We start from the raw sequence: 66,225 nt of genomic DNA, 5'->3' as shown, positions 1-66,225 counted from the left end.
CTCAAAAGAGAAATGTTAGAGCATCTACTAGGATGCTTCTCGGGTCCTTCCAATATGAGGTGTCATCTATTTTTATTTATTTTTTTGTTAAGAAATTAATACAATGTCCGTATGAGTTGCAGATATGAGAGAACTCAGATCTATTGGCTCGGTTTGATAAACATTTTTTAGAAATAACTTTTTTTGAATAGTAATAAAATGTAATTGATGTGATTTAAAGTAGAAAGAAGTTTATAATTTTTTATATGAAAAAGTGAAAAAAGTTGTTTTTAATTGTATTTTTTATTTGAATAGTAATAAAAATAATTAATATGATATAAAAAGAGAAAATTTTTTTAAAAAAAATATAAAAGTTTGAAGTCAACTTTTTTTTTTTTAAGAGAAGTGGAAAAAGTAGCTGGTTTTGACTTTTATTTCGGTGACGTCTTTCCCTGTCCTTACTAGTTTACGAAGTCTTAGAGCACTCACAGCGGTTCGTATAAAATTTTATCTAGAATAGCTAACGAAAACCACTTTTGTTAGTTTAGCTAACCACTTTTTAACACATTCATCTATCAACTTATCTAAACTTCTTCTCTATTTTATTAAAATAATCAATTTTTATTTTGATTTATTTTAATTAAAAATACATCTTCACCAAAAACACCAAATAATTCTTGTTGCACCAATACCCCTTGAGAAAGAAAACAGAAAGAGGTTTCCAAAAACAGTGTCGTCGTTTGCCAGGAGAGAGAGGTCCTATGCCTCCCTCCTCCCGGTTTTGCTTCTCCTCTTAGCTCTTCTAGGGCTATAGAGGTTTTTTGTTCCTCCCTGGGTTGTTCCAATGGAGGCTAGAGTCCTTCAACCACTAGGGCTGTGGTGGTTTTCGTCCCTCCAGACTAGATTCGGTGGTGGTTTTGTCCTCCTAGTCTTTTTGAACTATGGAGGTTTGTGTTGTTTTTGTTTTTTAGTTTTCTTTGTTTGTTGGCAGGAAAGCACTTTAGAGAGGTTCCGAAGGGGGAGAGTCCGCCGCTTGTGTCGCTAGCGGGAAGGCTTTAGTTTTTCAACAATCTTTGAGGCCAAATCTGCGCAGTTTCGCTGTCCTCTAGTCGACACGTGCTCCCCAGCCTTGCTCGCCATCGTCCTCTAGTCCAACCGCCTGCTACGGCCGGAAAGCTCGTCGATGATCGGCGCGTGGTCATCACGCGCCAGGGTGTTTTCACATCGTGGGTCGCTCGTGATGACCATGCCCCGTCTCTTTTGCCGTGTCTGGTGGTGTCCGAGGATTTCTAGTGATCGTCTGCTGCAGGGGATCTTCCGGCGGCGGCACGTGTCTTTTATACGCTGTCTCGGTTGGCGGCTCGTGTGCTACACGCCCCATCTCCGGGTGGTGTTTCTTTCGACTCCGACTTCTGTTTTTGGGTGTTTTCTTGTGTTAGATTGACAGATTGCTCTGTGTTAGATTAACCTAGTCTTTGGTTTTCTCCCAAAATGCGTGACCGATTCCCTACTCAAGCAAATGTTTATGTCAATGCAGAGGCACCATTTTATTGGCTGGGTTTCTTTGTTAGCAATTGTCTGTAATAATCTCAGTCCTTTTGGACTCATGTTGAGTGGACACTTATAAGATGGTTGATTATGTACACCATTTGGTGATTTCTTATGTACCTTTGGGTAATTAATGAAAGTCTAACTTTCTTCTTAAAAAAAAAAGGGTTAAGTACTCTTATGGTCCCTGAGTTTTTACAACTTTATTTTTTAGTTCCTAAGTTTCAATTTGCATCACAGATGGTACTTCAATTTTAGGAAAAGATTGAATTGGTACCTCGGTTAAGTTTTTCGTCCAAAAACTAACGGCTCACCACGTGTCAACCTCTGAGGTTGACACGTGACACTATATAAAAAAATTAAAAATTAAAAATCTTTAAAAATTAATTAAAATTTTGAAAAAATAAAATAAAAACACAAGGGGGTGGCTGAGCCACCCACCTTGGCCGGTCTGGGGTGGCCGAAACACCCCCCGTGGGGTGGTTCGGCCACCCCTTGACAAAAGAAAAATCAAGATCGATTTTGGCCCTTGGGGGTGGCTGGACCACCCCCAAGGGCCAAACCCTCCAATTTTTTTTTTTTTTTTTTTTTTTTTTTTTTTTTTTTTTTTTTTTCGTTTTGCCCTTGAGGTGGCCGAACCACCCCCATGGATCACAAGGGTGGTTCGGCCACCACCAGAACGGCCGATCTGGGGGTGGTTCGGCCACCCCAAAGCGCCAAACCCTCCAAATTTTGTTTTTCCTGTTTTGCCCTTTCGATGGCCGAACCACCCCCATAGGCCACGAGGATGGTTTGGCCACCCCCAAGGGCTAAACCTTCCAAATTTTGTTTTTCTTGTTTTGCCATGGGGTGGTTCGGCCACCCCAGATTGGCCAGGCACCCCATTTTTTTTTAAAAGAAAAAAAATTCAATTTTCAATTTTTTAATTAATTTTTTAATATTTTTAATTTTTAATTTTTTTTATATAGTGCCTGAGGTTAACATGTAGCTGACCGTTTGTTTTTAGATGGAAAACTTTACCAAGGTACCAATTTGGTCTTTTCCTAAAATTGAGGTACCCTATGATTTGAAACTCAGGGACTAAAAAATAAAGTTGTGAAAACTCAGGGACTAAAAAAGTGTTTAACAAAAAAAAACACCTAATAAAGGGAAGTGATATATGCACTACAAGTGCACAACATCAAAGCATATTGGGGTGGGGCTTACACATGTGGGTCTCCTTCAATGTGCCTTGATGTTGTGCACTTGTAGTGCATTTGTTGTAATTCTAACATTTTCCCCAAATAAAACACATCTACCGAAACTTCAACACACCGCACCAGACCCACCAAACAGGCAACTATCTCTGATTCTCTATTGGATGTTGGGTGTGATGTATTTGAGACAAAAGTCACAAAACCAAAAGAAAACAAAACAAAACCTTTTATTCATATCTGGATCATATGGTGATACCTTCCATTATCGCACAGACCTCAAAAACCACAATTTCTTACCTCTATTCCAAATCTAACAATAAGTCCCTCATTTTCTTTGATTTTATTTACGAGGACTCACCGATTCGTGTAGAATCGGCAGACCCTGCGTTAGGCCGTGCAGATCGTCCGGCATGCCAGTGGGCAGTGGTGGTGCCAGCTGGCGGGTGATGCGTGAGCCACGGACAATAAAATATGCAGTTGATGAAGGCCGGCGGGTGTCTTGCCTTTGCATGACATCCCCAAACTATTCTCAGGCGACCATGAGGCAACGAACGCCGGAACTTGAGCTGTGACGACTCAAATAACCACACACCAGTCGCCGTGACTTGTGTTAAGGATACTCCTGATGAGCGCCATTCTTCTGACAACACTAACGACAGAGAACAAAGAGATAAGCAACAGGAGCTGCATTCTGAAGATCAAGATAACTCGAGTCCAACCCTAAAATAGCTTGATGCGTCGCCTAGTTTGCAGCAACCAACTTTTTTTTTTTTTTTTTTTGATGAATTCAGTCCTTTATAGAACAAACTCAGCAATACAAAATGTCTCTCCAGTAAACTGGATCCACATTTCCTAGACCAAGAAATGCACTAAACCACAGAACCAGCAAACCTGCTAAACATCAACCATTATAAGGCATGCTATATACACCAGAAGCCCAACCACAAACAGAAAAAGCACAACAAATTACAAGAGAGGGAAAAGGTCCCACTGTTGAACAAGAGATAAATCTTTGTCCACATATTTTATAAGACTTTGAAGACACTTATAGAATTGATTGCAAATTGTCTTGCTTAGCATTTCATTCAATACACTATTTATAGATAAGGTTTGTACATGAGGTAAAACTAAATAAGGAGACTAATACTTAAGGTAGCTAGAAAGCTAAAGCACGTTAATTACAAGAGTGGAAATGCAGAAAATCTGGAGGCAAGCATGCCCCATGTTTTTTGTTGGTAGCAGTTTCTGGAGGAGAGTGTCCTGAAAATCTGTAGCTTCCTTAAAGTCAGCAAGTCTTGGAAATCAGCTGCTTGTTGGTTGGAGGTTTTTCAGGAGGTGATTTTCTGTGAGATTCAGTCACGTGGTTGTGGTGAGAGAGGAGATCGTTGACACGCCCCCTCAAGGTCAACGATAAAGGCAGGACGTTGAGCTTGCTACAAAGAGAGGCAAAACGAGCGGTGGAAAAGGGTTTGGTGAAGATGTCTGCAATTTGATCACGACTGGACAAAAAACAAATGTCAAGAGTTTTGGATGCAACCATATCGCGAACAAAGTGGAAATCAATCTCTACGTGCTTGGTACGAGCGTGGAAGACAGGGTTGGAAGATAAATATGTGGCTCTGATATTGTCAAACCAAAGGATTGGTGGTTTGGGAGCAGAAATGCCAAGTTCATGGAGAAGAGACTGACGACATGTAATTTCAGCGGCAGCATTGGCGAGGGCTTTGTATTCAGCCTCAGTGCTAGAACGAGCGATGGTAGCTTGTTTGCGACAACTCCAAGAAATCAGATTTTGACCAAGGAAAATATAGTAGCCACCTGTGGAACGGCAGTCATCACGGTTGTCCGCCCAGTCTGCGTCAGTGAAAGCTTGAAGAGTGGTAGATGAAGACCGGTGAATTTGAAGGCCAAAGTGGATAGTTTGCTTGAGATATCGGAGAAGGCGCTTGATGGATTGCCAATGGAGGACAGTCGGTTGATGCAGAAACTGAGAGAGCTTGTTCACGGTGAATGAGATATTAGGACAAGTGATATAGAGGTATTGTAAGGCACCCACAGTGCTCCTGTACAAGGTAGGATCATCAAAGAAAGCACCTTCAAAGGCAGAGAGGTTGGTAGCAGTGGACATTGGAGATGAAACTGGTTTAGCAGCAACCATGTTGGTGCGGCGAAGAATGTCCAGAATGTAGTGTTTTTGGGACAATAGAGAACCATCAGGGGTGTCGACCACTTCAATGCCCAGAAAAAAATTTAACAGACCAAGATCTTTGATGGAGAAATCAGATTGAAGAAGAGACAACAAGTCATCAATAGCAGAGGCCTTTGAACATGTGATTATAATATCATCTACATAAATTAAGATAAACATGGTGAACTCAGGAGATTTGAATATAAACAAGGAGGAATCTGATTTTGCAGCATGAAAACCAAGAGCAAGAAGTTTGCTACTCAAGCGAGAGAACCAAGCCCTGGGGGCTTGTTTGAGCCCATAAAGAGCTTTATGTAACTTGCATATGTGGTGGGGAAATTGTGGATGAGAAAATCCCGGAGGCTGAGACATGAAAACCTCTTCAGATAGGGTGCCATGTAAGAATGCATTGTTGATGTCAATTTGGCGTATAGCCCATCCAGTAGAAATAGCAAGAGATAAAACAGCGTGTACTGTTGTGGGTTTAACCACAGGACTATAAGTCTCACCATAATCCACACTCGGTTGTTGATGAAAGCCCTTGGCGACTAATCCGGCTTTGTAGCGATCGACGGTGCCATCCGCTTTACGTTTGATACGAAAAACCCATTTGCAACCGATGATATTACGAGCAATGGAGGGTGGAACAAGTTGCCATGTCTATTTTTTTAGCAAAACATCAAACTCGGCATTCATTGCTTCACGCCATCTGAGGTGCTTGATTGTTGTAGAATAACATGTAGGTTCAAGATCATCCAAGTCAGTAGTGGTGAACAAGGCATGAGGAAGGGGATATTTGAGTTGGCCATTTGGAAGAAGGGTTGGTTTGGAGATATTGTGTTTGGACCGTGTGGTCATAGGATGGTGAGAAACTTGGAGATTGGGAGCACTAGGTGGGGAGACAGTGTGGGAGGGAGGAGGGGCTACTGGTGAGGGAGAGTCATGAATAGTTGGAAGGGAAGGGACGTTAGAAGGGGAGAGGGATGGACGGTGCGCAGCCCGAGATGAGGAGGTGTCGGTGTGAGGAGGAGCAGAAAATGGAGAGGGGGGGTTGGATGACACATGGAGTGTGAGGAACTGCACTTGAGACAGGTTGGACAGTAGCACGTGGAGTGAGAGAAGAGAGAAGAGGTGCTTCACGTGAATGTGTTGGTGCTGTGGGAGGGAGAATGACAGGAAGTTCACGTGGATGTGTTGGAGGGGGATTGACAGTAGGTTGGGAGGAGTGAGAGGGGGTAGTAGCAAAGGGAAAAATGTCTTCTTGAAAGAGGACATCACGTGAGAAGTAAACACGCTCTGTGGGGAGATGGAGACACTTGTATCCCTTGTGACGTACGCTATAGCCCAGAAAAACACACTGAAGAGAGAGAGGTTGCAGTTTGTTAGAGTTGTAGGGACAGAGATGAGGCCAACAAGCACAACCAAAAATGCGGAGAATTTTATAATCTGGTGGAGTTTTAAAGAGGAGTTCAAAAGGAGACTGATTTTTTAACAGAGGAGTGGGCATGCAATTTATTAAGTAGCATGCAGTGACAAAGGCATCATCCCAATATTGACGAGGAACGCTAGCAAAAGATAATAAAGCAAGACCCGTTTCCACAATGTGACGGTGCTTACATTCAATAGCACCATTTTGTTGGTGAGTGTGGGGGCAAGAAAGGCGATGAGTGATGCCATGGTGTTGGAGAATTTTTGAAAGGGAGCGATATTCGCCACCCCAATTAGATTGTACAGATTTAATGGAACAAGAGAAATAGCGTTGAACATAAAGCTTAAATTGATTGAAAATAGTAGATACATCACTTTTACAAGCAATTGGAAAAAGCCAAGTATATCTACTAAAACCATCAAGGAAAGAGACACGTAGTACTTGAAACCAGATACAGAACAAATTGGAGATGGCCCCCAAACGTTAGTGTATACGAGATCAAGAGGACCTAGGCTATGTGTGTGAGAATGAGAAAAAGGCTGTTGGTGGCTTTTGGAGCTGAAACAAGCTGCACAAGTAAGAGGGTCCTTGTTGGAAAGAAAAGGAAGTTGAAACTTGGACAGGAGCTGTCGCAAAACACGAAAGGCAGGATGACGGAGGCGGGAATGCCAACCAGAGACCGAAGTTCGTTCACCCACCATGGCAGCAGGTTGTGGTGAGTTATTGAAAGCAGGAAAATATGGAAATGAGTAGAGCCCATGGTTACTCCGCCCGTACTGGAGAGTTTTCCCAGTAGCCTGATCCTTCACAAGGAAATGACAAGGGTGAAATTCAAAGTAAGTGTTAGTAGCTTTGGTGAACTGATGGACATACAACAATTTTTTTGTGATTTGAGGAACATGCAGAACATTATATAAAGTGAAGGGAAGAGTGGGCGTGGAGAGTTGGGCGTCGCCAATATGGTGAATGGAAAGTCCAGTACTGTTACCAACACGAAGCTGATCTGAACTAGTATATTCTTCAGCCTTCAGGTTGAGATTAACCAGGTCAGAGGTAATGTGGTGAGAGGCACCGGAGTCAAGGTACCAGCAGGTCTGATCAGCCAGAGCTTGAGGGGAAGCCATAAAAGCGTGCGGGTTGGGAGGAGAGTCACGTTGAAAACTAGTGTTGAACCGTTGATAGCAATCCAAAGCAATATGACCTGCTTTGTTACAGACTTGGCACACAGGTCGTGGGGAGGAAGAGAATCTATGGCCACGCCCCCTACCTCGAAGGGGGAGTGAGTGGAGAGGAGTAGAGCTACGGCCAGTGTTGGAGGTAGCATAGCCACGGCCAGAGGATGAGAATCTGGTACCACGACCACCTCTTGGTGGTTTCCCTTTGGCAGCAAAGTTGGCACCTATAAGAGAGACATCGACATAGGAGAGTTGATGTTGAATGCGTTGCTCATGGGCCAAAAGGTGGCCATAAATTTCTCCAATCGTGAGGGGCTCCACACGAGTAGTGACAGAGGTCACAAATAAGTCACAATCGGTTCCAAGACCGGCAAGGAGAAAAGAGATAGCCTCAAAATCATTCAGGGGCTGATTAACGGCTCGAAGAGTGTCTGTGAGACAAGTAAACTTTTGAAAATAGTCTGCAACAGAGGTTTTGCCCTTTTTTAAGGTGGCAAGCTGATAGTGGACTTGCATAGTCCGTGTTCGAGAATGGGAGGTGAACATGCGTTCAAGAGTAAGCCACACATCTCGGGAAGTTGTACACTTGACAACATGGGACATAATAGATTCAGTCATAGAGGAGGTGAGTGCACCAGGGATTAGTTGATCTTGCATAGTCCAAGCCAGGTAGGCAGGATTTGGATTGATAGTAGTACCATTCTCAAAGGAGGTAGTAATGGTTTGTGGTGGGCATTCTGACGTGCCATCAACATAACCAAAAAGTGAGTGGCCCTTAAGAATAGGGACAACAGTTGTCTTCCATAAGTTGTAATTGTCGCGGGTGAGTTTGTGTGTGACAGAGTTGTGGAAGGAAATGGCACTAGTAGAAACAGTTGGGGTTAAAAGTGGTGGGTTCAGGAGTGTCGTGGAGGAAATGGGAGAAGCTGGTGGTGGGGGAGGAGTTGAGGTTGGTGGAGTTGCCATTTGAAAAAAAAAATTGGAAGAGGACGTTAGTCAGTGAAGCTCTGATACAATATAAGACTTTGAAGACACTGATAGAATTGATTGCAAATTGTATTGCTTAGCATTTCATTCAGTACACTATTTATAGAGAAGGTTTGTACATGAGGTAAAACTAAATAAGGAGACTAATACTTAAGGTAGCTATAAAGCTAAAGCACGTTAATTACAAGAGTGGAAATGCAGAAAATCTGGAGGCAGAGCATGCCCCAAGAGTGGAAATGCAGAAAATCTGGAAATCAGCTGCTTGTTTGTTGGAGGTTTTTCAGGAGGTGATTTTCTGTGAGATTCAGTCACGTGGTTGTGGTGAGAGAGGAGATCGTTGATATGTTTAAACGAAACTTTTGCCAAAATTTTGGATCGTACTTCCCATCTAATCTGGCAAAAAATGGCTTCTTCAGTCCGGGGAGAAATGCCATGAAGCAAGGCATTTCGCTGCTTCCACTAATGATAGATGCAAGCACCAAGACAAAGCTTTACAAGGCAAGATATTAAATTTTTTTCCCATCAGCCTAACAACACTCCAAACCACAACTGAATCCCAGTCTGAAGGACGATCAGTATAGTCGGAAGCATGCATGAGAGCAAACCAAATTCTTCGACTAAACCCATAATGAAAGAAAAGATGGTCTCTGCTCTCAATACATCCATGGCAGAAAAGACAGTTTGAAGGCTTTGTGAATCCCCAGCTACACATCCTTTGTTTAGTTACAAGAGCATCCCGAAATACCAACCAAATAATGAACGAGTGTCTAGGAATAGATATGGAGAACCAAACAAGTTTCCACCATACCACAGTAGGGCATTTCTCTCTCAATAACTCCCAAGTAGTAGCACATGAATAATTCCCATTACTGGAATTCCATACCGGCAAATCTGCATTCCTAATAGGCACCTCAGCAAGTTTACTTTGGATATCAACTATAGTATCTGAACAAGCAAATGGCCAAAACCAAGCACCATTTCTAATAATAGTTGAAAGCTTTGCCCCAACAGGAAAACCAGTATCATACACCACACGGTGACCAAGGTTGTCAAGTAGATAACCAAAGGGATGCCACTGATCAAACCTCAAGAAAATCCTGCTACCATTGCCAACCTTAAACCGAATAATCGATTTTGCTACATCATGGAGTTTTAACAATTTCTTCCAACTCCAAGAGCAAGTTTTTGGTATAGCAATTTGCCAAAAACTTTCTCCCTTTTAACCAACCTAGCTTTCCCCCCATGATCTTTGTATTTTAAATTCAAATTCATTTGTACCCAAAGTCTACAATAATATATAAGAATATTTTTTGGTTTAAGCACGAAAACAGATTTCCAAACTTAATTTACGTGGGTAAACTATCGAAATCTCTTTGAAACCTGTGGCATCTGTGGGTACTCGCACTGCCGAAAAGGTAACTACTTTTTTTCTTGCTATTTCAACTTATCCTTTGGTGGGTTGCCCAGAAAAGCTTCGAGAAAGGGGTTGAATAGAACTTATCGTGCTTCAAACAATGTAACGGTGATTTCATTTCCTGAATAAGTTCCACCCTTTGTAGATGAAGAATCTGCTTTAGGTGAATCTGTAAAGAAACCTGGTTGGTTCGGCTTAGGCAATTTACTTTCACTGCTCAACATTTGAACCACAAATGACATGTTTGGTCTATCTTCCGGTCTTTGTTGCACACATAACAGACCCACATGAATATGTCGTAATACAGTCGATAGAGTGCACATATCACCTACCAAACTATCGATCAGTTCCATTGGCTTGTCTTCCATCCATAGTTTCCATGCCTGAATGAAATGAAAATCAAATTTTTGTTGGTCAGGCTGCCTTCAAATTGGCCCATGACAATTAAAAGAGCATCAGAATAAGAGGGACATCATGTAATTAACCCTCTGTATTGTTAGGAACTGCATTGTAATAAGTGGTTTCCTTAAAAAAATGTAAACTAGTATGATGTCACTATTTATACTTACATGTCCAAGAAGATTAAGGTGGTTGCCTTTGTGATAAAATCCCCTATTTTTCTTTCCACTCACTATTTCTAATATTAAAACTCCGAAGCTAAACACATCAGATTTTACTGAGTAGTGTCCATGTACAGCATACTCGGGAGACATATAACCACTGCAAAATATCATTACACAAAAAAATTAGTTAAAAAACACCTAAATGTAACCTATATAAAAGAATCTTAAGCATACTTACTATGTGCCAACAATCAAATTGGTCTTAGACTCATCTTGATCTCCCCCAAATGATCTAGCCAGGCCAAAGTCCGAAATTTTTGGATTCATATCGTTATCTAGGAGGATATTGCTAGCTTTGAGATCTCTATGGATAATTCTCAGTCTAGAGTCTTCATGAAGATAGAGAAGCCCTTTAGCAACACCACGAATAATGTGGATGCGCCGATGCCAATTTAGTAATTTACTCTTAGCATGATCTGTCCAATTTCACATTTATGTTAGTACATACATAGCTAAATTTTCAACAAACAATTTCATTAATAAAAGGGAATGAGATTAAACGTGAATAATCTGAATCTAGTCAAGGTCAAGGTTCAAACCAAAAATAAAGGAATCCAAGCTTTTGTTGGGCATGTATTCATAGATTAACATGTTTTCATTTTCTTGAATGCAACAACCGAGAAGCTTCACAAGATTACGGTGTTGAAGTTTGGCAATCAAAATAATTTCATTTTTAAACTCGTTCAATCCTTGTCCAGAACTCTTTGAAAGCCTCTTCACAGCTATATCTCTCCCGTCTAGTAATATACCCTGAAAATGAAAGAGTCAGTTTAATTTGAAAAATAAAAAAATATTTCTCACCTAGTTATATTATTATTTACCTTATACACAGGTCCAAAGCCACCTTCTCCGAGCTTGTTGTTATTTGAAAAACTATTTGTTGCATTATCTATGGCTGTAAGATCAAATATCGGTAACTCCATATCTTCCTTTCCATCTTCATTGTCATAATCCTTCTTATGACTTCTTTTTGTCGTTCCTAAAATAACAAGAGATGCATGTGAATAAAAATATGTTGGCTGGTTCTTTTATCAAAATCAAATTACTTACCCCAACAATCTGTTCTACATGAAAGACCTATTTATTTAAATTTCTTAGCTATAAATCTATCATCATGAATAAGTTATTATCAAAACCCATTTCTTACAAATCTACCTTGGTTTCTGAGTTTCTTCTTCCATATGTATAAGACCAATCCAATTATTGCCATTCCCACGACTAGTAATGCTGAGCCGACTATAATTGCTACTAGTTTCTTCTTGCTGAAGCGCCTTTTTTTCTCAAGATGATCTGAAAGATCAAAACAAAGTCAAGTCACTTTGAAATAACTCGTTTTGGCCATAGTCTAGATGGGGAAATGGATGGAGATGAGGTGGATAAATCTGTTGATCTCAACACTACCCTTCCTAGTTTACTTGGAATTATAATTTGTCTAGTGGTTGTATTTTTTTTTTTTTTTTTGAGTGAATATCTAGTGGTTGTATGATCAGCTTATTAAGCAAGCTTTGAAAGATATCATCTAGTGTCTATTAATGTGTGTTATCCTTAATTTATTCTAAAAGCTCATGCTAGAGAAACATGATAAATCTAATTATTTAGTCGAACATGTGAAATATTTAATTGAAATAAAATAATTTGGAATCAAGACCTTAGCTGATAGTAAATAGTGAAATGAATATTATTCTAACACTACTCTCACCTATGAGTTCAAACTCTCTCTCAACAAATGAGGCACAATACACAGAATATTTATTTAAATTAGATAAACTATAGAATAATGGTTTGAAGTCAAGAGCTATGCTTTGATACTATATATGTTAAATTACCACTTATCTAAAAACTTAAATTACTAAAAATAAATAAATTTAATCATTGAATTAATATTGTAACATGTCATTCCCCGTGAAAAATGAAAAAACATTAATAGATGTGTTGTCCCCCAAATTAAAATTAACCAATAGATATTGTTGTCTCTATGTCCTCTTATTTAAAATAAAAGAAAAAAAAAATCAGCAAAACTCAAAGAGAAAATAAAAGTGAAATCGTACCCAATTCTGAAATAGGCATCCTTATATAGAGGTCTTGCCCACCCGTAGCGTATTCTCTTATGTCAACGAGGCTACCAAACCAAAGCACGCAACCGCTTCCTTCCCCCCTGACATCAAAATCTGCATATGCTGTGCAGGAGCAGTTCTTCAAACACAATCCTTTGCATTCCTTGAGGGTCAGGGTCTTGTTAAACCAGGAAGAAGATGTGTCGGGCAATTTCACACGCGTGTACTTTTGGAATCCATTTGTGTCATTGCATTCCAAAAGAGTCCTCCGAGAACACCCAGCAGCCCAATCTGCTAAATCCCAATCTTTTGGAGAGTTGGGTAAGAATCCTTCCAAGCATGCACATACAGGAGAGTTATTGATGTTGCAGGTAGCATTTGCACCACAAAAGCCATAATTTTCGCACTGATCTGCCTGGGAAGTAGAGAAGATCTCCCAACTGTGTGTCCGATCCACCCAATTCAATCGTTGCGAAACGCCTGATGGCTTTACCACATATCTTGAGAAAACAGAATTGTTTAGAAGTTTGAATCCGTAATAGACCTCCTTCTCATTCAACACGAATTGAAACTCAAATACCGGATTCGTTCTCAATTCAAGGTATCCAGTGAAACGAAGGCCATTCCATGATCCTGCTCTAGCCTTTATTCTAGCTCCCTCCATAAAAACCATTTGCGGAAGCCCACGAGGATCTATACGTATTGAAAACTCACCTTGAGCAGGATCTTCCGTGCTCTTCCAAGATGTTAAAAACCTCCCTTGACCAGTTACAAAGTTCCATCCAAGCTCCATTCCCGGTAGGTGTGTGTCACAAGGATAATCAAAACTCTGCCACAAAAAGTCCCCATTTCCATCTTTCACAACAAGATTTCCGGTGTCTAAGAGCTGTGCAACTGGATTTTCAGGGGGTCTTGATGCATTAGATGACCAAACAATACCATTCGTGCTATTAAGAAGCACAAGAACTCCATCACCAGTGACCGTAAGAATTCCTGAATGATCGTGAAGCGGGGCGTTCCTGTTGGCTACCCATACAATTGTCTCTGAAGATAACATGTACCATATTCCTACGTATCGACTTTTGGAATTACCTGGGCTGAAGAATCCCAATTGAAATGATCCGTCAGCTGAAACTAAAGTGCCACCGTCACTGATGGATTGATTTGGAGTAATGGTACTGTCTTGTGAAGTGGAGGTTCTCAAGAGGGAGAAGAAGAAATAGCAGACTAAAAGATGGTTAATGGCTTCCATAGATTTTCTAATGGTTTATGTTTTCCTCCTTGGAGAAAGTAAATATATGTATATCCATTCAAGCCTTCCATTGATTGTCTTCGGGACGATCCCCTTCAATCTTTTCATCAAATTAATTTGAATTCAGGTTTGTCAACAATAAAGGCTTCCGTTGACTTCATTGTGCGTAGAAGTCCTATCACGTTACTCGCAAACGGGGCCTACGTGATGACTCGGAAGCCCAACAAGTCAGTTAGTCATGGTGCACATGATTGAAAGAAGCAGCCGACTTCCACCACTGATTTTGTTGGGTGGACGCGTCTTTCCCTATCTTTTTACTTAGCCGCCTTTGACTCTTTAGACAGGATCAGGCTTCAGTCGTGTACAATTAAAGCACGGTATATCTACTGTTAAAAAAAGGGACGGCCAAGATTAATGGGAAGAAACCTCAAAAAGAAACTAACAAATTCTTTTTAAACGTTACTATTCCATCTTTATAATAGTCAGATTTCCATAGGTAGGAGAATGCCCAAATTTAGTTTGATTCTAGTATTTATTTCTTTCTTTTAAAGTTATGTATTCTCTATTATAAAAGAGTACCCAATGTAATGAGAAAGAAAACAACTTTAATAATGAAATATTGAGAAATATTGATTTTTTTTTTTCTTTCACCTTTGGCAAGCTAGGAATGAAATTAAGTTTCAGGGTCGGCGAAAAACAGAGGAGCAGATTCTCCGATTGATCTTTTGGGAGGTCTGTACTCGAATTTTAGAGATGGGCAAGTTTATTAATTCAAGAGAAAATGTTTCTCTTTGCCATATATAGAATATAGCTGGCTTCGTCCTGTTTTGATTGTAGTGCTCTCTATTTGTTTGTGGTCCTTCTCTGTTTTGTTGCAGGGTGTTTTTCTTTGGGCTCTGTTGCTTTGGTTGGTCTTGTTAAACCTTTGCTTGTAGTTTGTTTGTTTTGGAATGAAATGGTTACTGATTCATTAAAAAATAATAATAATAATTATTGAGGTTTTTTGTGTGCTCTAAGAGCATTTACAGCAGCTTCCTTAGTTATGTGTAATTTGTTGTTTGTATAGAATTGAAGTTGCAGCATTTATTTCTTTTAACCACATAGAGTTAATTGTAAATCAAATAAGCCACATAAATTAATTTTGCATTTTTCCTTATTTTTTACTAAGAGTGACACCTACTATCATTTTATTGGTGCTAACATGGACATTAACGAAATCTGTCATGTATTTTGACTGCATTGACTAAATCATTATTTTGGCCTATCCTGATGACCTTTGAATTATTTGTATACCGCAAGGAATGATTTGTGATTTAGGCCAGCTACAGGAATTGATTTTGCATTTATCCAAAAAAAAATTTTTTTTTTTTTTTTTTAAAAAAAAATTTTTTTTATTAAATTTTTTTTTAGAGGATAAGGGTATTTTTGGAAAAAAAAATTGCCTTTTTGAAACACGGTGATAGTTTAATTTGATGGGTCACTTTAACGGATATGGCTTAGGTGCTGTAAATTTTTTTTACAGCACCTATGCTGTAGTAAATCTAAGGGTTTGGATTTGATTTCAAACCCTTAAAATCAAATCCAAAGGGTTTGAAATCAAATTCAAACCCTTAGATTTACTACAGCATAGGTGCTATTAAAAAATTTACAGCTCCTAAGCTTAATCTAGGGGTGTGCAGCGGTTCGAAAGTCGGTTAAATCGGCTAAGTCGGTTCGGCTAACCGACAAGAAAAATTTTCGAAGGTTTCGGTTTAGGCGGTTAAGGCGGTTAGGGCAGTCGGTAATCGGTCGGTTAAGGCATCGGTTAATGGTCGGGTAAGGCGGTCGGTTAATCAGTTTTGGGCCTCATTTTTTAATGGGTTAAAAAGACTCAAAAAGTCAAAATAATTTTAAGGCATTTTTGCCACTAGTCCACCACAAGGTCTACAACTTTACAACTACAAGCCAATGCCAATGGCTACTGGCCCATTCAAAATTTCAAATGAAAATGAAAATTATTTTCTTATACCTTGAGTCATTTTTACATATATACATATATATTTTTTTTTTAAAAAAAAAACAATAATACATAAAAACAAAAAAAAAATGGAAAAGTGGTCCAGTGGCAGTGGAAATTGGAAAACATAACATAATTACATAAAAATGAAAAATCCAATTATGTGAATTCTCAATTCACCGATCGGTTAATCGGTCGGTCAACCAGTCGGTTAATTTTCGGTTCGGTTCGGTTAGGTAATTCGGTTAACCGCTTAACCGACCGCCTACCGAACCGACCAATTTTCGGTTAAAAGATTCTCTTCCGACTACCGAACCGAATTTTGTCGGTTAAGTCGGTAGGCGGTTAATTTCGGTTCGATCGCGGTTCGGTAGGTGGTAATCGGTTAATCTGCACACCCCTGGCTTAATCCCACTTTAACACCCTTAAAAATTTATGAGGCTATTTTAAAATCGGCGGTTAATTCAATGAGTTTTTTATATTTAACTTTTCCTTTTCTTTTTTTGTAAATAACAACATACATTTTCAAACGCATAACAACATACATTTTGTAAATATCAACATACATTTTGTAAATATCAATTAATGGGTACTTTATGAGGAAATGGATGAACAATGGAGGAATTGAAGGGAAATTGTATTGACAATGAACTCCAATTAGGGCCGGAGACAAACCACAAGACAAAAGTCTATATTAATTCCCAATAATCCTTATTAACAATCAAATTGCTCTTAAATAAAAATACAAATAGATAAAGCTTAAAATGATAACACATAAAGTTCTAATATTCAAATTCAAATACACTCTAATCCTAATATTAACTAATATAATCTTAATGAGTTGAAATTTCATTCCAACTTCACCTCTTACCCTAATTATTTGACTCGTATCATCGGTCGGTAAAAGAAGGCCAAGAGGTTTCTCAAGAGCGTGATTTGGCATATCTTTAATAAAAACTTTCAGTTGAAACTTTTAACTGCACGTGTTTATGGTGACAAATTATATCTAAATTTATAGAATGCTTTATATATAGAAGCCAGAAGGAACTGATTCTAAAATTATTCAAAGAACACACACTTTGAAACACATGATTAGTCCAACGTGTAAAAGACTAATCCACTAGATGAATAATCAACATGAATCAAGTAGGAGCAACCTTACACCAAGCCAAAGCTATTTATCTTTTTGACCTTTCTGTCGTAAAGAGTAGTAGCTTCCATAACTTTTTTGTTCAGCAAAATAAGCCGAAACCATTATTACATAAATTCTTTTTTTTTAAAAAAAATCTCAATTTTGCTCTCATTTTGATGATAATTACCGTGCTTCCAACAATGTAATAGTGATTTCGTTTGTTGAACAAGTTTCATGCTTGCTAGATGAAGGATCAGGTTCAACTGAATCTGTAAAGAAACCTGGCTGCCTTGGCTTAGGTAATGAACTCTCACTGCTCAACATTTGAACAACAGACGACATGTTTGGTCTATCTTCTGGCTTTTGTTGCACACATAACAAACCCACATGAATCTGTCGTAATACATTAGATAGAGTGCATGAGTCACCTACCAATTCATCAATCAACTCTATTGGCCTCTCTTCAATCCATAGTTTCCATGCCTGAAAGAAATGAAAACCAAAATTTTTGTGGGTCGGACTGCATGCCTTCAAATTGGTCGATAACTATTAAAAGAGCAACAGAATAACAGGGGCATCATGTGATCCTACGTACTTCCAGGAACTGCATTGTTAGTAAAATGTTTCCTTAAAAAAAAAGTAAATTAGTAGGATTTGTCACTCTTTATGCTTACATGTCCAAGAAGATTATGCTGGTGGTCTGGATGACAAAATCCTCTATTCTTCTTCCCACTCAGTGTCTCTAATACTAAAACTCCAAAACTAAATACATCAGATTTTACTGAGTACCGACCATGCATCGCATATTCGGGAGACATATAACCACTGCCAAATATCATTGTAAAGAAAAAGAAGTTAAAAATTGCTAACTTAAGCTATAAAAAAACGGTTAAGCATACTTACTATGTTCCAATAATTCTATTGGTCTCGGAATCAATTTGATCTCCCCCAAATAATTTAGCAAGGCCAAAGTCCGAAATTTTTGGATTCATATTGTTATCTAGAAGGATATTGCTAGCTTTGAGATCTCTATGGATAATTCTTAGTCTAGAGTCTTCATGAAGATAGAGAATCCCCTTAGCAACACCAAGAATAATGTTGATACGCTTTTGCCAATCAAGTAATTTACTATTTGCTTGATCTGTCCAATTTCACATTCAGTTAGTACGCACCTTGCTAAATTCTCAACAAACAATTTCATCAATGAAAAAGGATAAGACTAAACATGAATGTACTAAATCAAGTCAAGGTCAATGTTCAAACCGAAAATAAAAGAGTCCAAGCTTTTGTTGGGCATGTATTCATAGATTAAGATGTTTTCATTTTCTTGAATGCAGCAACCAAAAAGCTTCACAAGATTACGATGTTGAAGTTTGGCAATCAAAATAACTTCATTTTTCAACTCGTTTAATCCTTGTCTAGAATTCTTTGAAAGCCTCTTCACAGCTATTTCTATCCCGTCTGGCAATGTACCCTGAAAAATGAAAGATTCGGTATAGTTTGGAAAATAAAAAATATAGCTCTCCTAGTTATGTTGTTATTTACCTTGTACACGGGACCAAAGCCACCTTCTCCCAGCTTGTTGTTGTTTGAAAAATTATGTGTTGCATTAGCTATGGTTGCCAAATCAAATATTGGTAACTCCATATCTTCCTTCCCACTTTCATTGTCAGAATATATCTTTCTCTGACTTGTTTTTGTCGTTCCTAACATAACAAGAGATGCATGGGCATGAAAAAATCTTGGATAGTTCTTTTATCCAAAGCAAAATACTTACCCCCGAATATTTTCTCCACGAAAGACCTATTTATTTAAATTTCTTATTTACAAATTTACCTTGATTTCTGAATTTCTTCTTCCATATGTGTGAGACCAGTGAAACTGTTGTCATTCCCACAACTAGAAATGCTGAGCCCACTATAATTGCTACAAGTTTCTTCTTGCTGGGGTGCCTCTTTTTCTCAAGATGATCTGAAAGATCAATAGAGTCAGGTGACTTTTGAGAATAATGTGTCTTGCACATAGTCTAGACGAGTTATGTACTAAATCTTTGTGTTCAAGAAGTGTTTCGTGTGAATATAACAACAGAGACTGTGATAGATCAAAAATTTTAGTGAAGGTTATTCTATAATAAAAACCGGAACCATTAGAACATTTAAAAACAGAACAATAAACAAAGACATTGAATCATATGGAAAGTAAATTGAAAGTTTGAAAATACCATTGTATAATCTATAAATACATATTAACCAACTTATCGACATAAACATGACAAACTCCATCTGCATAGTAAAAATAGCAACTTTTCTCGAAGCTCTGTTCTAGTAAATAAAAATCACTCATTTTATTCCTAGCTCTTACCAGCAAGACCAAGAACATGAGTTTTTGTCGAACTCTTAATTTTTGAAATGGGTGCAGATGAAGTGATAAAGCATGCAGTTGAGCTCAACACGACCACAGCCACGGCCACTTCCTAGTTTCCCTATCATCTAGTGTCTATAAATGTTGGTTTTTCTCAATTAAATTATAATTTATTCAAAAAGTATAAGTTACTAAGAAATGATAAATGAACACTGAATGTTAAATTAAAATAAAACGTAAATTATAAAGAAATATTCAAAGTCAGAACTTTAGCAGATAGAAAATTGTGAATTTAACTATTTCATTATTATTTCAACACTCCTATAACATATGAGGTCAAATTCCCTTTTAAAAAATGAGGTCTTACACCTAAAGTATTTATTAAAATTAGATAAACTGTAAAATTAAAATTTGAACTCAAGAGTATTCAAAAAGTTGTACTAAAAACTAATAATAAATAATAAATTTAATTATTTAATCAATATTATAAGATTCTTTTCACCTCAAACAAACATATAATAAGCCCACCCTTTGGCCTTTGCCATGTATTAATTGCTAATATAAATATAATAATCCCATTTTTGCCGATTGAAAGCCAACGGATTTAGTTGTCCTTGTGTCTTATTTAAAATAAAAGAAAAAAAAAAATTCAACAACATCCAAAGAGGAAAATAAAAGTGAAATCGTACCCAATTCTGAAATAGCCATCTTTATATAGAGGTCTTGTCGGAATAGTCCACCCTCAGGGTATTCTTTTATGTCAACTAGGCTACCAGACCAAAGCACACAGCCGCTTCCTCCCTCCCTAACATCTAAAGGTGCATATGCTGTGCAGGAGCAGTTCTTCAAGCACAATCCTTGGCATTCCTTGAGGGTCAGGGTCTTGTTAAACCAGGAAGAAGATGTGTCGGGCAATTTCACCCGCGGGTGCTTCTGGAATCCATGTGTGTCATTGCATTCCAAAGGAGTCCTTCGAGCACACCCAGCAGCCCAATCTGCTAAATCCCAATCTGTTTGAGACTTAGGTAAGAAACCTTCCAAGCATGCACATACAGGAGATTTATTGATGTTGCAAGTAGCATATGCACCGCATAAGGCAAAATTGTCGCACACATCTGCCTGTGATGTAAAGTAAAGCTCCCAACTGTGTGTCCGATCCACCCAATTAAATCGTTGCGCAATGCCTGACGGGTTAACCACATATCTTGAGAAAACAGAAGCTTTTAGGAGTTTGTACTCGAAATAAACCTCCTTCTCATTCCACACGAATTCATACTCATATACTGGATTTGGTCTTAACCCTTGACTACCCGTAAAAGTACGGCCATTCCATGACCCTGCTCTAGTCTTTATTGAATCTCCCTTCATAATAACCCTTTGCGGAAGCCCATGAGGATCTATGCGTATTGAATACTCACCTTGAGCAGGATCATCCGTGCTCTTCCAAGATGTTAAAAACCTCCCTTGACCAGTTACAAAGTTCCATCCAAGCTCCATTCCCGGTAGGTGTGTGTCACAAGGATAATCAAAACTCTGCCACAAAAAGTCCTCATTTCCATCTTTCACAACAAGATTTCCGGTGTCTAAGAGCTGTGCAACTGGATTTTCAGGGGGTCTTGATGTATTAGATGACCAAACAATACCATTCGTGCTATTAAGAAGCACAAGAACTCCATCACCAGTGACCGTAAGAATTCCTGAATGATCGTTAAGCGGGGCGTTCCTGTTGGCTACCCATACAATTGTCTCTGAAGATAACATGTACCATATTCCTACGTATCGACTTTTGGAATTACCTGGGCTGAAGAATCCCAATTGAAATGATCCGTCAGCTGAAACTAAAGTGCCACCGTCACTGATGGATTGATTTGGAGTAATGGTACTGTCTTGTGAAGTGGAGGTTCTCAAGAGGGAGAAGAAGAAATAGCAGACTAAAAGATGGTTAATGACTTCCATAGATTTTCTAATGGTTTATCTTTTCCTCCTTGGAGAAAGTAAATATATGTATATCCATTCAAGCCTTCCATTGATTGTCTTCGGGACGATCCCCTTCAATCTTTTCATCAAATTAATTTGAATTTAGGTTTGTCAATTCCGTTGACTTCATTGTGCGTAGAAGTCCTATCACATTACTCGCAAACGGGGCCTACGTGATGACTTGAAAGCCCAACAAGTCAGTCAGTCATGGTGCACATGATTGAAAGAAGCAGCAGACTTCCACCACTGATTTTGTTGGGTGGACGCGTCTTTCCCTATCTTTTTACTTAGCCGCCTTTGACTCTTTAGACAGGATCAGGCTTCAGTCGTGTACAATTAAAGCACGGTATATCTACTGTTAAAAAAAGGGACGGCCAATATTAATGGGAAGAAACCTCAAAAAGAAACTAACAAATTCTTTTTAAACCTTACTATTCCATCTTTATAATAGTCAGATTTCCATAGGTAGGAGAATGTCCAAATTTAGTTTGATTCTAGTATTTATTTCTTTCTTTTATAGTTATGTATCTTTTATTGGGATTTGATTCTTGTACAACACCAATATAACAATTGTACAACAACCCCTCACATGAGGGTGGGCCCCAGTATGTCACATGAGGGTGGGTCCCACATACTCATGTGAGAGATTGTTGTACAGTTGTTGTATTGGTGTTGTAAATCTAACATTTTCCTTCTCTATTATAAAAGAGTACTCAATGTAATGAGAAAGAAAACAACTTTAATAATGAAATATTGAGAAATATTGATTTTTTTTTCTTTCACCTTTGGCAAGCTAGGAATGAAATTAAGTTTCAGGGTCGGCCAAAAACGGAGGAGCAGATTCTCCGATTGATCTTTTGGGAGGTCTGTACTCGAATTTTAGAGATGGGCAAGTTTATTAATTCAAGAGAAAATGTTTCTCTTTACCATATATAGAATATAGCTGGCTTCGTCCTGTTTTGATTGTAGTGCTCTCTATTTGTTTGTGGCCCTTCTTTGTTTTGTTGCAGGGTGTTTTTCTTTGGGCTCTGTTGCTTTGGTTGGTCTTGTTAAACCTTTGCTTGTAGTTTGTTTGTTTTGGAATGAAATGGTTACTGATTTATTAAAAAAAAAAAAAAATTATTATTGAGGTTTTTTGTGTGTTCTAAGAGCATTTACAACAGCTTCTTTAGTTATGTGTAGTTTGTTGTTTGTATAGAATTGAAGTTGCAGCATTTATTTCTTTTAACCACATAGAGTTAATTGTAAATCAAATAAGCCACATAAATTAATTTTGCATTTTTCCTTATTTTTTACTAAGACTGACACCTACTATCATTTTATTGGTGCTAACATGGACATTAACGAAATCTGTCATGTATTTTGACTGCATTGACTAAATTATTATTTTGGCCTATCCTGATGACCTTTGAATTATTTGTATACCGCAAGGAACGATTTGTGATTTAGGCCAGCTACAGGTATTGATTTTGCATTTATCCAAAAAAAAAAAAATAGTTTTTTTTTTTTTTGTTTAAAAAATATTTTTTTTATTAAATTTTTTTTTAGAGGATAAGGGTATTTTTGGAAAAAAAAATTACCTTTTTGAAACACGGTGATAGTTTAATTTGATGGGTCACTTTAACGGATATGGCTTAGGTGCTGTAAATTTTTTTACAGCACCTATGCTGTAGTAAATCTAAGGGTTTGGATTTGATTTTAAACTCTTAAAATCAAATCCAAAGGGTTTGAAATCAAATTCAAACCCTTAGATTTACTACAGCATAGGTGCTGTAAAAATATTTACAGCACCTAAGCTTAATCTAGGAGTGTGCAGCGGTTCGAAAGTCGGTTAAATCGGCTAAGTCGGTTCGGTTAACCGACTTGGTCGGTTAAGTCGGTTAATTCACCGACATATAACCGACAAGGAAAAATTTCGAAGGTTTCGATTTAGGCGGTTAAGGCGGTTAAGGCGGCCGGTAGGCGGTCGGTAATCGGTCGGTTAAGGCATCGGTTAATGGTCGGGTAAGGCGGTCGGTTAATCAGTTTTGGGCCTCATTTTTTATTTTGGGCCTTCTTAATTTGGGCCTCATTTTTTAATGGGTTAAAAAGACTCAAAAAGTCAAAATAATTTTAAGGCCTTTTTGCCACTAGTCCACCACAAGGTCTACAACTCCACAACTACAAGCCAATGCCAATGGTTACTGGCCCATTCAAAATTTCAAATGAAAATCAAAATTATTTTCTTATACCTTGAGTCCTTTTTACATATATACATATTTTTTTTAAAAAAAAAAAAACAAACAATAATACATAAAAACAAAAAAAAAAATGGAAAAGTGGTCCAGTGGCAGTGGAAATCGGAAAACATAACATAATTACATAAAAATGAAAAATCCAATTCAGTGAATTCTCAAATCTCAATTCACGGATCAGTTAATCGGTCGGTTAATCGATCGGTCAACCAGTCGGTTAATTTTCGGTTCGGTTCGGATAGGTAATTCGGTTAACCGCTTAACCGACCGCCTACCGAACCGACCAATTTTTGGTTAAAAGATTTTCTTCCGACTACCGAACCGAATTTTGTCGGTTAAGTTGGTAGACGGTTAATTTCGGTTCGGTCACGGTTCGGTAGGCGGTAATCGGTTAATCTGCACACCCCTGGCTTAATCCCACTTTAACACTCTTAAAAATTTATGAGGCTATTTTAAAATCGGCGGTTAATTCAATGAGTTTTTTATATTTAACTTTTCTTTTTCTTTTTTTTTGTAAATAACAACATACATTTTCAAACGCATAATATAGTCCTAACTCCTTTGTGTAAACACTATCCACTACATGAATAAACAACATGAATACAGTAGAAGCAGCATTACTCTAAGCCAAAGCTATTTAGTTACCTTTTTCTCTTTTTGACTCTTCTATCCAAATTATGCTGAAAGCAAGATTACATAATTATACAGTAAAATGGCAGCTTCCAGCTATATATGTTGAAATCAAGATTACATAACTTCATTAAAATAATAATAATAACTCTCTACTTCGCCTCTCAATTGTCGTTATTTAACGTGCTTCAAATGACGTAGTTGTGATTTCATTTCCTGAACAAGTTCCATGCTTGCTAGATGAATAATCTACTTCTAGTGAATATGTAAAGAAACCTGGCTGTTTCGGCTTAGGCAAGAAACTCTCACTACTAAACATTTGAACCACAGACGACATATTTGGTCTATCTTCCGGTCTTTGTTGAACACATAACAAACCCACATGAATGTGTCGAAATACATTGGATAGATTGCACAAGTCACCTATCAATTCATCGATCAATTCAATTGGTCTGTCTTCAATCCATAGTTTCCATACCTGAAAGAAATGAAAACCAATTTTTTGTTGGTTGAACTGCCTTCAAATTGACCGAAGACTATTAAAAGAGCATCAGAATAACATGGGCATCATGTGTCCATTTCTACTTTCAGTAACTACATTATTAGTAAGGGGTTTCCTTAAATAAAGTAAATTACTAGGATTTTGCCACTCTTTATGCTTACATGTCCAAGAAGATTTAGGTGGTGGTCTGGGTGACAAAATCCTCTGTTCCTCTTCCCACTTACTATCTCTAATACTAAAACACCAAAGCTATATACATCAGATTTTACCGAGTATTGTCCATGCTCCGCATACTCGGGAGACATATAACCACTGCAAAATATCAATGTAAATAAAAGAAGTTAAAAAACAGCTACACTTAACCAATTAAGGAAGTTGAAACATACTTACTGTGTTCCAATAATCCTATTGGTCTCAGAATCAATTTGATCTCCCCCAAATGATCTAGCAAGGCCAAAGTCCGAAATTTTTGGATTCATATTGTTATCTAGAAGAATATTGCTAGCTTTGAGATCTCTATGAATAATTCTCAGTCTAGAATCTTCATGAAGATAGAGAATCCCTTTAGCAACACCACGAATAATGTTAATGCGCTTATGCCAATCTAGCAATTTACTCTTTGCTTGATCTGTTTCAATTTCACATTCTTGTTAGTAGATAATTTGCTAAATTCTCAACAAACAATTTCATCAATGAAAGAGGATAAGACTAAACAAAAATGTTCTAAATCAAGTCAAGGTAAAGGTTCAAACCAAAAATAAAGCAGTCCAAACTTTTGTTGGGCATGTATTCATAGATTAACATGTTTTCATTTTTTTCAATGCAACAACCGAGGATCTTCACAAGATTACGGTGTTGAAGTTTGGCAATCAAAATAACTTCATTTTTGAACTCATTCAGTCCTTGTCTAGAATTCTTTGAAAGCCTCTTCACAGCTATATTTCTCCCGTCTGGCAATATACCCTGAAAATGAAAGAGTGAGTTTAATTTGGATTTTTTTTTTTTAAAAAAAAACATTTTCCACCTATTTATATTATTATTTACCTTGTACACAGGTCCAAAGCCACCTTCTTCGAGCTTGTTATTGTTGGAAAAACTATCTGTTGCATTAATTATGGCTGCCAAATCATATATCGGTAACTCCATATCTTCCTTTCCTTCTTTATTGTCATAATCCTTCCCTAAAACAACATGAGAGATGCATGTGCATGAAAAAAATCTTGGGTAGTTCTTTTATTGAAAGCAAAATACTTACCCCCCGAATATGTTCTACATTAAAGACCTATTTATTTAAACTTCATACCTATAAATCTACCATCATGCGTAAATTATTATCATATTCAATTTCTTACAAATCTACCTTGGTTTTTGAGTTTCTTCTTCCATATGTATGAGACCATCCCAACTATTGCCATTCCCACGACTAGTAATGCTGAGCCGACTATAATTGCTACTAGTTTCGTCTTGCTGGAGCGCCTCTGCCTCTTTTTCTCAAGATGATCTGAAAGATCAAAACAAAGTCAAGTGACTTTGAGAATAACTCGCCTTGCCCATAGTCAAGACGGTGAAATGGATGCATATGAGGTGGATAAAGTTGTTGATCTCAACATCACCACTTTCTAGTTTACTTGCCATTAATTACAATTTGTCTACCTTGTGTCTATTAATGTGTGTTATCCTTAATTTTTCCAAAAGCTTATGCTAGACAAACATGACAAATCTAACCATTTGGCCGAACACGTGGAATATTCAATTGAAATAAAACGTAAATTACATAGACACAATTTGGAATAAAGACCTTAACTGATAGTAAAGAGTGGATTTAATATTATTCTAACACTATCCTCACTTATGAGTTCAAACTTACTCTCAACAAATTAGGCACAATAGGTAGAATATTTATTTAAATTGAGTAAACTATAGAATCAGGATTTGAAGTCAAGAGTTGTGCATTGATATATATCATGTTAAATTATTATTTATTTAAAAACTTAAATTAATAAGAAAAATAAATTTAATAATTTAAGTAATATGTTATAACATTCCATTCCCCTGGAGAAATGAAAAAAAAAAATTAATAATCCTGCTTTCCCCTAATTTAAATAAGCCAACAGATATTGTTGTCCCTATGCCTTCTTATTTAAAAGGGAAAACTTCAATTTACCCCTCATGAAGTTGTCACCAATTTGCAATTCTAACACCAATGTTTCAATTTTGTTAATTGCACCCCATTAAGTTTCAGAAATTTTCAATTTAGGGAATCCGTCCAAATCAACCGTCTAACTTAACGAAATTCTCCTCACGTGTCATGCAGGTGCGTTTTTTGTCCCCAAAAAGACGAAAATGCCCTTGTTCCCCTCCCCCCCCCCCCTTTTTTTTTTTTTTTTTTTTTTGGTGTTTTAAAGAAACGGTGCCGTTTTAAATGAGGGCAATTTTGTAAGTTCTGAACCAAAAAAGTCACATGCCGCGCACGTGGTCTCCATTCCGTCACTTCAGACGGCAAAAATTGACGGATTCCCTAAATTGAAAATTTCTGAAACTTAATGGGGTGCAATTAACAAAATTGAAACATTGGTGTTAGAATTGCAAATCGGTGACAACTTCATGGAGGTAAATTGAAGTTTTCCCTATTTAAAATAAAAGAAGAAAAAAAAAATCAGCAACATCCAAAGAGAAGAATAAAAGAGAAATGGTACCCACCCAGTTCTGTAGTGGCCATCCTTATATAGAGGTCTTGTCCACCCTCAGTGGATTCTCTTATGTCAACAAGGTTGTCAAACCAAAGCACGCAGCCGCTTCCTCCCCGCCTGACATCTAAACTCGCATATGCTGTGCAGGAGCAATTTTTCAAACACATTCCTTCGCATTCCTTGAGAGTCGTGCTCTTGTTATACCAAGAAGAAGATGTGTCCGGCAATTTCACCCTCGTGCGCTTTCGGAATCCGTCTCCGTCATTGCATTCTAAAGAAGTCCTTCGAACACACCCTTTAGACCAATCTACTGAATCCCAATCTTTTGGAGACTTGGGTAAGAATCCTTCCAAGCATGCACATACAGGAGAGTTATTGATGTTGCAGGAAGCATATGCACCACATAATGCATAATTGTCGCACTGATCTGCTTGGGATGTAAAGAAAAGCTCCCAACTGTGTGTCCGATCTACCCAATTGAATCGCTGCGCAACGCCTGATGGGTTTACCACATATCTTGAGAAAACAGATCTATTTATGAGTTTGTACTCGTAATAGATCACCGTCTCATTTAGCACGAATCCATACTCAAATACTGGATTCGGTCTTAACCCACGACCCGTAAAACCAAGGCCATTCCATGACCCTGGTCTGTTCTTTATTGAATCTCCATTCATATTAACTCTTTGCGGAAGACCACGAGGATCTATGCGTATAGAATACTCACCTGGAGCAGGATCTTCCGTGCTCTTCCAAGATGATAAAAACCCTTCTAGACCAGTTACTAAATTCCATCCAAGCTTCATTTCTGGTAGGAGTGTGTCACAAGGATAATCAAAACTCTGCCACAAAAAGTTCTCATTTCCATCTTTCACAACAAGATTTCCAGTGTCCAAGAGCTGTGCAACTGGATTTTCAGGGGGTCTTGATGTATTAGATGACCAAACAATACCATTCGTGCTATTAAGAAGCACAAGAACTCCATCACCAGTGACCGTAAGAATTCCAGAGTGATCGTTAAGCGGAGCGTTCCTGTTGGCTACCCATACAATTGTCTCCGAAGATAACATGTACCATATTCCCACGTATCGATTTTTGGAGTTACCTGGGCTGAAGAATCCCAATTGAAATGATCCGTCAGCTGAAACTAAAGTGCCACCGTCTCTGATGGATTGATTTGGAGTAATAGTACTGTCTTGTGAAATGGAGGTTCTTAAGAGGGAGAAGAAGAAAGAGCAGACCAAAAGATGGGTAAAGGCTTCCATTGATTGTCTAATGGTTTATCTTTTCTTCGTCGGAGAAAGGAAATATATGTATATCCATACACAAGGTTTCCGTTGATTGTCTTCGGGACTATCTGCCGTAAATCCATTTTGCTTTTCAAGAAATTTGATTTCGTGAGTGTCAATAAGTCAGTCATGGTGCCCAAGTACATGCATGTTAATAGGACTTCTATGCACTAGGAAATTTGATTTCCAAGCGCATAGAAGTCCTATTACGTTACTTGCAAACGGGGCCTACGTGATGACTTGAAAGCCCAACAAGTCAGTCATGGTGCGCAAGATTTAAATTCTAGAAGTCTTTTTACTTGGTCGTCTTTGACTCTTTAGACAGCATCAGACGATGCCGTCTGTTCAAAAGAAAGAAAATTGTATTATAGATTTTTATGGTTAACTTAAATTATAAAACACTCTCTTATATTAAAATTAATTAAGAGATTTTTGTAGTTGACTGAATTTACAAATCCCTCCTTAGAATCAAATTCCGTTAAAAAATTTGACAGATTCTATTAAGCGCCAATAAAATGGCGACACTTGCCGATTTTAATAAATCTATCAAAAATATAAATAAATAAAACTTAATTTTGTATTTTTTTTAAAAAAATATTGAAACGAAAAATAGGGGTGATTGCCGGTTGGGCAGCCACCCCTGGCCACTGGGCGTGACCAAGCGCTACCCCCCGGCCCTGGCCACCCCCGACACCTGGGGGCACGCCACCCCTGGCCACCTCTGGGGGTGGCACGCGGCCTCCCCCAAGGGCTGGGGGTCGCATTCGGGCCACCCCTAGACGCATTTCAGGCCACCCCCAAAGCCCCTTTTCTATTTTCAATTTTCAATTTTTCTTTTAAAAAAGATAATAATAATAATTTTTTAAGTTTTATTATTTATGTTTTTTTATTCTGATTGACATGTGTCGCTGTTTTATTGGCACTGACGTGCACCTAATGGAATCTATTAAAATTTTTAATGAAATTGAACTCCAGGTAGAGATTTGTAAATTAAGCCAACAATAAGATTTTTGAATTAATTTTGATACCAGAATGAGCGATTTGTAATTTAGGTTAACCACAAGGATCACTGACGCAATTTTCCCTAAAAGAAAACTAACAAATTCTTTTAAAACGTTAGCTTAGAACCAAAAAAAAAAAAAAAAAAAAAAAAAAAAAAAAAAAAAAAAAATCATATTTAGCCCATAAGTTTTCATCTGATTTGGATTTAGTTCTTAGGTTTTCAATTTCAAGAATAAGGTCTTTAGGTTTTGCTTAAGTTTCAAATTGATCCCTCTGTTACTTTACGGTTAAAGTTTACGATTTTTCATTTGTCACATGTGTTCATTTGACACTCTAGGGTTCATATTAGGACACAATACAGTGTCAATGTCCATGTGATCAGCATCAAAGTTAACGGTTTTTCATCTAATGTTAAAATCTAGAAGATTAGTATGACGAAAAAGATGGTTTTTCTCTCTAGAGTTGGGTCGTCATCCTTTTTTCTTTTTTCTTTTTTTCTTTTTCTATTGATGACTTAACGCTTAATGATGTGACATTGATATTAGGTATTGATATGGATACTGATATGTCAATTGAGACACACATGAAATATGACAAATTATTAATTTTGAGGAAAAAAGTTACAGATGGACCTATTTAAAATTTGTGCAAAACCTAATGACCATAGTCTTGAAATTAAAAACTCAATAACTAAATTCAAATAAGATAAAAATCTAAAGACTAAATATGATTTTTTTTTTAAAAAAAAAAAACTAAAATCTAAAAAAAAAAAAAAAAACTAAAAAAACTAATATTTTAAAAAATAAAATAATTGTTGTAAAACTAAAAACAAAAAATTAAAAATTAAAAAACCAAAATAAATAAATAAATACAAATACAAATAAAATGATCGCCTTGGTTTTTCATTATTTTTTTTTGTTATTTTTTTTAAAAAAAATAAAAATTAGTTTTTAGAAAGAAAAGAAAAGAAAAGAAAAAAATTCTTTCCTTTTTTTTAAAAAAATTTGTTTCATTTTATTTTTATTTTAGATTTTTTATAGCTTTTAGTTTTTGTTATAATTTTTTTTAAAAAAAAAAATTAAAAAAAATTATGAAGGGTATTTTTGTCATTGGGGCAACATTGACATTGTTTTGGTAGTTTAGGAGAAATAAATCATGGTGTCTTTTTTTTAACCATAATTTGTGAAATTTTGATAATAATAGTTACGATCGATCCACACGTATGGTAATGCATGCAATCTTAACAAGTTCTCAATTTCCAGGATTCTTTCCCTTCTCTTTTCTTATTTCTTGCTTATTTTACAATATACTGGCGTGTAGTGGAATGGAGGTTCTTAAGAGAGGGAGAATAAGAAAGAGTAGAGAAAAAGATGGGTAAAGGCTTCCATTGATTTTCTAATGGTTTACCATTTCTTATTTGGAGAAAGTAATATATGAATGGAGAGAGGGTGGGAGAGAATGTGCTTATGGCATTTTTAATAGAGGCTCAGATGGTCTTTAGATGTTTGCCACGTGGCAAACTTGTGACTGTCTGATTATTGTTATGTAGTGGGGTGATCGAGTGTACTTATAGTAAGTATATCCACAACATCATCCCCATTCTCATGGTCGACCTATTTCTTGTTAGTGATTTTTTTTTTTTTTTTTATATTTATTTGCCTTTGCCTATGAACATACTTCAAATCAAGAAAACATGATTGGAGTAAAGGTTTGAAAGGTCAAGAGCAGAGACCATGTTTTAGAATATACTTAATCAAAACGCTCAATTGCAACTTTTAAATGCATTTTCTGGTGACAAAAAAGTTCTAAATTTATAGTATGTATTATAGAAGGTATTCTGAAATCATTAGAAGAAAAACATAATTTATTTGTTTATTTATTTATTTATTTTATTTTTTTATAAGTAAAAACATACATTTTCAAAGGCATAATATACTCCCTAACACTTGTGTGTAAACACTATCCACTAAATGAATAAACGACATGAATAGATCGTTCAATTATCAAGAAAAAAAAAAAAAAAATTCTAAAAATCTAGTTAACAGAAGGTATTCAGATAAAGGTACTATTTCCTTTTCGTGTGAAATCTTGGCACATGTCTGAAGTTATGATCTCCTGATAAAGATCCAATTAAAAAGAAAGGGAAAGGGCAAAACAAGGATTTTTGTTTTTTAACAGTTTTGGGAATGGAAGCTGGACTGCCTTTTGGTTCTCCCAAAAACAACTTTCATTTTTTGAACCAATTTTTAAAGAATTCGTAAAAAAAAAAAAAAAAAAATTAAAAAAAAATGTTTTTTTAGTTCTATATAAGAGGGTTTTAAAAAAAATTAAAGAGAGTGAGAGAGAGAGAGAGAGAGAGAGTAGAAGCAGCCTTGCTCCAAGCCAAAGCTATTTACCTTTTCCTTTTGACATACTCTTCTATCCTAATTATGCTGAAATCAAGATTACATGATTATACAGTAGAATAGTAGCTTCTAGCTAAATATGTTGAAATCAAGATTACATAACTTCATTAAAAAAGAAAAAGAAAAAAAAAAAACTCTTCCCTTTGGCTTCCAAGTGATGTTATTTATTATCGTGCTTCAAGTGATATAGTTGTGATTTCATTTCCTGAACAAGTTCTATGCTTGCTAGATGAAGAATCTTCTTCTAGTGAATCTATAAAGAAACCCGGTTGTTTCGGCTTCGGCAAGAAACTCTCACTAGTAAACATTTGAACCACAGACGACATGTTTGGTCTATCTTCTGGTCTTTGTTGAACACATAACAGACCCACATGAATGTGTCGTAATACATTGGATTGAGTGTACAAGTCACCTATCAATTCATCGATCAGTTCCATTGGCTTGTCTTCAATCCATAGTTTCCATGCCTGAAAGAAATGAAAACCAAATTTTTGTTGGTCGGACTGCCTATAAATTGACCGAAGACTATTAAAAGAGCATCAGGATAACATGGGCATCATCTGACCATTTCTACTTTCAAGAACTGCATTATTAGTAAGAGGTTTCCTTAAATAAAGTAAATTACTAGGATTTGCCACTCTTTATGCTTACATGTCCAAGAAGATTAAGGTGGTGGTCTGGGTGACAAAATCCTCTGTTCCTCTTCCCACTCACTATCTCTAATACTAAAACTCCAAAGCTAAATACATCAGATTTTACCGAGTATTGTCCATGCTCCGCATACTCAGGAGACATATAACCACTGCAGGATATCATTGCAAAAAAAGAAGAAGTTAAAAAACAACTACACTTCATCGATTAAGGAAGTTGAAGCATACTTACTATGTTCCAATAATCCTATCGGTCTCGGAATCAATTTGATCTCCCCCAAATGATTTAGCAAGGCCAAAGTCCGAAATTTTTGGATTCATATTGTCATCTAGAAGGATATTGCTAGCTTTGAGATCTCTATGAATAATTCTCAATCTTGAATCTTCATGAAGATAAAGAATCCCTTTAGCAACACCACGAATAATGTTGATGCGCGTATGCCAATCTAGCAATTTACTCTTTGCTTGATCTATTCAATTTCACATAATTGTTAGTAGATAACTTGCTAAATTCTCAACAAACAATTGCATCAATGAAAAAGGATAAGACTAAGCAGAAATGTTCTAATTCAAGTCAAAGTCAAGGTTCAAACCAAAAATAAAGCAGTCCAAACTTTTGTTGGGCATGTATTCATAGATTAACATGTTTTCATTTTCTTCAATGCAACAACCGAGGATCTTCACAAGATTACGGTGTTGAAGTTTGGCAATCAAAATAACTTCATTTTTTAACTCGTGCAGTCCTTGTCCAGAATTATTTGAAAGCCTCTTCACAGCAATATCTCTCCCATCTAGCAATGTACCCTGAAAATCAAATAGTTGGTATATTTTGAAAAATAATAAAATATAGTTCAACTAATTACGTTATTATTTACCTTGTACACAGGTCCAAAACCACCTTCCCCTAGCTTGTTGTTGATTGAAAAATAATTCGTTGCATTTTTTATGGCTGTCAAATCAAATATCGGTAACTCCATATCTTCCTTTTCACCTTCATTGTCATAATCCGTCTTCTGACTTCCTTTTGCCATTTCTGAAATAACAAGAGATGCACGGACATGGAAAATATTGGACAGTTCTTTTAAAAAGCAAATTACTACCGTAATCTATTTCCCTGAAAGACCTAGTTAATTATTTTAATTTCTTTCTTATAAATTGATTATCAATAATCAATTATTATCAGAGTCCATTTCTCATAATAAATCTACCTTGGTTTCTGAGTTTCTTCTTCCATATGACCAGTCCAACTATTGTCATTCCCACGACTAGTAATGCTAAGCCGACTATAATTCCTACTAGTTTCTTCATGTTGTAGTGCTTCTTTTTCTCGAGATGACCTGAAACATCAAAACAGAGTTGAGAATAACTCATCATATTATACATGCATTTCGGCCAATTACAAATTTTCTAGCTTGTTGTTGTATGATCAGCTTATTAAGCAAGCTTTGAAAGATGTTTATAATGTCTATCAATGTTGGTTATCCCCCTTCACCTCAGAAAACATGCAGGAAAAAGTCTGTGAGCAAACATATAATAAGCGCCAGTTGAAGATTAATTAACCAACAGATATTGTTTATTTTTCCGTTGGTGGTAGTGGACAATGATGTCCCTGTTTGTCTCGACATGGGCGGAAGAAATGTTTGGTACATTTGCTTAAATTGCTTTCATCAACCTGTCAATTTCTTCCCACCCAAACTAAGACTTTCTTCCCATATACACCTGTTTTCTTGTCTCTTAATTTGATGTTATTGTTCATCGTCCCACCTAACCTAAAGACTTTCTTCCCATGTATCAACACCTTTTTTCTTGTCTCTATTGTGTTTTTAATAGTTAGTTTCCACAGCTTTCTTTTATTTCCCATATTTTGCCATGACTTCAAATTTATTGGTCCTATAGGCCGTTGAATGAACATGACAGAATTATGTGGGGTGAGTGAGATCTAGAAACTAGTCACTTTTAGTGGGACTTGGGCATGGATCAATTTACTGAAGAGGACGTCAAGTGTTATCCCTATTTATTACTATTATTCTTTTAACGAATAAGTTCTTCATTAACAAAACAACAGAATTACAACTCTTCAGCAAGACAGCAGAAACACAATGACACTACAGAACAGTATCATACCAAAACAACCAGCAAAAACTTCACAACAAACAACAATTAGCCAAAGAACTAGCAACTAACATCAAAATCTCCACACATCTTACATCCTTCCCTGCTACAGAAACCACATTCTGCAGCAACTCAAAAGAAAAAAACATACCCAACCAACAACCAAACACTTTTACAAGCAACAGCTCTTCTCACAGCATTCAGCTTCCACCTTCTGCAGAAATCATCATTCTGCAGAAACAACTTTAAACCAAAAACTCCTCTTTATGGTATACATATTAATATGTTATTGTACAGGGATAACCCTGTACCATAATAATCGCAATACAGTGTTATCCCTATACCATAATCTGAATCATAAACAAGTGTTATCCCTGCATCTTCTTAGATATGCTTGCACATATTTAAGAAGACAAATCCTTCTCTTGCTGTAGCATGCTAAATGTACAAGGTCCAGTCTCTAGTCGCCAAAATAGAATATCTCCATGTTTGGACAAAAACATCCAAGTATGCTAATCTATACAGTTTAAAGAATGTCAAGAACTTTTTAATACTGTATTAGAACTTAGGAATTTTATTTTGCTGACACCAACCCTTCCATCCGCACCATTCGTTAAAATAAAAGAAAAAAAAATAAAAAAAATCAGCAAAATCCAAAGAGAACAATAGAAGTGAAATCGTACCAAGTTCGGAAATGGCCATCCTTATATATAGGTCTTGCCCACCCTCAGCGAGTTCTTTCATATCAACAAGGTTACCAAACCAAAGTACGCAGCCGCTTCCTCCTCCCCTGACATCTAAACTTGAATATGCTGTGCATGAGCAGTTTTTCAAACACATTTCTTTGCATTCCATGAGGGTCATGCTCCTGTTAAACCAAGAGGAAGATGTGTCAGGTAATTTCAGCCCCGAGCGCTTCAGGAATCCATCCCTGTCATTGCATTCCAAAGGAGTCCTTCGAACACACCCACCAGACCAATCTACTGAATCCCAATCTTTTGAAGACTTGGGGAAGAATCCTTCCAAGCATGTACATACAGGAGAGTTATTGATGTTGCAGGTAGCATATGCACCGCAAAAGGCATAATTTTCGCACTGATCTGCCTGGGATGTAAAGAAAGGCTCCCAACTGTGTGTCCGATCTACCCAATTGAATCGTTGCGAAACTCCTGATGGGCTTACCACAAATCTTGAGAAAACAGAGCTGTTTAGGAGTTTGTACTCGTAGTAGACCTCCTTCTCATTGAACACGAATTCATACTCAAATACTGGATTCGGTCTTAACCCTTGACCACCCGTAAAACTAAGGCCATTCCATGACCCTGCTCTAGTCGTTATTGAATCTCCCTTCATATTAACCCTTTGCGGAAGCCCACGAGGATCAATGCGTACAGAATACTCACCTTGAGCAGGATCATCCGTGCTCTTCCAAGATGATAAAAACCTATCTAAACCAGTAACTAAATCCCATCCAAGCTTCATTTCCGGTAGGTGTGTGTCACAAGGATAATCAAAACTCTGCCACAAAAAGTTCTCATTTCCATCTTTCACAACAAGATTCCCGGTGTCCAAGAGCTGTGCAACTGGATTTCCAGAGATATTTGGTGTATTAGATGATGACCAAACAGTACCATTCGTGCTATTAAGAAGCACAAGAACTCCATCACCAGTGACCGTTAGAATTCCTGAGTGATCGTTAAGCGGAGCGTTCCTGTTGGCTACCCATACAATTGTATCCGAAGATAACATGTACCATATCCCCACATATCGACTTTTGGAATTACCTGGGCTGAAGAATCCCAATTGAAATGATTGGCCAGCTGAAACTAAAGTGCCACCGTCTCTGATTGATTGACTTGGAGTAATAGTGTCTTGCGTAATGGAGATTCTAAACAGGGAGAACAAGAAAGAGTAGACGAAAAGATGGGTAATGGCTTCCATTGATTTTCTGATGGTTGATCTTTTCAAATCGGAGAAAGTAATATATGTCTCCAGTCTCGAATTTCCATAGAAGTCAAGATTTAAGCTGCGAGTTGCGGCAGAGCTACCCTTCTTTTCGGTTTTTTCTTTTTCAATCCATTTTCCTTTTCTACAAAATTGAACTCAGGAGGAATATCTGATTCTCCTGTCCCCTTATTTATTAATTTTGACTTTTCAAAAGCCGATCAAAGGCCACTCATGGACCCGCTGTTGAAAAACTGAATATGACTTAGAGCATTCATTTCCTAGCCTTCATCCAACGTCCAACATTAATTTCCATCAACAACCAACCAAGTCACTGTACTTTAATTAAATTAATTGAACCAACAATTAGCTTGGACTTTTATTGTCTTCAACAACCAGCCAAGCAACTTCATCAAATGTTCTTTAACGTCCAACAACCAGCCAAAGAGAGATGAACGTCCAACGTTGTTTTTTTTTTTTTTTTTTTTTTTTTTTTTTTTTTTTTTTTGGGATAAAGAACGTCCAATGTTGTTGTCTTGTTGAGGAGAAGATGAATATATTGATAATAAGTAAGGCATGACAAATATCAAACAAAACAACTGGATGTTGCTTTAATACCCATCTAGTGTCCCCATTCAGGAAAAAGGTCGAGCACTTGAGCTGCAACCCTTCGAAACCACAGAAAAAACCAAGCTGTTATGAACAGATCTTATACACGTACAACCCAGAAGACCAATTAGATCTAGAACTAAAATCAGCTCAAATGACTCAAAACCCAAGTAAAGCATAAAAACCCAACAGATCTAAACCAAAATCCTAATAGCCAAAGGAAAAAACACATCGTCCTCCTCAACGTCTAGGGTCTCCATGACAGCTTTGAAGGCTAAAAGCTGCAAACGGGGTGGAGCTCCATCGTCGTCCTCTTCATCGTACACGCTCGCCTCCGACCTCTTCTCGCCGCCATCGTCTCAGCCTCGCCGCCTCTTGCAACTCAGGTTAGGCGCATGGTCGTTAGTCTCTTGCTTCTCCACCGAAGAACTGGGGTTTTCTGTAGAAAGAACTGAAGGGGAAGCGGGAACGAAAAAAAAAATGTTAAAAAACTCAATAGAGAATACAATTTGTGAGCTAGATTTATAATGAGAATCTGACGAGAGATAAATTAGAGAAACAATAGAGAGTTTGATGCAGCATACTTTTTGAAGGTATTCTCCAAATTTTGGAAAAAAGTTTGAAATAACTAGCTTGATAGAGATACTCTTATTGTTGGACTTCTTTTTTGTTTTTTAAATTGATCAAGTGAAAATGTTAAAGGAATGATCATTTTCATTCTTGATTCAGAATGAAGAAGAAGTAGACGACTCTATAAGCGAAAAAGGGGTGAGCTTTTCAACAATAAACCTAAAACAAACTAAAACAATGCTAAAATAATTACAAATAGTAGAAAATGGGTCAAACAAATGATTTGGTCTTCTTAAGGGACTGCACAAGGCGATTACAAAAGTTAAAGAGGTATAGATGAAGACAAGCCTATTATTTGCACCCTCACCTGAGAACAACTACAACCACCCGAAGGAGACTGAAGCGATAAAAGCACAGTTAAAGTCTAAATCTAGGACTGCAGAAAAGAGAGGCACAAACACAAATTCAATGCAAGAGTTTCTCCTAAAATGAAACAATAGCCCAAGTTTATAAGATAAAATAACATAAAAACAACAAAAAAATTCGAAACACTACAACAACAGAAACTGGCAGGGCGGAAAGCTCCAGCGCGTAAGATCCAGACTCCGGTGGATCTCACGCCCCATTCAAGTCACTCATGGTTCGTTTTTTAATATTTTTGGTTTTGTCTTTCTTGTTTTTGTTTTCTTCTTCTCAAAATAAAATATAATTATAAGTTAAAAATCATACTTCTTTCTCATAATTATCTTACAATCTTCATGCTCACCTTCAAATAAGAAGTTTACACGTCAACATAAAAAAAAATAAAAAAAAATAAAAAAATAAAAAAACTCCTCATTTTCCTCTATCACTCATCTATCTGTCACATCTCATGACTGAAAAATCGCACAGCCACCACCAAGCCAAACGCCCCATGTATTAAATAAACACTTTAAAAGTGAAGCATGTTTTATAACCTAATGGACGATTTTTATATTTGTTCCTGCATTTTGATTGTTGCAAGCAATCATCTAGTTTTATGAGGCATGAGATCGATCTACAGGTTCTTTCAATTAGTTTCTAATTTAATTTTTCTTGTTGATGTGGAGTGCATAACATTGCTATCATAACGTATCTAGAAAGGCAGTTGTTTAGAAAGAGTGAAATTTGGGCTACAAAACGAGAAGAGAGGATGACAACTCTCCAAAGAATAGGATTTGGGAAGGTTTTCTTAATTCTAACGATCGATGGTGGTTGCTGGTTGGTTGAGCAGCAGAGAAGGGTTTTCGCACAGTCACATGGTGTGTCTGTTCAGATATGCTCCCGGCATGGGTGGCAGCGATCGGTGGAGGGCGGCATTTGGCCTGGGCGGTGGCTGTGCAATTTCTTTTTCAGAAGAGGTGAGAGATAGATTAGTGATAGAGATAAGTGGGATTTAAGGGTTTTTTTTTCCACAGATAAGGATAGAAGAGGTTAGATTTCGTGTTTTGGCAACATTTGATTTTCTTATTCCAAGCTAATGTGTCAACTTCTTATTGGAGGCGGGGCACAAAAGGGCTTAGTTTATGCCAAGACCTTATATACTATATTACTCTTTTGAGTAATAATAGGAACTACAATTTCACCACCAACTCATTGAGCTAACATAGTACATTCAATTCACCTTTAGATCAACCATTAATTAAGAAAAATATATATCTAATGGTGGATTGACGATACTACATCAACATAGTAGAATAGTAATATTGTACATATAGCATTACTCTACCGGATTGATGAGGAAAACAAAATGCTACACACACTCTTACTCCGACTCCCACACTCTCAAGTGCATACTTTCTAAAGTGACATTACTCTACCGGATTGATGGGAAAAAGAAATGATATACACACTCTTACTCCGACTCCCACACTCTCAAGTGCATATTTCCTAACCTGACATTACTCTACCGGATTGATGGGAAAAAGAAATGATACACACACTCTTACTCCCACTCTTACACTTCCAAGTTCATACTTCTCATTCGATAAACCATTATTAAAAAAAATAATAATAATAAATAAAAATAAAAATAAAAGATTAATTAATACTGACACGTCGATAAAATAAGATGATGATTAGATAAAGTATTGCATCTAGCACTACTCAAACACATAATTGAATAAACAATATTTTCACAAAGTTTATTTTTTTTTTTTGAAAAATTAAAAGGAATGGCTTTTAATAATTTCCGTTGTTTTTTGGAAAGCCAATTACGGATTTAATAATTGTGATGTGAACTTGTAAAGATAGCCTGTATGACTTCCCCATCTTTCACGCCGTAAATACTAGTTCAGCAGCAAATAATTGGGACCACACACAATTTCGTCAATTATGCGACTTCTTGGACTGAAGGCTGGGGATACTCGTGGAGGAAAGATCCTCCTTCTTCTTCTTCTTCTCAAGTGGTCCAACTTTGATGTGACAACTTCTTTTTTTTCTTTTTTCTTTTTCTTTTTTATATACAAACATAAAATGAATCATTACAGTGACACGATTACGTGTCGCTCAGCCTATATATGACACATGCACCTAATAAATAGAGTTATATCTACAGTGGATTACATCATGATACCATCTCAATTATAGCGAAAAAGCATATCTATAAATAAACATGTTGTCTAAACAAAAGTGAGCCATAACACAAGTTTAACTGTTTAAGGCTTAATAACATATAACTATTACAAAAGAATGGCTTATACAAAAGAATACATGACACATACGTCACAAGCCACATACAAAAACACTCAAAACAAGGACACCATAGTCCGACATACTACAACTGCCGCTACAGGCTTCAATCGTAATAACCCAATTATAATGCTACTGGATCATCATCCGCCTCAGGGTAATTACCTGCAATCAAAAGAACATCATCTACACGATTGTGGTGGTAGCCACATCCGTATAGGTAAAAAAATGAGTCCATTGTCTCAGTATAAAACATAATAAGACCTCAATGATATTAAACTGACTGAGTTTTTGCAAAGAACCAACATTTCTTTTATTTTTAGTCATGCGAGCACTATATCAGCCACCAATTTACCATTAGCTAATATAGCAAACACCGACTATCAAGAAAACATTTAAAGCATATTATGTAGTTGTGAACGTATATAGAAGTTCCTCCTATCTACCGCATGAAAGTTTCTACAAATAGGCCCCTCTACAATAATAGTTTGATATCAATGGCTCAGACATACATATACGTGATAGCACCATTGCGGGTATGCGCATACATATAGGTCTTCAGCTGTAAAACAATGGTATCTAGCTCACCATACTAAGACACAAGTATTTCCTTGCTATAGTAATATCGGTATCTCGTATATCGATGCTCGAAAGCACATATACATAGGTACTTATATCACTAAGCTTTGGGTAATGTAGACATCTCTGTACAATGAAGCTCAATGCATTTTTATAAACATTAAATCATGTAACCATCCGATAGAAATATATATAAACTATTTCCATTTAAGATTCTTATGCATATCAATATGTCTAGCAAAACTACTCATAGCATAAAAACATCACTCATGAAAACAATGCTATATATGCTATGCATAAAACTGGTTACTGTGGGGTTTAGGTCCCCCTGCTGCTGTTTTACTATTTACTGTGTTTGCTGCTGTTAAGTTGCTATTTTACTGTGTTTACTAGGTTTTGTTGTTGTTGTATGTATGCTCTATGCTACATGCTCTATGCTTTATGCTTGATCAGTATTTGTTTTACTACTGTATCATGCTGTTAAATCATACTTTCTTCATAAAACATAAATAGTTCAACATGATATGTTCTCAAACAATTTGCATAATTTAAATCTCAACCGTAGCACACACTCAAACATTTTAAATCAATTCAACATCTTTCATTCACGCATCATTTCAAAACATTATTGATACTTTTCAACATACTCTAAATTATTCAAATCATTCCAAATCAGATATATATATATAACATATGTTGGTTCGATTTATAAAACAATGTATAACTTGCATTACCATAAAATATATAAAAGTATATTTTCTCAGTGAGTAGAATACTCACCTTAGATCTCTTATACACCCAACTCCAAACGACTCTAAGTTCAACCGCAAAATAACTCTAAAAATACAACACATTGTATTATTTATTATTCTAACTAATAACCACATTAGGTAGCATTTTGAATCGCTCAAAACTACGTTACTTGGTTACCCATTAAATCCTGAAAATTCCTAAATATTTTTCCATAATTTCTAATCACTTTCTTAAACACAATATTATTAACTCACAAGCATTACTTAGGGTTAATCACACAAAAATAAAACTTTAACAAAATAACAAAAAGTTAGGGTTTATGAAAAACTCACCAAAAGTTCACAAAGCCAACACCCAATGCTTGGGAAGCTCCTTGCAACTCCAAACCACACAAAATCTAAAGAAAACACTAAGTTAAACTCATTTCTACAAGATTTACTAAAAATCTCAAAAAATGCGAGTTTAGCGATTTACCTCAAAACATTCGGTCAAAACGTAGATCGGGCTTTGTGGATTACGTTACAAAAGTCGGATCTAAGATTGGACGGATATATTTTCGGAAATGTCAGTTTTTCTAAGAAAAACCAATGAAAATCGAGAGAGGTATTGAGTGAGAGAATGGCGTGAAAATGAGGCTACTGCCTCTTTTAACGCCGAACCGTCCGGACGGGGTAAGTGAGTCGTCTGGACGCACGCTTTCGTGGCAACGCGTCTTGCCGACATGCACCGTTCAAACAGATTTCAACACCGTCCGGACGCCAGTAACCGTTCGGACCCTAGCCTATGTCGTCTGGATGTGAGAAGCAGAAACACTATTTTGAGCGTTTTCGAGATACTTTCCTGACATCCAATTTATCCTAGTCACTTATTCTCTAAATTTTACTTGTAAAATGATAAAAAAAAATATTTGGGACATCACATTTGGAGTGGTTGTTAATCGTTGATGAACTTTCCAACATTTTCTTACGTATGTGGCTGTTAATCGTTTATGATGTTTCCAACATTTTCTTACGTATGTAAAGTGATGTAGCGGAAGCAATTTAAAAAAAAATTAATTAATTAATTAATTCAAAATTCAAAAAAAAAAATTGACGACTTCAATTCTAAAATTGGGGCTAAAGTTTTTTTTACACTGAGAATAGAAGACAAAATGAGAATGAGCAGCATTGAAATCCTCATTTGTTTCAAATTTCTTTCTTTTCTGTTTTTTTTAATTGGGCTGACGTGGTTGGGTGACTTAACAATGCCACGCCATCTTAGTCATATACCAGTCCTAGAAGGATCTATGAAATAGAATTACTCTAAGAGATTTTACAAGAAATTGTTCAGTCAGTATTGTGTCTTACGAGAGTGAGATTGTTGAAGCATATTTTCAAACGGTTGGATTGGTGACAAAACTCCTGTAAAATAGAGACAAAAAGTCATTGAAAAATGCAGGTCCACGGGAGATTGAGGAGCCTCTGTTGCTTAAGTCAATATGATCGACCTTTGAGAGACATAACTGAATGGAGAGTGAGAGAAAATGTGCATACCTTGGAATGTGTGTCTCTTTTAATAGGAGACTCATTGGAGAAGATCCCTTGAATGCTTGAAATTGTGATTGTCTGTTTATTGCCATGTAGTGGGCATGTAGTGGGGTGACCGAGTGAGCTTGTGGTAATTATATCCACAACAGTAGCACCGCATTCTCATGCCTAGGTTAGTTAGTTTTTGTTAGTGAATTTCTTCATAATCGTCTTTGCCCACGAAATTATTCAAATCAAAGAAACTAAATAAATTCTTGTGTTCTCGACCTTTTTTGAATAATAATATCAATCTTTATTGAATAAAATTCAATTACCTAGGAGCATATCGCTCCTTAAAAATAGTACCATAGATACAATTTGGAGTTTCCTCAACCCAAACTCTATCTATGACACACAAAATCGCATTTTTGGCTATGGTATGGGCAACTAAATTCGCATTCCGCTTGACATGTTCAATTCTCCACGACCTTATCTGGCACAACCCAGCTTTGATTCCATCCACAATATGTCCTAACTTGCTCGTTGTTGCCTATTGTATTTGACTGCATTTACAATCTATAGTGCGTCCCCCTCCAAAATTATGTCAACAAAACCCAACTCATTACACAGCTCCATAGCATGAAAAGCTACCAAAGCTTCAGTAACCGCAGGGGCCACCATAAAATTTTTTGTGGTACTTCTTGCAGCTACAACAACACCCTCAAAATTTTGGACAACAATTTCAACTTCAATGCATCCATTATTGTTATCCACAGCTGCATTCCAATTGACTTTATACAAACCTATGGGGGGTGGCTACCATAATATGGGAGAGTCTATAGATGTAGAACTACTAGTAGCCAAACCAGGGGCATTCGCCCTACGAAAATCATCAAGAGACATACTTGCTTCTCGAAACACTTGTTGAGGATGAATGAACACCTTTCCATACACCACCCCATTTCTACGGAATCAAATTTTTCCAGACACAACTACCCATGAGCTCTAGCTCCATCAAATCACATCTCCCCATAAGGGACTCATGAATATGGATAATTAGTTCTAAATTTATGGTATATATGTATTATAAAAGGTATTGATTTTGAAATTAGTCAAAGACAAACATACATTTTCAAAAGCATGATATAGTCCTAACTCCGATCCAGTGTCTAAACACTATCCACTAATTGAATAATTAACATAAATACAGTAGAAGCAGCCTTAACTCTAAGCCTAACTATTTAATTACCTTTTTCTATTTTTGATCCTTCTGTATGAATTCTACTGAAATCAAGGTTACAAAATTATACGGTAGAATGGCAGCTTCAAGACGTTTTTTTGTTCAGCTAAATATGTTGAAATCAAGATTAAATAAATTCATAAAAATACACTTGCTCTCAAAGGACGTTATTTATCGTGCTTCAATTATTGTAGTGGTGATTTTCGTTTGCTGAACAAGTTCCATGCTTGCTAGAAGAAGAATCGGCTTTAGGTGAATCTGTAAAGAAACCCGATTGTTTCGGCTTAGGTAATAAATTCTCACTGCTAAACATTTGAACCACAGACGACATGTTTAGTCTATCTTCTTGTCTTTGTTGCACACATAACAAACCCACATGAATGTGTCGTAATACATTAGATAGAGTGCACAAGTCACCAACCAATTCATCCATAAGTTCTATTGGTCTGTTTTCAATCCAAAGTTTCCATGCCTGAAAAAAATGAAAACAAAAATTTTTGTGGGTCAGACTGCATGCCCTTCAAATTGGCCCATGGCTATTAAAAGAGCATCAAAATGACACGGGCATCATGTCACCCTCTCTACTGTCAGTAACCGCATTGTTAATAAAAGGTTTTCCTTAAAATAAGAAAAAAAAAAAAAAAAAAAAAGATAAAAAAAAGAAAAAAGAAAAGGGTATATTAGTAGGATTTGTCACTCTTTAAGCTTACATGTCCAAGAAGATTAAGTTGGTGGTCTGGATGGTAAAATCCTTTGTTCTTCTTCCCACTCATTATCTCTAATACTAAAACTCCAAAGCTAAATACATCAGATTTGACTGAATACTGTCCATGCACCGCATACTCGGGAGACATATAACCACTGCAAAATTTCATTGCAAAGAAAAGAAGTTAAGAACAGTTAAACTTAACCAATAAAAGAATTTGAAGCATGCTTACTACGTTCCAATAATCCTATTGGTCTCGGAATCAATTTGATCTCCCCCAAAAGATCTAGCTAGGCCAAAGTCCGAAATTTTTGTATTCATTTTGTTATCTAGAAGGATATTGCTAGCTTTGAGATCTCTATGAATAATTCTCAGTCTAGAGTCTTCATGAAGATAGAGAAGCCATTTAGCAACGCCACGAATAATGTTGATGCGCTTATTCCAGTCTAGTAATTTACTCTTTGCGTTATCTGTCCAATTTTACATTCATGTTAGTACAACTCCAATCATGAAAAATGATAAGACTAAACATGAATATGCTCAAGGTTCAGACCAAAAATAAAGTAGTCCAAGCTTTTGTTGGGCATGTATTCATAGATTAAAATGTTTTCATTTTTTTGAATGCAACAAAATCTTCACAAGATTACGGTGTTGAAGTTTAGCAATCAAAATAACTTCATTTTTTAACTCGTTCAGTCCTTGTCTCGAATTATTTGAAAGCATCTTCACAGCTATATCTCTCCCATCTGGCAATGTACCCTGAAAATCAAATAGCCAGTATATAAGTTGGAGAATAATAAAATATAGAAAAATTATCTGTGGCATTTGTTATGGCTGCCAAATCAAACATCGGTAACTCCATATCTTCTTTCCCACCTTCGTTGTCACAATCCTTCATTTGATTTCTTTTTGTCATCTCTGAAATAACAAAAGATGCATGCATGGGCATGAAAAATCTTGGAGAGTTCTTTTAAAAAAAGCAAATTACTCACCCTCCAATATGTTTCCATGAAAGACCTACTTATTTAAACTTCTTAGCTATAAACTGACTACCATTTCTTACAGATTTACCTTGGTTTCTGAGTTTCTTCTTCCATATGTATGAGACCAATCCAACTATTATCATTCCCACGGCTAGTAATGTTGAGCTGACTATAATTCCTACTAGTTTCTCCTTGTTGGAGTGCCTCTTTTTCTCAAGCTGGCCTGAAAGAGCAAAATAGAGTCATGTGACTTTGAGAATAACTCATCATATTATACATGCATCTCGGCAAAGGATAACTGATCGAGGAAAAGAAAGAGACTTTATTTGTACATAGGCTGGACGGAAAAAATGGGTAACATATGAGGTGGATAAAGAAGTTGAGCTCAACACAACCACAACCACCAAATATTCCTAGTTTCCCTGGCATTACAAATTGTCTAGCATGTTGTTGCATATTAAGCAAACTTTGAAAGATATTATATAATGTCTATCAATGCGTAAAAAGTCAGAACAAACATGTATGTGTATGTGTGTGTGTTTGGTAAACTTTGAGTTATGGGTTAGTATATATAAAGACATTTTGAATTTTTTGTAAGAAAAAAATATATGAAAAATGTTATTAAAAAGGAATGATGTAATATAAAAAAATAAATTCTTGTGTTCACTTTTTTGAATAATAATATCAATCTTTATTGAATAAAATTCAATCACCTAGAAGCATATTGCTCCCTAAAAATAGTACTACAGATACAATTTAGAGTTTCTTCAACCCAAACTCTATCTATGACACACAAAATCACCTCTTTAGCTATGGTATGGGCAACTAAATTCACATTCCGCTTGACATGTTCAATTCTCCACGACCTCATCTGGCACAACCCAGCTTTGATTCCATCCACAATGTGTCCAAACCTACTCGTTGTTGCCTATTGTATTTGACTGCATTTACAATCTGTAGTGCTTCCCCTTCCAAAATTATGTCAACAAAACCCATCTCATTACACAACTCCATAGCATTAAAAGCTGCCAAAGCTTCAACAACCACAGGGGCCACCATAAAATTTTTTGTGGCACTTCTTGCAGCTACAACGACACCCTCAAAATCTTGAACAATAATTCCAACTCCAATACGTCCATTATTGTTATCCACAGCTACATTCCAATTGACTTTATACAAACTTGTGGGGGGTGGCTGCCAATACATGGGAGGGTCTATAGATGCAAAACTACTAGCAGCCAAACCAGGGGCATTCGCCCTCCGAAAATCATCAAGAGACATACTTGCTTTTTGAAACATTTGTTGAGGATGAATGAAAGTCTTTCCATACACCACCCCATTTCTACGGAACCAGATTTTTCCAGACACAACCCCCATGAGCTCTAGCTCCATCAAATCACATCTCTCCATAAGGGACTCATAAATATGAATAATTAGTTCTAAATTTATGGTATATATGTATTATAAAAGGTATTGATTTTGAAATTAGTCAAAGAAAAACATACATTTTCAAAAGCATGATATAGTCCTAAATCTAGCGTCTAAACACTATCCACTGGTTGAATAATTCATATAAATACAGTAGAAGCAGCCTTAACTCTAAGCCTATCCTATTTAATCACCTTTTTCTCTTTTTGATCCTTCTGCTGAAATCAAGGTTACAAAATTATACAGTACTAGAATGGCAGCTTCCACACGTTTTTTTGTTTAGCTAAATATGTTGAAATCAAGATTACATAAATTCATAAAAATACACTTGCTCTCAAATGACATTGTTTATCGTGCTTCAATTATTGTAGTGGTGATTTTGTTTGCTGAACAAGTTCCATGCTTGCTAGAAGAAGAATCGGCTTTAGGTGAATCTGTAAAGAAACCCGGTTGTTTCGGCTTAGGTAATAAATTCTCACTGCTAAACATTTGAACCACAGACGACATGTTTGGTCTATCTTCTGGTCTTTGTTGCACACATAACAGACCCACATGAATGTGTCGTAATACATTAGATAGAGTGCACAAGTCACCAACCAATTCATCCATAAGTTCTATTGGTTTGTCTTCAATCCAAAGTTTCCATGCCTAAAAAAAATGAAAACAAAAATTTTTGTGGGTCAAACTACATGCCTTCAAATTGGCCCATGACTATTAAAAGAGCATCAAAATAACACGAGCATCGTGTCACCCTCTATACTATCAGTAACTGCATTGTTAATAAGAGGTTTTCCATAAAATAAATAAATAAAAGAAGGTAAATTAGTAGGATTTGTCACTCTTTAAGCTTACATGTCCAAGAAGATTATGTTCGTGGTCTGGATGGCAAAATCCCCTGTTCTTCTTCCCACTCACTATCTCTAATACTAAAACTCCAAAGCAAAATACATCAGATTTGACTGAGTATTGTCCATGCACCGCATACTCGGGAGACATATAACCACTGCAAAATTTCATTGCAAAGAAAAGAAGTTAAAAACAGTTAAACTTAACCTATAAAAGAATTTGAAGCATCCTTACTATGTTCCAATAATCCTATTGGTCTCGGAATCAATTTGATCTCCCCAAAAAGATCTAGCCAGGCCAAAGTCCGAAATTTTTGGATTCATTTTGTTATCTAGAAGGATATTGCTAGCTTTGAGATCTCTATGGATAATTCTCATTCTAGAGTCTTCATGAAGATAGAGAAGCCCTTTAGCAACACCACGAATAATGTTGATGCGCTTATGCCAGTTTAGTAATTTACTCTTTGCTTGATCTGTCCAATTTTACATCCATGTTAGTACAACTTCAATCATGAAAAATGATAAGACTAAACATGAATATGCTCAAGGTTCATACCAAAAATAAAGCAGTCTAAGCTTTTGTTGGGCATGTATTCATAGATTAACATGTTTTCATTTTTTTGAATGCAACAACCGAGAATCTTCACAAGATTACGGTGTTGAAGTTTAGCAATCAAAATAACTTCATTTTTTAACTCGTTCAGTCCTTGTTTAGAATTATTTGAAAGCCTCTTCACAGCTACATCTCTCCCTTCTGGCAATGTACCCAAAAAATCAAATAGTCAGTATATAAGTTGGAGAATAATAAAATATAGCTCAACTACTTATGTTATTATGTACCTTGTACACAGGTCCAAAGCCACCTTCTCCTAGCTTGTTTCTGTTTGAAAAATTATCTGTGGCATTTGTTATGACTGTCAAATCAAATATCGGTAACTCCATATCTTCTTTCCCACTTTCATTGTCACAATCCTTCATTTGATTTCTTTTTGTCATCTCTGAAATAACAAAAGATGCATCCATGGGCATGAAAAATCTTGGAGAGTTCTTTTAAAAAAAGCAAATTACTTACCCTCCAATATATTTCCATGAAAGACCTACTTATTTAAACTTCTTAGCTATAAACTGACTATCATGAATCAGTTACTATCATAATCCATTTCTTACAAATTTACCTTGGTTTTTGAGTTTCTTCTTCCATATGTATGAGACCAATCCAACTATTATCATTCCCACTACTAGTAATGTTGAGCTGACTATAATTCCTACTAGTTTCTCCTTGTTGGAGTGCCTCTTTTTCTCAAGTTGGCCTGAAAGAGCAAAATAGAGTCATGTGACTTTGAGAATAACTCATCATATTATACATTCATTTCGGCCAAGGATAACTGATCGAGGAAAAGAAAGAGACTATATTTGTACATAGTCTGGACGGGAAAAATGTATAACAGATGAGGTGGATATATAAAGAAGTTGAGCTCAACACAACCACAACCACCAAATATTCCTAGTTTCCCTGGCATTACAAATTGTCTAGCTTATTGTCGCATATTAATCTTTGAAAGATATTATATAATGTCTATCAATTAACATCCATAATAAGCCTGTTTTGCCCATGGAAGATTAACCTAATTAACAGATATTGTTGTCCTATCTTTTTCGATGGTTAGCGGACAATGTCTCTATCTGTCAGTGTTAGTCTTGGTAAGTGGACAATGTCTAATTAAAAAATGGTGGTTGTTGATGATTAGTGCAGCCAAGTAAGCAGATAACTATAGAATCCTCTAATTTTCTATTGCATGCCAGTTGTTTGTATCCTGTGATTTCCCATGGAGAATTTCATTTCATTCTTTCTTTTTCACTCTATATGGTGGAACCTGCTTCCCTATGAAAAAGCTTCTCAACAGTAGGGAAATATTCATGCTCAAATTTTTAAAGCACATATGCTTGCAAATACTCCAATTAATCATACTGGTTTCAAGAAGATAAAATGCTTGCACATATCCAAGTATTTGTAACAACAACTTAGCTGTTGGAAATCATGTGACTGTTCCCAGCTCGTACGAACGAGCCTTGCTCATTAGACTTTGAAGGTAGTCAAGGTTGGAACCTGCGGCTAACAATTTGAAAATTAAATTGTTGCTTCTAATCCTTGTTGTTTCTCACATAACAATTTCCACTCTTACACTCTAATTGATTTATTACTTATAACATGTAATTTTTATGTACATTTATGACTTGAGTTAGTATAAAATTAAATTTAAGATTTTTTTTTTTTTTTTTTTGTGTTCATGTCATTACCTTAAAAAAAAAATGTGTGCGTGCACATAAATTGAAAGACTGTATTTATTTATGTAAGTTCGGAACGCACACAAGAAATTCTAGTTCTGCCGCTAGTTTTGACTATTTTTTCTGTTTTTGGGTATTGGTGTGGGATTTTCGGTCTTGGATTTGGCTTTAATTTCTTTTTTATGTTGAATCTGTTTGATTGAGATATGATTTATGCAGTGGGATATTCATGCACTCTGACAACAGAACTCCAGTGCCACTCTCCAGTGACCCCCTCCACCAAATTGAGTGAGAATTCGGAGAAAATGAAGAGCGAGACTGCCAAGACCCTCGAACTCTGACTCGTCCCAACCGTTGGTTTCCGATCTGACCGTGGAAAACAAGCTACCCAGAGGCCGACAAAACAGAAGGAGCGCAAGAAGAAGCAACCTTTGGATTTTTTTTTTTTATTATTATTTTATATAATTGCACCATTGATTTTTAAGGTTGGCCTAAATTTTTATTTTTTACAAAAAAAAAAAATAAAAAAAATCTCATGTCGATATTTTTTACACAGTAAATGACGTGATTATTTATGTCTCTTAATAGCAAACGACGTAACGTAACCAAATTACGTTGTTTGCATAAACAACGTAAAAAAAAGATATCGTTTACGTAAACAAGTGACATTAATCAACTTACGTCGTTGTAATTAGGCGTCGTTTGCAACTAAAAGAACACACACAAAATTTCTCGACCTTGGGTATCATGGCCAAACTGAAAAGAAGGTAAACATACCAAATGACGTAAAGGAATTGGCGTCATTTTTTTTTCTATAATTGCGTCGTTTAAAAAACAACTTTGAATTGTGTTTTTTTGTAGTGATTTTCTAAGGTAAAAGATACCACTGTTTAATGTGCTACAAGACGGTGATTAGGTTTTAGAGCATTCATGCTTCTTTCTCTCTTCAATTTAGTTTTGTTAAGCCACACAACTATGTTTTCATATAAAACTTTCAGCTACTAGAGTTCCAAGTTTGCAAGAGAAAGCTCGTTAGAATAATTGTTCAAAGGTTTTGAAGCTATTGTGGTAGAAAGAAAAGGGTCGATGTTCGTTTGACACAAATAAAGTGTTCATGACAAAGGTTTTGTAATCATATAACGACCCATCCCTAACGATAAGTTTTGAATAGTTCTACAAGATGTTTTTACTTCGTTATTAAATACTTGTGTTCATTAATTTACTGCTTTCATAATATTTTGTGATCATGATTGGGTTGGGATCTAGGCCACCGCTGAGTCTCCGAGCCCAAACCTGAATGTATGGCCCACCATCAAACATATGTCCCACAGTCAAACGAATAGTCTAGTGGGTAACACGCGTCTCTAGGGACGATTATCCAAGTTGAAGGGAACTGAATCCTCTAAAGCTAGGCACGAGCCACTTTGTGAGGAACGTCACCCTACAACCGAAATACTGGGAGATAATTGCCTCAAAGATTCCCGGATATTGCTCCCAATATCCCAGGATCCATGCCATCAGGCCCACAACCTCAAAAAAAAGCCTATAAAAGGATGGCTCTAGACACATGTAAAGGGTTGGAATTTTCATACAATATACTTTCTCATATCTACTAATTGCTAACTTAAACATAAGAGCTATTCTCCACTCCGGGCAAGCTTTGATTGTTCATTCTTGTGATGTGCATGTGTCTACCGAAAAATGTTCCAACAGATTGTGTGGTGATTAATTTTTTAAATTTTGCATTATTTCGTAAATACATATTCAATTCCATTCTAGGTGGGAAAATAACTCTTACACAACAGTTGCAATTATTGTGCAAGGCTTTAGAGACATGAGGTAGGTCTCATGTGGTAGGTTCCACCACATGGATCCCACGTAGGACCCATCCCATGTCTCTAGAGTGGTGCACAACAGTTGCACAATTATTGTGCACCAATCACTCATCTTCTAAGTGATGGTTGGAGACATGGGGCTTATTTTCACTTTCCATCTGCACCATTCATTAAAGTAAAAGAAAGAAAAAGAAAGAGAAAAAGAAAAAGAAAAAAGAAAAAAACAGCAAAATCCATAGATCAAGAAAAATAGATGTGAAATCATACCCAATTCGGAAATGGCCGTCCTTATATAGAGTTCTTGCCCACCCTTAGAGAATTGTCTTGTATCAACTAGGCTACCAAACCACAACACGCAGCCGCTTCCTTCTCCCCTCATATCTAAACTTGCATATGCTGTGCAGGAGCAATTTTTCAAACACATTCTTTCGCATTCCTTGAGGGTCATGCTCTTGTTGAACCTGGAAGAAGATGTGTCAGGCAATTTCACCCCCTTGTGCTTCCAGAATCCATCTCCATCTTCGCATTTCAAAGAAGTCCTTCGAACACACCCATCAGACCAATCTACTGAATCCCACTGTTTTGGAGACTTGGGTAAGAATCCTTCCAAGCATGCACATACAGGTGAGTTATTGATGTTGCAGGCAGCATATCCACCGCATACGGCATAATTTTCGCACGCATCTGCCTGGGATGTAAAGAAAGGCTCCCAACTGTGTGTCCGATCCACCCAATTGAATCGCTGTGCAACGCCTGATGGGTTTAGCACATATCTTGAGAAAACAGATTTGTTTAAGAGTTTGTACTCGTAATAGACCTCCTTCTCATTCAACACGAATCCATACTCATATACTGGATTCGATCTTAACGCATAACCCGTAAAACCAAGGCCATTCCATGACCCAGCTCTAGTCTTTATTGAATCTCCCTTCATCACAACCCTTTGCGGAAGCCCACGAGGATCTATGCGTATTGAATACTCACCTTGAGCAGGATCATCCGTGCTCTTCCAAGATGATAAAAACCTATCTAGACCAGTTACTAAATCCAATCCAATCTTCATTTCCGGTAGTTGTGTGTCACAAGGATAATCAAAACTCTGCCACAAAAAGTTGTCTTTGTTATCATCATTTCTATCTTTAACAACAAGATTCCCGGTGTCCAAGAGCTGCGCAACTGGATTTTCAGGGGTTCTTGATGTATTAGATGACCAAACAATACCATTCGTGCTATTAAGAAGCACAAGAACTCCGTCACCAGTTACCTTAAGAATACTTGAGTGATCGCTAAGCGGAGCATCTCTGTTGGCTACCCAGACAACTATCTCCGGAGATATCACATACCATATCCCCACATATCGACTTTTGGAATTACCTGGGCTGAAGAATCCCAATTGAAATGATCCGCCAGCTGAAACTAAAGTGCCACCGTCTCTGATGGATTGACTTGCAGTAATAGTGTCTTGTGTAATGGAGGTTCTTAAAAGGGAGAAGAAGAAAGAGTAGACAAAAAGATGGGTAAAGGTTTCCATTGATTTTCCAATGGTTTAAGCAGCGACAAACCGCATTATTTTTTCGGAGTCCACCTTCTTCTCGGCTTTTTTTCTTTCTCACTTTTTCGTTTTTCCAATGTATTTCCTTTTCTACAAATTTAAACTCAGGAAGAGTCCGATTCTCCCATCCCTATATCTGCAAACGGGGCCCATGTTTCAACAACTCATTAATTTGGATTAAAGATCTTATATTTGTTGTTCTATAAAAAATAGTATATAATATAGAAATAAAAAAATATAAAAAGGACAACTTTACTAAAAAGACAGTTGAAACTTTATATCTTGTATTTATTCTTTTTTTTGTTTGACAAAAAAAATATAATTTTAAAAATTAAGTAATGTAATTAAGTATACAAAAGAATTCTTATTTAACATACCCTAATGGCAAAACGAATTCAATTTCATATTTATCCATTCAAATCATTAAGGAATGCGAATCATTACTTTTTCTTTTTTTTATTATATATTATAATTATTTATTATTTTATTTTTTTTCTTCAAAGCCGATCAAGATTAAAAAAAAACTGAATTTGACTTATGAGGCTCAACAAATATCACACATTCAAAACTTTTATTCGGTGTATTATCTTTTAATTTTTTTTTAATTTCATCTATCCGTTAATACTTTTTGTTAAATTTGATTAAAATTTTTAAAATACATATTTTTTTTAATATATATATATATATATAATTCAAAGATTCAAGTGTGAGTATTTTTGTAAATTCCATTATATCCTGACCAACGCCTAAATCTTTACAATTTTTTCTTTTTTATTTTCTTAAAAAAGATATGAGTATTTGATTATTTTGACACTCCTATGTTAAGATTTAACAAAAAATCTTAAAAGATGGGTCAGATTGAAAAAAAAAAAAAAAAAAAAAAAAACAAATAATGATGAATAATTGTAAATAATGAAATTGAAAGTTTTTAAAATTTAGAAAAATAATTGTAAATGTGACAAAAGTTTAAAGGAGTTAAATGAAATTTTATCATTTAACTTGCTGCTTAAGTTTCCCAAAACTTATCAAAGGTGATAACTAATATGAGTAGGGGCGGAGGGAGGGGGGGTCGAGAGGGGTCAAACGCCCCCCCCCCCCCCCCCCCCCCCCCCCCCCAACACACCACCCAGAAATTTCCTTTTCTGTTGGAATTTTTTTTTCAAAAGTCCTAATTGCCCACTCTAAAAAACTCATCAAGGAGCAAATATTTTTCAAGAGAATTAAGCTTCATGAATCACACCACGTTCTGCTATTTTTCACTGATTTCTTAACCTAAAACCAGCCACCAACCTGCCATGAGTAATACCATATCCCTCTTGTGTTCCCCCAAAATTGATGTGACTCTTAAAATCATCATTAAATCAAAATTCAATAATAATCTACCATAAATCTAATAGTAATTTTAAGAGCCACATCAGTTTTAAAGTGACACAAGAAAGACATGGAGTGATATGACTATTGCACAACTCCAAGGCAAAATGAGGTGGGGCCTAGGGCTGGGCAAGACCCGTGGAAACCTGACCCGACCCGCAAACCCGAACCGCACTGCCCCTAAACAGCCTCTGCCCGCACATTTGATAAGCAGGTCCCGGTTTTTATTTCAGCAAACCGCACGGTGCGATGCAGTTTACGGGTTCAGATTCTGATTCAAGAAAATTTCGAGGACCCGATGTAACACCCAAGAAATTTATTAGGATAATTAATAATATTTTGGTATTAATGTTGGTATTAAATTATATCAAATCTATTTGGAAAATATATTTTTGTCTAATTTTATGTTCTTGATTTCGTATAAAAGTGGTTAGCTCAAATTAGGCTCAAAGAAAAATGAAATGTTGGAGCTTTGAGAATTTTCAAGAGTTTGTTTTAAAGAGATTGACAGTATTTTTTTTCTAGTGAGAGAAGCTCCCGTTCTCTAGTGAGAGAGAGAGCCGGAAGTTTGTCTTGGTTTTGGGGGAGGGAGGCTTTCACGCCTCCCTCCTCCCTGGGTTTTTTGTTGGCCATCTTAGTCTTAGTTGTTAAGATGGTTTTTTAGTTTGTTTGTTTGAGTCTTCCGACCTTTGGGTTGTGGAAGTTTTTGTCGCCCCGGTGTGTATCCGGTGGGTATTTTAGGTTTTATGGTTTTAGTTTGTAAAGGCAGGAGAGCTCTCTGGTGAAGGTGTCGGTGGGGACTAGTCACCCTTGGCGTGTCGATGGCGGAGCTTGAGGTTGTGTTGTTCACTGTCAGATTTTTGGAGGCCAGATCTACAAGTTTTCGCCGTCTTCTGGTGGACACGCGCCCGTCAACTGTGTTCGTCGTCAGTCTCTGGTGCTCCAGCCGCTCTCCACGGTTGTGCGGTCTCTCGGTGATCGGCGCGTGGCCTTCACGCGCCTGGGGTGGTTTTCGGTTCGGATCGCGCGTGAGGGCTGCAAACCTGGTTCTTTCGCCATGGTCTGGTGGATCTGGTTGTTCGGAGGCTTTTGGCGCTTCAGGGTTGAGGGGCTTGTTTTCTGGTGCCGGCGCGTGCGGTGCACGCGCCGCCACAGGCGGTGGCTTTCCCGGCAGAGACTTTCCTCCGTTGAGCTTTTCCTGTTTTGTTATAGTTTTTGTTTGTTTGGACAGTTTGCTTTGTACGTACATTAATCTAGTCATTGGCAGTCGCCCAGAATGTGTGACTGACTCCCTGTTCCAGTAAAGGTGTATGTCAACGCAGAGGCATCATTCTGTTGGCTGGGTTTTATTTAGTAGCAACTGTCTGTATTGTATTGAGATGTTTGTACACCTTTAGGGTGTCTGTTTTATACTTCACCCTTGTGGTGTCTGCTGTTGTAACACTATTTGATCTCAATGAAAGGTTTCTTTCCCTCAAAAAAAAAAAAAAAAAAAAAAAAAAAAAAAGAGTTTGTTTTAAAAGAATAAATAAATAATTAAAAGTATAATATATATATATATATATATAACCACGTTCAATGTAGAGAGAAAAGAAGGAAGCCACCATTGTTGACTTTTCAAAGGAAATAAAAAGGAGAAGAGTAAAGAAATGAGAATGTTGACAAGTCAAATAAAGGAGAAAGGAAATGGGAATTAGGTGAAGCCTTTTTCACGTGCAGGCTTCACCTAAATTCAAATAGAGAAAGGAAACAGTACATTTTATGCGTAAAACTGTAAGAGTAATAATAGGAATGCACGTGGGGGGGGGGGGTGGGCGCTGCAGCGTCACTAGGTGCGCGGTAGAAATTTCAGTGTTAAGAGCGTGAAGACAAAAAGGGAGAATCACGCTAACACCTAAGAAAACTGTAGAAACTTATAAAACACTGAACAAACTTACGTTGAAGCGGTGGTAAATGTGAAAACGAAAGGGGATTTCGGCGCTTTCACCGCTTAACTTTTCATAGAATTCCAAACTTGTCCCAAAATGTTTGCCTATAAATAGGCTGAGCCTGCGGTAGTTTTTCTTCGCAACAAATTTTACTACTCTCGCCCATTCTCATGAGCGTACAGTAGAAAAAGAAATATTTAGATTAATTGAGGAATTTTGGAGCTTCTTCGAGTGGGATTGTTAGGTATAAATTCTTTTATCCTTAGTTTATGTCCATTCTAGTTATTAGAATTTAAATTATATTAATATAATGCCTAAATTGTTGGGGAAAGTATGATTGAATAACTCAGGAAAGGATATTATATTTAATCATTCTTTTAAAATTACAAATACATCGTTGTGCTGCCTAAGTATTTTTAGGTATTTACAACAGTGCCATTGTGATGCCCAAATAATTCTAGAATATTTTAAATATGTCGTTATGATGCCCAAATAATTTTAAAATATTTTAGATATGCCGTTATGATGTCCAAATAATATTAAAATATTTAGATATGTCGTTATGATGCCTAAATGATTTTAGAATATTTTAGATATGCCGTTATGATGCCCAAATAATATTAAAATATTTAGATATGTCGTCATGCTGCCCAAGTTGTATTTATGACATTGTAAACATGGCGTTATGCTGTCCAAATTTTTAGGATTTAGAATAAGGCTTAGGAATGAGAAATTAAGAATATAGGCTAATATGGAGATACAATGTTAATGCAGAAAATTTACGAAGGCCCAGAAAGTTATCATAAGAGTATAAGCCTGAATTGTAAGTTCAAACTTACTGACCCTGCATTATTTTACAAAAGCATGTTATGTATGTTTTCTTGAGCCCTGTTATTTTAATTACACGTATGAATATATTTTGAGATGCTTTACATATGTGTTAAATGAAAATGTGTTTTCAAAAGGATATGATTGAGTTTTGGAAGGAAAATGTGATTTACAAAAATGATAATATTATTTGAAAAAAAATTATATGAAGGCACGCCAAGGCCCAGCGGTTAGGGGGGATTTATGCGCCTAACACCTCAAAGCTATGAGAGGGATAAATTATTAGTAACCTTGCAGTTAAGTGGGGAATCACTTGATACCTCAAAGCTATGAGAGAGATAAATTATTAACAACCTTGCGGTTAAGTGGGGTCACACTTAGCAAACTCCTGGGGATAAGTGGGAGTATAAATTCACTTATTGAGATGTTACTCTATGTTATGTTATGCGATGCAATGTTACATGCTAAAGTATGTTAATTTTAACTGATGTTTTACTTACTATGCTATGAACTGTTTTACTGCTTCATATTATAAAATGTGGAGTTAATTATGTAGTAAGAAAATGCAAGGAAATATTTTTATGTTTTATTATTATGTATCAAACTGTCTATCACCTAGTTTACTATTTAGCCATATTTACATTGAAAACAACTTTGTGAAAACCCTGAATACGTGGTTGGCTAGTAAGCACTAGTGATGAGATATTTTATAAACAACTGAGGGTTCGGATTAGAAAATGGTCAGTTTACTTGAACTTGCTGAGCCGTGGACTCACTCTTCCACCTATAAATTTTTATAGATGCGATTGAAGAGGAAGAAGAAGAAGAAGCGGACCTGTACGAATGTCCGGTCTATTACGGGAGAGGCTAACTGGGGCCCTCAGTTTTTGGAAGAATTAGTGTACTTAGTGTCAATAGTGAAAATACCGGTAGTTTTAGATGTGTGTATTTTAGTATGTCATTTATGGCAACTTTTGCTCTACAGTGTATTGTTAGTAACCTTGTAAAGGATGTAGTCTGCTGTCTGTAGCAATTTTGGTAAACTAAGTTTCTAGTTGTTGATATATAAAATATGTGAAGTTTTTAGATGCTCTGGTACAATTATACTTCTGAGGAAAACTCTGATATTTAAAATAAAAAATTCTGCTGTTATTTCATGCAGTAGTATTATGTGTAATTCTAAATAATTACACTTACGACTTGTTTAGATCGAAAGCCGGGGCGCTACACCCGCCCCGCACCGTACGAAAAAAATAAATTAAAAAAAAAAAGTAAAATTGAGCAAACCCTAAAGTGAACTTAACCTAGGCACCGCCCCCTCATTCTTTTCTCTTCTTCAGACTTCAGTGAATGGTCCAGAGAGTTCACCACGACACTTCCTCTTCGGCCCTTCCACCCCATCAGTGCCCTCAACCCCTCACAGTCTCACATTGCACCGCCGCTACCACTACCAGTCTACCCCTAATCCCTACACTCAATTTCGTTAGGGTTTTGGTCCTTTTGGAGAGCTCTCTGCCTCTTTGGACTCAACTCTTTTCTCTACGCCGATCTTCATTTCTTGGTAGTCTTTTCTCTTTTCTCTGACGCCGATATTTATTTGTCTTTGCTTTTATATTTCAGTTTATTAACTTTATTTCATGTTTGAATTTATTGTAGCCTACAACTGCACGGCAAAGGGCTCCAAGTCTCCGACTCTCCGACCGGCGACCACAAGGTACCTTCTAAGTTCTAAGTTCTAAGATTTGTTAATGTTACTTCAAAAAATCCTGTTGTAAACTTGTAAATATTTGTTACTGTCGATCTTTGTTTCAGTAATGGTGCTCTCATTTATGACCTTTGAGTTCTCTTAGCTTTCTTTTTATTTATGACCTTTGTGCCTCAGCTTTTGTTATCCGTATTCGTATGTGTAATGCCCCATCCTGCTACAGTTAGGTTTGTTGACTTAGAAGTCTTTGGAGCAAAGATCATAAATGGTGCTCTCATTTATGACCTTTGAGTTTTCTTAGCTTTCTTTTTATTTATGATCTTTGTGCCTCAGCTTTTGTTATTCGTATTTTGTTTATTATATTATTATTATTTATGGGTTCTTGTTGACTTTGCATTAGAGGACCCATTCTTTTTCGGATCCGGCTTCTATGATATAGTTTAATGCAGTGAAAATTTTGTGTGGCCTAAATGTAACGAAGTATTTTTTAACTTAAAACAACAAAGGAAATAAAATATGTTTTTGGGAAAAGAATAAGGTAGGCAATTTTTATCTCCAGTTGTAGCTAATTTTGTAAGGAATCGTTTAGTCGTTATATAACATAATGACTATGCATGCATGAACTTGTTTAGTTTGGGTAACCATATTTTACCGACATTTGGATTGGCATGTTTTATTTGATAGGATTTGAAGAACTCAACTAGTTAAAAACAGAAAATAAAATAAAAATAAATAGATTAAATTAAATCAAATCAAATCAAATCAAATCCCTAGCCATGAGATGTCATTATTTTCAACCAAAAAAACAAAAAATAGTACAAAGTTTTCACAACATTACTACCGCATTGAAGTCGGATCCTTTTTTTCTCGGCTTTCCCACTCAGCGAAAAGCAGTCCCAATAAGAAGATGGGCTCCAATGGCTGCTACCCCAACTGTTGGGCTCTCTGAGACTTTTCACAAGGTTGAAAAACCATGGCAAAGTAAGCAAGCTATTTCATTTTGATTTCATTTCACAAAAAGAAGCATTTTATGTCTTAAGAAGTGATCTCTCGAAAACTTACAATTTGATGACATATTGCGACACATTAAGTGCTTGAGTTGCTTAGAAGAAAAAAGGTGCTTTAGCTCGAGTTCGACAAATGAATGGTGTTTTAGTTGGCAAGTTCTTATTTTCTTGGAGCTATTAAATAGATTGTGTTCTGTAAATATATGATATTATTGACAATTACAATAAGTAAGTAATTAATGTGGGAACTTCAATTGGGAAAGTGGGGTTTCTTGGGCGTAGCTGGCTAACTTAACAATGCCACGACAGTTTAGTCATATACAACTATACCATTACCAGTCGTAAAAGGGTCTACAAAATTGAATTACTCCAAGAGATTTAAGGGAAATTTTGCGGTAGTGTTGTGTCAAGAGAATGAGAGAAACCATCTTTTTTTATGAAAATATTTTCTTTTTTATGAGAGTAATATTGTTGAAGCATATTTTTGGATAGTTGGATTGGTGACGGAGCTCTTGTAAAATATAGAAAAAAAGTCATAAAAAAAAAAAAAAAAACGCAGGCCCGTGGGAGATCGAGGAACCTTCAATGCTTAAGTCAATTTAGTCTTTGAGACAAACTTGAATACAGAGAGTTTGAGATAAAATGTGCGTACATCGGAACCTCAGGACGTGCGTGTGTCTCTATTAATAAGAGGCTCCTTGGACCGTCTGATTATTGCCATGCAATGGAGTGACTGGGTGGGCTTGTGGTAATTATATCCACAATAGAAACCCCCAATAAAAATTAAAAAAACCCCTTAAACATGATTTATTGCATAACATTATTAGAATAAAAGTTTGAAACGCCAAGAGGGTTGCAAAGACCATGTTTTGGAATATGCTTAAGCAAAACGTTCAATTGCAACCTTTAAATGTATTTTTTGGTGACAAACTAGTTCTCAATTTATAGTATGTATTATAGAAGGTATTGATTTTGAAATTGTTCAAAGAAAAACATAAATTTTGAAACGCATGATATACACCTAACTCCTGTGTGTAAACATTATCCATTAGATGAATAAACAACATGAATACAGTAGAAGCAGCCATGCTCTAAGCCAAAGCTATTTACCTTTTTCTCTTTTTGACCCTTATGTCCTAATTATGCTGATATCAAGATTACATAATTATCCAGTAGAATATCATCTTCCACACCTTTTTTGTTCAGCTATATGCTGAAATCAAGATTACATAAATTCATAAAATTATAATTAAAAAAAAAAAAAAAAAAAAAAAAGAAGCCTCTCAACGTTGGCTCTCAAGTGACGTTATTTACCGTGCTTCAAACAATATAATGGTGATTTCATTTGCTAAACAAGTTTCATACTTGCTAGATAAAGAATTTGGTTCAAGTGAACCCGTAAAGAAACATTGTTTTTTTTAGACAATAAACTCTCACTGCTCAACATATTAACCACATATATACGACATGTTTGGTCTATCTTCTAATCCGATCTTTGTTGCACACATAACATACCCACATGCTGTTCAAAAAAAAAAAAAAAAATACCCACATGAATGTGTCGTAATACATTAGATAGAGTGCACAAGTCACCTATCAATTCATTGATCAATTCCATTGGTATGTCTTCAATCCAAAGTTTATGTGCATGAAAGAAACTAAATGTAACCTATAAAAGAATCTTAAGCATACTTACTATGTGCCAACAATCAAATTGGTCTTAGACTCATCTTGATCTCCCCCAAATGATCTGGTTAGGTCAAAGTTCGAAATTTTTGGATTCATATTGTTATCTATGAGGATATTACTAGCTTTGAGATCTCTATGGATAATTGACGTGTGACAAAACTAAGATTGTTCTGCTAACGTATGATAGTAGCAAAAAATATGAATTGAAGATAGAAAGGGAAATTTAGGAAGAGATAAAATAATAAATAGGAAAGAGATAACCGATAATTGTCCCAAATAAGCAAACAGATAAATAACTTTGAAAGACTTAAAATTTAATTGATACTTCAAAACTTGATTGCTAAATAATCCATACATGCCTTTATATAGGCAAATTTTGAGTATTCTCTAAGCAGAATATTTGGAAAATAAATAAATAAATAAAAATATAAAACTTAACCATAAACTTGGAGACAAAGTAAAAATCTTGTACAAAAAGTAAAATATATTATTCTAAACATAATCTTCAAATATTTTGTACAATTCTTTCCATTCTCAGGCCGATCTTACTCAATAAATAATTTTCAAATCTTATGAATAATTTTCTCCTGCATCAGTCTCACCGAGTTGGAAAGAATTCATCATCGAATTCGAATCATCTTTGCCTCGATCTTTTGAATGTCTGATCAATTCATTTCATCCCGTAATTCTCAATACCAAAATAACTTGAAACCAGAAAATAAACAAGTTGCAACCCATCACAACTTTTTTATGAATAATAGATATGAATTTTCTCACACCAACTTGAAATAAATCAATATTCTCATGTCTTTTGTAGCGCCCTGCCTTTACTTAATGAAAGACGAAAGAGAAAATATTCAATCTCCACTAAGCACTACTAACTCAAACTTTATCATCAGAGTTTATATATCTCACAGCGAATTTTTTTATTTTTTTTTAAGATAACCCCTATAGAACACATCAGAGCTGAAATGATGACTTCTAAATTATACAGATTCGTACATTGTACTTTACATGATAAAACAACACTAGTCAAAAGTGCCACAAACAGCACATAAGTAGCTATACATTAAAAGTACTTAGAACATGTCTAACTATAGATACACTCCAAAAGATAGACATTTTCTAGATATTTACAACAACGAAGGCACAAGAAAACCTTATCCATAATACCCTAGACAGGCATATGGATCCTCTTCACCCACTTCTATACCTGCATCAACATCTATGTAATTGTGGTGTTGCCACATTTACATAGGCGGATTAATGAGTCTGCGGTCTTAATAAGTATAAAGAATTACAGAGCATTTTCAAATATGAGCCATATTTTTTTAGAAAATGTCACCAACATGGTGATTATAATAACAGCTACATTATGTTTACCAAAAAGAATCATTTTATGTAATTCATAACTGGTAAGATAAGCACTGTAAAGCTGTTACATAATAAAATTCACTTATCTTTTTAGTGACATTTCTTTACTATGTATGGCTTTATACATATATCACTATACATGGTACTTGCATATCATAAAATGCATATGTATATAAATATAAATTAATGAAACAATTCAATAATCTCAAAACATATAAATCACATTATTCATTTTATAAAATGCGTTCTTCTCTCATTTTTCTCTAAGAGACTCTTTTGGCTCATCCAAATTTCTAAAGGACTTTAACCTTTTGTTTACGGCTATCAGGAGGCACCTTCGGCACCTCATTTAAACATTATTCATGAAAACTTTCTGGTTTCTAATTTAATCTGGAAGGCCCCTTCGGCTTCTACAATTAACCTAAGAACATCCTCAAACTTTCAGTTTCTTATTTAACTTGGAAGTCCCCTTCAGCTTCCACAATTAACATAGGAAAACCTCCTAGTTTCTGATTTAACTTGGAAGGCCCATTCGGCTTCCATAATTAACATAGGAAACCTTCTAGTTTCTTAATTATCTTTTATTCTCATTAATCAACAATGTGCAATAACATGTCTATTTTAAAGTCATTCTTTTGTTTTCATAATTATCATTTTTCATTTCACAAATTATTTCAATACATGTAAAAATAATTAAAACATATAATCATGTTATTCATAAAATACTCATGCTCATGTAATTTAAATAATCATATCTCAACACTTTATCAAATAATTCAATAAGTAAAAATAGTATCATTCCTCAGTATGAAGTTATACTTACCACTTTGCAGACGGTCTAAAAGCTCGTCTTGTCTTTAATGACTTACTGCAATTTATTGCGCCCATGCGCAACAGTATATTAGTCTAAATTTAATTTTAAAAAGCTAATATCTAGACCATTGATTATTTCCCTTATGTTCTGTCTAAACACGGACAGCATAACAGCATATATCTAAAATGTCATAATGTCATTCAGACATTATAACAACTATGTAGCTTTACTACGTATTTTCACACAGGTATTACTACGACACTTGTATAATATTTATCTAAAATTTCTAACATTACTTGGGCATTACAACGGCACTATTGTAAAATACCTAATAATATTTAGGCAGCACAACGACGCATTTGCAATATTTAAAAGAATGATTGAATATAATATCCTTCCCTGAAATATTCAATCACACTTTTCCAAACAATTTTGGCATTATTTCAACATAATTTAAATTTTAATAATTAGAATTGACATAAACTAAGAATAAAAAGAATTATACCTAATAATTCCACTTCGAGTAGCTTCAAAATTTCCTCAGGTTTTTTTCTCACATTTTATACTGAAGCAATCGTACGAAGAGAGTGAGATCTGCAGGCCGTGCTATTTATAGGCAAGATCTAAGGATACAATCGGTATTTTCCTAAAAGTTTAGTCGGCTTAGATGGTAGGCGCCGAAATTCCCTTTTTGTTTTCACACCGTGGGTCAGTTTTTTTTTTAAAATTCAAGCTTGAAGCCAATGTTCAGTTCGTGAGCACTCTAGGACCTTCTACATTAATAAGAGTTTGACTTGTCAACGACAAAGCTTCCTTCTTTTTCTTTTCTTTTGACCCTTTGACTAGCCTATTAGAAATAGGGCGTCCGTGAAAACACCTCCATAATTGCTCCAGAATTTTATTCATGTTTCTTTTGAAAAGTCTAGTCCTTTAATTTCTTTATTCTTTTTTCTATGCAAACCGTGAGCTTCTTTTCCTCTTTGTTATTTCTTTTAAAGCTATAGGCTTGAAACCTATCTTAAAATTACAAAAATAATTTTAACTTAAAGACCCATTAATTAATACAAATTTCTCACTATTTTAGTTAATCTATTTTAACTAAAAACAGTTAAATATCAAACTATCCATAATCTGTATCAA

At 36.1% G+C, this 66,225-nt stretch overlaps 6 protein-coding genes and 1 long non-coding RNA gene across 7 annotated transcripts; all 7 read right to left on the bottom strand.

The window, feature by feature from the left end:
- Window positions 1-8,914: 8,914 nt before the first annotated feature.
- Window positions 8,915-9,746, bottom strand: LOC133876272 (uncharacterized). The gene is made up of 2 exons (XM_062314552.1): window positions 9,731-9,746; window positions 8,915-9,639 (listed from the first exon to the last, which is right to left on the bottom strand). The coding sequence occupies exons 1-2, from the start codon at window positions 9,744-9,746 to the stop codon at window positions 8,915-8,917; spliced, it is 741 nt and encodes a 246-aa protein (XP_062170536.1).
- LOC133875901 (G-type lectin S-receptor-like serine/threonine-protein kinase At4g27290) lies at window positions 9,720-13,934 on the bottom strand. Its single transcript, XM_062314172.1, has 7 exons — window positions 12,588-13,934; window positions 11,695-11,829; window positions 11,361-11,518; window positions 11,079-11,289; window positions 10,718-10,955; window positions 10,486-10,636; window positions 9,720-10,299 (listed from the first exon to the last, which is right to left on the bottom strand). The coding sequence occupies exons 1-7, from the start codon at window positions 13,843-13,845 to the stop codon at window positions 10,000-10,002; spliced, it is 2,451 nt and encodes an 816-aa protein (XP_062170156.1). The 5' UTR covers window positions 13,846-13,934; the 3' UTR covers window positions 9,720-9,999.
- A 2,951-nt stretch (window positions 13,935-16,885) lies between these two features.
- On the bottom strand, window positions 16,886-28,654 carry LOC133876271 (uncharacterized). Its single transcript, XM_062314551.1, has 15 exons — window positions 27,394-28,654; window positions 26,038-26,167; window positions 25,722-25,858; window positions 25,430-25,640; window positions 25,068-25,305; window positions 24,839-24,989; window positions 24,429-24,653; window positions 24,191-24,225; window positions 20,024-21,297; window positions 18,810-18,944; window positions 18,519-18,679; window positions 18,237-18,447; window positions 17,877-18,114; window positions 17,648-17,798; window positions 16,886-17,456 (listed from the first exon to the last, which is right to left on the bottom strand). The coding sequence occupies exons 1-15, from the start codon at window positions 28,630-28,632 to the stop codon at window positions 17,157-17,159; spliced, it is 4,836 nt and encodes a 1,611-aa protein (XP_062170535.1). The 5' UTR covers window positions 28,633-28,654; the 3' UTR covers window positions 16,886-17,156.
- Window positions 28,655-32,110: 3,456 nt separating this feature from the next.
- Window positions 32,111-37,188, bottom strand: LOC133874787 (G-type lectin S-receptor-like serine/threonine-protein kinase At4g27290). The gene is made up of 7 exons (XM_062312649.1): window positions 35,509-37,188; window positions 33,922-34,050; window positions 33,589-33,746; window positions 33,307-33,517; window positions 32,946-33,183; window positions 32,715-32,865; window positions 32,111-32,530 (listed from the first exon to the last, which is right to left on the bottom strand). The coding sequence occupies exons 1-7, from the start codon at window positions 36,764-36,766 to the stop codon at window positions 32,231-32,233; spliced, it is 2,445 nt and encodes an 814-aa protein (XP_062168633.1). The 5' UTR covers window positions 36,767-37,188; the 3' UTR covers window positions 32,111-32,230.
- Window positions 37,189-37,346: 158 nt separating this feature from the next.
- Window positions 37,347-38,089, bottom strand: LOC133874788 (uncharacterized). The gene is made up of 2 exons (XR_009901382.1): window positions 37,963-38,089; window positions 37,347-37,829 (listed from the first exon to the last, which is right to left on the bottom strand). It is a non-coding gene; the product is annotated as an uncharacterized LOC133874788 (long non-coding RNA).
- Window positions 38,090-44,915: 6,826 nt separating this feature from the next.
- On the bottom strand, window positions 44,916-46,265 carry LOC133876269 (G-type lectin S-receptor-like serine/threonine-protein kinase SD1-1). The gene is made up of 5 exons (XM_062314550.1): window positions 46,129-46,265; window positions 45,994-46,073; window positions 45,673-45,910; window positions 45,445-45,595; window positions 44,916-45,206 (listed from the first exon to the last, which is right to left on the bottom strand). The coding sequence occupies exons 1-5, from the start codon at window positions 46,263-46,265 to the stop codon at window positions 44,916-44,918; spliced, it is 897 nt and encodes a 298-aa protein (XP_062170534.1).
- A 1,682-nt stretch (window positions 46,266-47,947) lies between these two features.
- On the bottom strand, window positions 47,948-54,463 carry LOC133874786 (G-type lectin S-receptor-like serine/threonine-protein kinase At4g27290). Its single transcript, XM_062312648.1, has 7 exons — window positions 53,085-54,463; window positions 49,872-50,006; window positions 49,538-49,694; window positions 49,253-49,464; window positions 48,932-49,169; window positions 48,704-48,854; window positions 47,948-48,499 (listed from the first exon to the last, which is right to left on the bottom strand). Exons 1-7 carry the CDS (start codon window positions 54,346-54,348, stop codon window positions 48,200-48,202), a joined length of 2,457 nt encoding a protein of 818 aa, XP_062168632.1. The 5' UTR covers window positions 54,349-54,463; the 3' UTR covers window positions 47,948-48,199.
- Between the last annotated feature and the right edge of the window lie 11,762 nt (window positions 54,464-66,225).

This window comes from Alnus glutinosa, chromosome 8 (genome assembly GCF_958979055.1).
Source record: "Alnus glutinosa chromosome 8, dhAlnGlut1.1, whole genome shotgun sequence".
Taxonomy (NCBI): Eukaryota; Viridiplantae; Streptophyta; class Magnoliopsida; order Fagales; family Betulaceae; genus Alnus; species Alnus glutinosa.
Note: the sequence above shows the minus strand (reverse complement) of the source record. Positions and strands in the feature narration are given on the sequence as shown.

What these genes read in the sequence shown, in the direction of transcription:
- LOC133874786 (XM_062312648.1), bottom strand. Translation starts at nt 54,348, where the DNA reads ATGGAAACCTTTACCCATCTTTTTGTCTACTCTTTCTTCTTCTCCCTT. An exon ending in GACGGCCATTTCCGAATTGG is followed by an intron (nt 50,007 to 53,084) that starts GTATGATTTCAC and finishes TTGCTCTTTCAG; the next exon opens with GCCAACTTGAGAAAAAGAGG. An exon ending in AATAGGATTATTGGAACATA is followed by an intron (nt 48,855 to 48,931) that starts GTAAGGATGCTT and finishes GAAATTTTGCAG; the next exon opens with TGGTTATATGTCTCCCGAGT.
- LOC133875901 (XM_062314172.1), bottom strand. Translation starts at nt 13,845, where the DNA reads ATGGAAGCCATTAACCATCTTTTAGTCTGCTATTTCTTCTTCTCCCTC. An exon ending in GATGCCTATTTCAGAATTGG is followed by an intron (nt 11,830 to 12,587) that starts GTACGATTTCAC and finishes TTGATCTTTCAG; the next exon opens with ATCATCTTGAGAAAAAAAGG. An exon ending in ACCTTAATCTTCTTGGACAT is followed by an intron (nt 10,300 to 10,485) that starts GTAAGTATAAAT and finishes CATTTCATTCAG; the next exon opens with GCATGGAAACTATGGATGGA.
- LOC133874787 (XM_062312649.1), bottom strand. Translation starts at nt 36,766, where the DNA reads ATGGAAGCCATTACCCATCTTTTCGTCTACTCTTTCTTGTTCTCCCTG. An exon ending in GATGGCCATTTCCGAACTTG is followed by an intron (nt 34,051 to 35,508) that starts GTACGATTTCAC and finishes TTGATGTTTCAG; the next exon opens with GTCATCTCGAGAAAAAGAAG. An exon ending in GATAGGATTATTGGAACATA is followed by an intron (nt 32,866 to 32,945) that starts GTAAGTATGCTT and finishes GATATCCTGCAG; the next exon opens with TGGTTATATGTCTCCTGAGT.
- LOC133876271 (XM_062314551.1), bottom strand. Translation starts at nt 28,632, where the DNA reads ATGGAAGCCTTTACCCATCTTTTGGTCTGCTCTTTCTTCTTCTCCCTC. An exon ending in TTTGGACTGCTTTATTTTTG is followed by an intron (nt 25,306 to 25,429) that starts GTTTGAACCTTT and finishes AAATTGAAACAG; the next exon opens with ATCAAGCAAAGAGTAAATTG. An exon ending in ACCTAAATCTTCTTGGACAT is followed by an intron (nt 24,654 to 24,838) that starts GTAAGCATAAAG and finishes CATTTCTTTCAG; the next exon opens with GTATGGAAACTATGGATTGA.
- LOC133876269 (XM_062314550.1), bottom strand. Translation starts at nt 46,265, where the DNA reads ATGCCACAGATAATTTTTCTATATTTTATTATTCTCCAACTTATATAC. An exon ending in TCGAGACAAGGACTGAACGA is followed by an intron (nt 46,074 to 46,128) that starts GTTAAAAAATGA and finishes AATCTTGTGAAG; the next exon opens with ATTTTGTTGCATTCAAAAAA. An exon ending in AATAGGATTATTGGAACGTA is followed by an intron (nt 45,596 to 45,672) that starts GTAAGCATGCTT and finishes GAAATTTTGCAG; the next exon opens with TGGTTATATGTCTCCCGAGT.